The following is a 72,089-nucleotide window of genomic DNA, read 5'->3' on the forward strand; positions in this document are numbered from 1 at the left end:
ATTTTGAAATCCATATAAACATGCTACTGTGTATTTATGTTCACATATTTGCAATAAAATGTTTTAATTAAATTGAAAAATATTTGTCTCCCTAAATAAGTATAAAGTTTGATTTTTTTTTTCCCTTCAAAAAGGTAGAATTTCTGTTATTTGAGAATCATGAACAGAAAGAAAGTTTTTGTTTGTACAAAAATGTTAAGTTTAGAATGTCAATTAACGGTTAAAACAAATTATATCTTTGTCATGTAAAATTTAGGTATCCTGGATTATCAGAAAAAAAACCTATAAATTTTTCACAAAATAAAAGTTTGCTATTGACAGCTGTATTTGCTTTTAGCTATTTCTTGTATTCTTATTCCTTCTTGTATTTGCTAATTTCTTATAAAAACAATTCTGGCATTTCAAAACTGAAATGTGATTATTAGGCCCATTTTATTTTATGTAATTTGGCCCATTTTTGGAGTAATGAAAATAAAATCAAACAAAATTAATAAAGTATTATAAATATAAATCATGCTTAGTGAAATATCATAATTATTCATTATGATAATTGCATAGTAAAGTTGAAAGTTTTTTTTTTTTTTTTTCAAATACAAAAATATAAAGTTTAGAGCACCGATTAAAAGTTTTAAAGAAATTGTACTTGTCATGTAAAATTTTGGTCTCCCGGAATCTACATGAAAATTTTATTCCTATTCTTTTTTATTACTAAATACAGATATTTTTAAATTTTCAACCCATCCTTTAAGTTTGTATCAATTCTTTTATTTATAGTCTATATTGCAGAATAGCTTTTATAAGTTGCCAAATATTTATTTTGAGAAATGACGAATAATTATACTCAGGAATAAATCGTTTCTTCTCCGCTATCAGTGGAGGTAGGAGCCAGGAAATCTAACCTCTTTTTCTTAAGCATGCGACTGTAGCGTCATTTTCCAAATAACAGAAGCACAACTAGCTATTGCTCTTTTCTAGATTTGAAAACTGTAATGCCTGACGTCCAATCAGAAATTTTAGATTAATTGAAGGCTTTTCATGAAAGGCTGAAATATCTTCAAGGTATTGATTCAACTGAGATTTCAGACATATTTGCACTCTGTTTTGATTGTTGAAAGGATAAATTGTAAGTAGTAATTCTATCAGGATAACTATGCAGAAACGCATATCTTTGGTTGAAATACCAGATTCACCATATTTGGATACATAACTCCAGAAAGTGGTTACATAAATACAAAGTATTATCAATACTGTAATCTACAAAAGAAAATTGCATTGATGAGAAAATTATTAAAGCTCATAGTTGGGATGGTACCACAACAAAGATTGGTATTTATAATGAATCGACTTTATTGTTCAAAAATTCTTTAAAACCCCTAATACAAGCAGCTGTTTAATTCCAACGTATTGCCTCTTAGAAAAGCTAGTATTTTTCCAGAGGCTGATTTCAATGAGCTGAGTACAGACCAGAAATACCTCTGGGATATATGTCGGGCTTTATTAGTAGGCGAATTCCCAAGAGTTGATTTGGAAACATCTCCCATTGAAGATGACTGGCAATGGGAGATTGAATAATAGTGTAAGTAGATGACAATATAAGAAAGGTACACATTTTAATTTTGATATAATTTTTGTTCATAAAAAGTAGGCTATACGCAGATGAAAGCATCAATAATAGACCTTTATTTTATGAAAAATTGGTAATTTTACTGCCAACCCAGGAGATCTAAATTTTACATGATATCTAACAAACTGTATATATAACTTTTAATTAACACTCTAAACTTATCAATTTTTGTGCTTGAAAACAAAATTTTCTTTTTATTTATTTCCTCAAAAAATAAAAAAAATCTACGTTTTTAACAGAACTAAAACCGTTTTGGTGAGTATCTGACCATAGTGACAACTTTTTATCGACTTTAAATTTTGAATATATATATATAACAACTTTTCATGATGCACCCAAGTGCTCAGTTTCCAGATTGTGCTAAATAAACTAAGTTTTAAGAAATATATTAACGAATATCGAGGTTTTATTTTCTCACAATACGAAAGTCTATAATTATTCAAGAAAGATAGTTGATGCTTGACAATCAGGTATCACATCAAAAGGTCTTATAAAGTCAGGTAAAATATCGTGACATAATCCTTTTCGACATTAAATGCCAATATGGTCATATTTTAGTGGTTTTCGTTAAAATAAATTTTGGCTTTTCTATTCAACAACTGCCATCATAGAAATAGCTGCTCATCCGTTATTAGTGTCGCATTGCAATCCTTGATAGTATTACAATAAATGAAATTAAGATAAAAGAAAATGTTTTTTTCATTTTTGGTGTTATTTAGTTATTTTTTTTTCTCTGAAAATTCGAGAAATAACTAAAATGATAATAGTGAAAACAATGAGAGAACGCAGAAAATAAATCATCAATTAGGAATTACACAGGACTATCACCGCATTCCAATTTGCCCTCGAAAATATCAAAACTCTCTTACTGCGCATCGCTAAATGCCAGATCAGAAAGAAAACAGCTATTTTCCCTCTCCTTGAATTTAGCGGCTCATCGGCAAAAACTTTTTGCAGATCAGGTTTGGTACTCAATTATCATTTCCCTCATATACGATACTGAATTCGCTCTCGAAATTTTTTTTTTTTTTTTTTCACTTTCACTTTTTCGATATTTTATGATTTCTGGTCTGATTTAGGATTTCCAAGCAGAATCCCATCCGTTTTAACACACATCCGTTTCCTTTTGTTAGAATTAAATCACTCATAGGGAAAAGATATGTTGGTAATTTTCTTAAATACATTTCAGATGAACACAATTGAAAATTTTGGACCATTCAGATGGGATTTTTTTCAATTTATTTCAATTACATTCTTATGAGATATTTTTTTTCTCCTGATTTGTTTGTTTCAGAATTGATGAGATGACACTAAATCATAATTTCAGCTGACAAAAATGTGTAGCTGTAAAGGATATAATGTGAAGTTATAAGTTATTAATCACTTGTGTTAGCAAAAAATTCACAGATGCGCGTGCCAAAACAATCCACTGTAACTTGCAGTGATGCCACACAAAATATCCGATATCTTATAGAAAGGGGTAAAAGATTTGTATGATTTTACTACATGAATTAACTTCCGACCTAAGACAATACTCTGACAAACGATCTCAATCGCGAACATAATTTTTACTTCTATGATAATTGCCTACCGATGTGTACAATATGTTGTTGGTGATTTAGTGACAAAAGTATTTATTAGTGTTTGGAACATCTTCCTAGGGCAAGCGATTAATGTGTTTCTGAAATATAACATTTTAACATTTGCTTTCGAAACTTAAATAATTCGGAGGGGATACTCTTATTGCGATTTTTTTTTGTTGTGATTTATTTAAAAGGCTCTAATTTTGATTGTAGAAATTAAATCAGGTTTCAAACCATATGAAGTTAACATGCAAATTTAATGGTCTTCCAAAAATTTTTAAAATCTTTTAAACCGGATGTAATCTTTTGCTATAATATTTAATAATTAATTTAACCATGTGATGTTTGCGATTCTTAAAATATCTGATATATATTTCTCTAAAATTTATTTTAAAACTGATTTTTGAAAAAAGAGAGAGAGAGAAAAGACACGAATGATTATTTTTTCCTATTCAATTGTTTTGTAAATGAAGGTGTAAGCTTAAAAGGTCTAAAACATGAAGTTACATTAAATTCATGGAGCCAAGATATTAGACGATTATAGTGATTTGTCTTGTGTACTTCGTACAAGAGATAATAAAAAATTTAATTTTAGAGAAATAAAGAAAAAATCTTAATTCGTTTGATGAATTGCTACATCACCATAAGTATACCCGATGACGTCAAGATAATTTTCTTCTGAGAATCAATCTTTATTTCTGTAATTGAAAATCCTAAGCGTACTTTTATTCTATTGATCTGTTTAAAATAATGTTGAAATCTGTTTAAAAACAAGGGTAATATTTTTACTATAAACAAAAAGTGCTTCTCAGTTTAATGAGTTTCCTGTTTAAATAAAAATCCTTCTACTTGAAAATAAAATTTCCTCCTTTAAATAAACGATGATAAATTCATTGACTTAAAATTGCATTATGCGGATTAGTTTTTTGCAAATGATGTAAAACTTCTCTTAAAAATATTGGAACCAGTACATGATTCACAATAAAAATTTCTAGGTGTTATTGAAAGGTTTAGGGCGGAATCAACCACAAATGTGGATTATGTGGAAAGATGTGGAAGACAGATGTTTCCCACAGATGTGGAAAATATTTTGAAAAGTAAACAAATGCTTAAATTTCCAACAATATATATATATATAAATTGGAATTTGAAAATGAATGTTCATGCTAAAGAGCAGCCTGAATCACGTTTGGTTAATTTTTTGGAATCTCAATGAAATTAAAGGAAAGAAATTCACTTTTTGCTTTTAGAAATCCGAGATTTACTTAATATATGGTCCTTAGTGGGTTGGCTTTCTTCAGACGGAGTTTTAAGCAAACAAAATTAATTATAAACCAAGAACTATTGTGAATTTTGAAATGAAATTTGATACATATATTTAAATGGCATTCCGGATTGAATTATTGAAAAAATTCGATTTTCGTAATTCTGAGATAGTAGTTAATTAACTATGTTAGAATTCGGTTGGTAAGTTTTTCGATCTAAATAAATCTCTCTCCTTGAATAATTTCCATCGACAGAAATTTTCTGAGGATACGATAATAAAAAATAAAGTTACAGAGGTGTCTCATTACTTTTGCTGTCGACTGTACATCCATCAGAGCGATGATACTTTTGCAAGCGCCCAAAGAGCTTGCAAAGTGTAGAAATTTATCTCAATCAGTAATATGCTTTCATTTTGGAGAAAATCTTTCTTGCTTTGTCAATTTGAAGATAAATTATAACATATAATACAATAAATCTTTATATCAGGATTATAAAAAGAAAAATGACGTTATAAATGTATGGATCGTATAAATGATTGTATTTCCTTATTTTTGTTCTTACGTTTAAAAAAATAAATCATAGTTTCAAATGATTTAAACGTAATTGGTACAAATATTTACAGTAATTATAACTGTTAAAGTGTTTCTCGGTATTAGCATATTAACTTGTCGAAGTTAAATAATTATTTGAAATATATACACCTTTTCAAAGAATTTTTTGTTGCTTTTTTCAACATGTGCGTTTAATATTCAGAAAAATTGTAATGAAATATCTATAGAAACCGTTTCGTTAGAAACAGTTGGTAGTCTTCGAAAAGATAAGTGCTTCAGACATCGGCTTACATGGGCGTCGTTAAAAAGCGCTGCCTCGCTTAAACATCCAGCTATTTATTATGGAGCAGCATTCTCTTATATACTTTTTAAATAAAATATTGCTCTAAGGCAATGCCAATTTGAGATTGACCATTTGTGATAAGGGGGAGATCAAAACAAAGTGACATCGGCCATCCAACTCAACCGGATGAACTGGTCTTGGAGTTAATGGCTCCTGACATTCACTTTCGATTTTCACAGTGGCAGAGGCGATGAAATCTAAAAAGAAGTAAATTAGATCCAGTTCCTTCTACTCTTCCTATTTTTTTCTCCTCTTAGACTTAACAAGTTTCTTTTCGTAATTGAACAGATGTCACTTTCTCCGTGAACTTGACATTAAAAGCTGAATGTAATTGGACTCATTGCAAACGAAAGTGGAGAATGTTCATTCTGAAATTCTAGATAATGCAACATTCTTGAATCATCTTTTTCTAAAATTTGAATTAAATGCTGAAGTATCTTCCTATCAGAATATATAAATCGATTTTTTACTCCACTTCGACAGCTAGCAGCCATTCGTTTATTGTACAACTAATCCGTGACAATTTCTATCAGTATATAAGTGTTTGTATCTCTGCAATGTGCGTCAGTGCCATCAGAAAAATTGCATATTCCATGTTGACAAGACCTAGAAATTAAAACAAGAATTGCCGATTGTTTTATTTTTAAATTTTTTTAGTGATATTAAGCATCATGTCCCACCTTGATGCTATTGTAATTAGTGAAGGAACTGAGAAAAATAAAAACACTGGACCGAAGAATACCTTTTTTAGGATCTTAAGGAGAGTTCAAATAGGAGTTTTAATCATCGGAACTTTACTCTTCTTGGCTTGGTGCTGTAGCTATCTCATTCATGAACCTCAAACTGAAAGTCATTCATATGCAACTGCTGAACAATTGATAGCGCTAGAAGACTGCTGTGGTTCAGGTGATAAAGCTGAACACAAGGAAAATACCGACAGTGGAATGTTGCCCGATAGTGTTGTTCCCCATCATTATAATCTGACATTACAACTCTTTATGTTTCCAAAGTACAATTTCACCACTAAAGGAAATGTGCAGATTTTGATTGAATGCATAAAAGAAACAAAGGTAAAAACCTTTCTATTTCTTTTTAAATGTCTATTGATGATAGTTTTAAAAATTGACAATTTTTCTGACAGATGTTAAGAGTATGGTTATCGTATTTCCCGTTTAATTCTAATATAATGTATCAAATTTTTTTCCCTCTTTTTTTCTTGAAGCCTTTCGAGGAAATGAAATATCAGTGTACTACAGTGTTTTTATATTACATTTATAATTTTTTAATATTTAATTAAATTTTCAGTCAAAAAAGAAAAAATTAAACTTCTACATAATGTTTGGAATTGTATTTATTTACGTTGATCAATTTAGCTAAAAACCGCTTTTTAGCCTTTAAACTAGAACAATCATTTAACCTTTCAGCTAGAAACAGTTTATTTATTTATTTATTTTAGCCTTTCAATTAAAACCAGTCTTAATATGCGTCAATGCTTCATATTTTAAACAGGGTGCGCGAATTCGATGGTTGTGATTCCTGAGCCTTGCAATGCCGAAAAAGTGACTGTACAACCTCAGAAATCTCTAATATTAAGGGGAAAAGAATGTATTAAAATGACAGCAAGTTTTCAAAAATAAGTTAAATAATCGTTATTAAAATGAATTATAAATCGTTAAGTTAATAAATCGTTAGTAAAATGAACTATTTAATCAATTTAAATTTTTTAATTGAAGCATTAAATTTACATAAAATATTAAGAAAAGCTTAAAAATTGCATACGTTGAAAAATAATTGTCTTCCTATTTTTCAAACCTAACCTATAATATAAAAATTAATCAATTCAAATTCTGATGTTTGTTTTAAATTAATATATGAATATGCGTGTGTGTGTGTGAATCTAATTATCAGCTCTATTTTTAATACAAGAATCAAATTCTTTCTTAATAGAATTTCGCATTCAAAAAAGAATCTTGTTTATTTGATCCATTTCATTTGTGGATCAACTTAGATTAGTCAGTTTGTTTAAAGTTAGGATAATAGTTAGGCACATCATTTATATTATATAGATTAGTTGGTTCTGAAAATCACTAGAATGTTACCTTGGGATGTATAGCATATAAGTGACTGCTTTCACAGATTGACACTAGTCAGCAATTTCTCCCATCAAAAGTTATACAAATCTATATAAATGAGGGTGAGATATGTAAGATAAATAACAAAAATGCTTTATTTTAAACTTAAAATTCTTATTAAAATTAATCAGTTAAAGCACGAATAGTTACAATTACGTTTCTGAGGGAAAAAAAAAACTTCTTGAGACAAAATTTTAGGAAGTAAATAATTGATTATTAAATGATCCAAAAATTATTAAAAAAAGACAGAAGTCAATGCACTGCTAAGGATGGCGTAGTGTAAGTCAAATACAAACACATTTATATAAAAAAATTACTAAATTCCATTAAATATAAGTAAGTGTTTTTTTTAATGCCAAAGAAAAGATGTAACATAATTCGTTTAAACATTAACACAAAAAAATTATTTAGTTTTATCTATTTGTTTTACAGATTAATTTAATGTATTATTATTATTATGATTGAAAAAGTTTTTTCGATACAAATATAAATAAAAACATTTCCTACTGTTAGTTTTTTGAATTTATTATAGATATAATCTTTTGAATATTTCTCAATAAAAATACAAAACATAATACACTTATTTTAAAATTTAATTACTAGAAGAAAATGATGTGACATTTTTTTCGTTTGATGAGTCTTATTAAATATTTAGTTAGATAATTATTTTAAGTCAAATTACTACAAGAAAATAGAGCAATAAAAAGGAATATGTTGAAAGCAAGATATTAAATATTATGCCAGAATCTACATTAATTTTAAATAGCTTGAAAATGTATATCTAATTTGAATTTTTTAAACAAGATAAATCCAACCATAAGCCTACTATTTATTGCATATTGTTAGATTCATATTATCATATATATATTGTTAGAACTAACAATATGCATATTATTTAAATTAATTTTTTTCTTAATTTATATTAGAAAAAACGTAGTTATGTGTGAAGGAAAAACTTTTCTCAGAGAAAATATGTAATTTCATTGTTAACTAGCTCAGAAAATAGAATTTTATACTTCTTACTGATATGAGGGAATATACAAATGCATATTAAATCTACAAAAAAAAAAAAAAATGCAATCTGTAATTGAAAATAAGATTCATCTACTCTGTTTTATCTTATTAAAATCTTGATTTATAATTCCTCCTGAAATATTCTTAGAGACATTGAAATGTTTTAGGGAATGTTTCAGATATAGTTTCGCAATAACACCTCTTTTTATTTTCTTATGAAAGTTGAATGCAAAGAAAAAGTATTATAATCGTCAAAAACACCAACTTCGCGATTTTGATGGTTTTCCACGTTTTAGACTTTTTAAAGTGTGAAACACTTTTGGAATTATTAGGGTGTCGCAAAAGTTTTTTTCTCATCGCGCTATGAATGGCTTTATCTGGCCCTGCTTGTGCAAATATGCAGGCTTATCTATTAGCTGTCTATGTCATCGGTTTCATTCATACCAGAGCTCTACTACACCCGAAGCCTGGACTACACCCCAAAAAACTTCTTTTGTCCATTTGGTGGGATTGGAAAGGCGTAGTTTTCTACGAGCTCCTTCCTAAAGGTGAAACAATACATTTTACGAAACACTGTCATCAACTGGATCAATTGAAAGCTACCATAGCAAAAAAACGGTCAGAATTAATAAACCGACGAGGCGTTGTTTTTCATCATGACAACGCGAGACCACATATTGAATTAGTCGTAAGAGAGGAGCTCTTACAATTTGATTGGGATGTTTTACCACATCCTCCATACTCTCCAGATCTCACTCCCTCTGATTATTACTTCTTTCTGACCTTAAAAAATTTTCTTCGAGATAAGCGCTTTAAATCCATCAGCGAAATAAAAGCGCACCTCAAAGATCATTTCTTGCCCTTAACACAACAATTTTGGAAAGAAAGCATAATGAGGCTTCCTGAGAGATGAAAGAAGGTGACAGAGCATATTCCTTAATTAGCTTTAGCTTTCAAATTATATTTTAATATTGGTTTTGAAAACATTTGTGACATGTTCAATTTGTGTCTATAAAATAAATAAAATATCCTGCAAAGAAGTATTCAAAGACGATAGAATTTTTTAAGTAAGTTTATATTACTCTGAAATCTCTAAGAAATATAGGATAAAAGCTGTGATCAATTATTTTGTGAAAATCATTATAACAAAAAAGATCAGTAAAATATCTATTGTAAGGACACAGCAAATATTTGAAATATCATTCACTTAATAATTCCATAAAAGATTATTTATAAATCAGTGAACATTCAAGTTGATAGTATGTATAAAGCTACAAGAAATCGCGTCATCGATCATGACATAATCCATGTTTCTACGCAATCAGAAAAGTTTCATGAAAATTAACTGTCTTTATTATATATATATATATATATATATATATATATATATATATATATATATATATATATATATATATATATATATATATATATATATATATATATATATATATATATATATATATATATATATATATATATATATAAGAGAAATAAGAAAATATATTAAAGAGAAAAGAAAATCTGCTTACTTACGGACAAAATAGTAAAAGGGAAGTCTTTCGTTTTATTGTATAAGATGTCATTTAATTTTTTATTCAGAAAACAATTTTTTTTTGTTAAGCCAATTTTACTTTAAAGAATCCATATTAAATCGAATATATTTATTGTTTGGAGAGACTGGATATGGATTTCATCCTAAGCAACATCAGTAACCAAAATCTAATTGTTTATTGAAGTTAATAGTATGTTTAAAAACAGTTAACTTGATCGTTTGTGTCTATCGAAAGAGAACTTTATAGAAGTATGTCAAAATAATGTTTAAAAAATTATAATTATAAAAAAATCAACTAGGAATAATTTAATTTGATAATTTCACATTAGTTTCGATAGTGTATTATAAATACTCATCATTAGAAAGCAATTTATTATTATGAACTATCTCTCATTTAGCAGGTTTTACTGTTTGCACTGGAAGAACACCGAAGCAATATTATCTTAATTTATTATATTGCATGCATTTCAGAAGTGAAAATTCCTATTTTTACTATTCCTATAGTTATTTTTTTTAATTAAATCAATTACATCGTCAATTTCGATTGTTGATGCTGCGATTGATATATGTTTCTAAAGACTGATGATATTCTATGTATACAAGATTTTGAATCGTATTTCTGTTTTTTAATGAAAATTTACCTGGCATTATCGGCAATTTCTTTTATTTGATGTTCTCGTTCCATTCAGACAAATAAATATTTAACATTTTATTATATTGTTGTGTATGGTTTAGCAGATTACTGTTAAATGTAATAGCAAATTTAGTCTAGTGTAACTTATTCTATCCTTATCAGATATAGTTTAAAGAACAATGGGGAATTGGATGGCTAGTAGAAACTGCTGAAGTTATATATTTTGTTAAATGATTTCTGAAATATTTAAAACTTATGAATTGATAAAAACGATTTAGAGCGAAAGTATAAAACTATCATTCGCATAAAAAAATAAAAGAACAAACTGGCAAATGTGGAATAAATTATAAGTGATTGTATTAGTAGATTAAAATAACTTAGATAATTATATATTTATTCTTAACTAGCCTGAAATTGATGTTGATTTGCATAATGTTATTTCTTTATGAGAATTGCATGGGAAAAAGAAACTTTAAAGAGTTTGTATCACTAAAAAGTTGAATTTTAGGAACTGAATCTTAATTATTCATTCTGATGTACTTCAGACTAGAGTCGTCTTTCAGAAACGAATCTTAATATGCATAATTAAATTAATGTGTTCTGCGAGAATAAGAAACATTTCATTATATTGAGTAATCCTAATTAGTTGTTTTCTTACTCACATGAGCAAAAGATGAATATTTAGTTACAGAATTTATTAATATTGCCAAACGATAATCTTTTTTAAAACATTAAAACGAAATTTCATGATTATTTTTCATTCTCTCATTACAATTTATGAAATAAGACTAGAGGACTGTATTATATGCATAGAATGCCGAATTAATATTATGTAATTGCTTTAATTACGATCCGATTAATTTTTTTTAATAATGAACTTATTTTGTACTATGTTTTAAATAAACAATCTTTAAATAAATAAATCATTTTAAATAGCATGCACAAAAGAGATAAATCTGATATTAACATTTTCTTCGCAGGCAATACAAATGATTTAACCCTTATCATGGCAAGATTGCTTTTTTGAAGAAAAGCAAAAAAAAAAAAAAATGTATATAGGTAGCTTCTTTACGCTATAAAAAACATCAAAAAATAAATAAAAAAATCTAGAATGTCATGTGTTTAGTAAAACTAAATTAAAAATTATTTTATAGTGGTAGTATATTTTTTTGAAAGTTGTATGTATGGTATACTATACAAAATGAACATAAGGGTTAAAGTAGGTATTTTTCAACTATGCACAGGTTGGTGCAACACTTAATGCCATTAAAACATTAGAGTGTTACTTCCCTCAAGTACATAATATATGGAATCTCTAAACATACTGTCGATAGTTTTACTATACACTCCTAATATATTGCCCTAAAGGTAACAGATATATTCACTTCTAATGAGAAAAAGAAAGAATAGATATCCTAATTAACGAATTTTAATGATACTCTGACGTAGAGATCTAGAAATGGTTATATTTACGAGATGAGCCTTCACATTTTTTACAACTTTTTACTAAAGAATAAAACCTTTTTCTATGAAACTGTTTGTGTGACGATTCCTAATGAGCAGGAGTTTTCATCTATTATAGGAAACGCATATGTTAAGAGAAGAGGAATGGCTTTATGTAAGCGGCATCCCCTATGCAACTGGTACATCATAAAAAATGATGCAGTTGTTTTCAAATGAATTTCGCGAGTTACGATTTATTATGATAAAAGCTATTTCCTTCCCTTAACAATTGTCAAAACCTAGTATGTAAATAACCTGAAAAACTGGGTAATAAGTTAAATAGAGGTCAAATAAGGTTAAAACAAATAATTCAAATCTATGCCATATAAGCAAATGAATCATATTTTCTTCTGGTGAAGAAGGGGGGGGGTGAAGATAGTTTTTCGTATGGTTATGTTTTAAAGATAGTGAATCCACATTTTTTAATCGGGAGAATGGCAGAACATTATTAATTTTTCACATTATTTCCATTTTATGAGTAGTACTACCCAAAAATGTCGATAGAACGACAAATCTTCAACACTTTCACACAATTCAAAGCTTATCGTATTAAATTTGTCTAGATATAAATATAGACAAGTGAGTGATACCGAAAACGCATCTATTAAAATTTTTTTTTCTAATATATAAAGGGAATTCACAAAATTCGTTGTATAGTAGAAACAGAAAAATTGTTATAATTTAAGCATTTAAAAATATCACATGTCAAAGCGTTGTGTTTGTTCACAGAACCGTATGTTTACTGTTAAAAAAATTTCTATAAACAGCGCTCAGAAGAAAAAAAAGTTAACCATAGATATAGCAAAAAATTTTACCCTTTCAGAAATCTACAAATTACTTTAAAATATCGATAAACTTTGTTTATTTATCAAAAATATTACCGAAGTATTATTCAAAACTATAGTACTTTGTGTTTTATTCTAAGGTTATGCTTACTAATAGAAATAAAGAATAGAACCACTAATATTGCGATTTGAAAAATCCCTTTCTATATTCAGCTCAGAATTCCTTGTTTTAAATACCTAGAAAACATGTAGAAAGGTGCTAAGACAATTTGTCATTTTCAGAGGAGATATGGAAGTGGCACAGTTTTCCTCTTTCTTTTATTTGTATATATAAGGTCTTTTATTTGTATGTAATTTTTGAGAAAAATTTACTTTATGTTAAACCCAATCCAAAGTTTTCTTTGACATTGCAAGTTACCATTATTAGTGTAAATTTAGTTATTTCTTTTTCACAATGAATATTTATTGTTTCTAGTTTGTCGTCCTTCATGCTCGTGACTTAACAGTGGAATCAGCTACTGTCATTCCTACAGATGAAACCATTGAAAACAATTCGTCATACAGCACCAATGTTTCTGCAGATACAGAGAGGCAACAAATTTTAATTCAGCTAGACGAAACATTAAAGCCTCGGTCAAAATATATTTTGGAAATTCCGTTTGAAGGCATCGTAAATAATATATCTGTTGGATTATATCGAAGTAGTTATTTATCTGAGAGCGGAAATACAAGGTAAGAAATTCCTTTTGAAGCCATGTTGACATTGATGTTTTCCACACAGTATGTTGTATTTTACATTATGAGGTTTTTCATCATTTAGTTGGATTGCTTCAACTCAGTTTGAGCCCAGTGATGCTAGACGGGTTTTTCCGTGTTTTGACGAGCCAGCTCTGAAAGCTACCATCCAGTTCAATCTCATTTGCCAGCAAGGTACAATTGCTTTATCCAACATGCCTCCAAGCAGTAGAGAACCGATGTAAGTTTACATTCAGGCTTGTAAATACTTTATAAGAACGTCGTGTTTGAGGCTTTGAAAGTTAATATTTAATGTGTTTTCATCCAGAGATGAAGAGTGGGAAATTGTAACATTCATGGAGACCCCACGCATGTCTACATATACGTTTTCATTCGTTGTTGGGGATATAGAGTCTTATGCAAACAAGACGGAAAAAGGTGTAAGTATAATTTTACTCCAGATTTGTTTGGCTCCTAAAAGGAATTATATTTTATTAAATTTCAAGAGGTTTAAATTTATTTTAGTATTTACCAAAGAAGCCATCTAGCGAGGGAAAAATGCTTCATTATTAAACTACATCATTTTTTAGAAATCCTATTAAATTTTAAATTAACATCTTTATTTTCAAAGCTATAAATAGAGAAACAATTTTTTAAATATTCATAATAGCTAATAAACTAATATTGTCCCGGAGAGGTAAACATTAAAATTTCATATAGTTTATATAGAAGAACTATATAAAAGTTTTTTTTTTTATTAATTTCATAGAATGATATAGTATGGGAAAAGATAGTATTTTTAAAAAATTAGAATAACGAAATCAGCATTAATTTTAATAAACTTATATCATCTGGGGAAGAAAACATTGGATTTTCGCATAAACTTCTCTTTATAAATACGTACTCTTTCACAAAATTATTTTTGCACCATAAAAAAAATAAGTATTATCGTAAAAATAATTAATTTTTTTATAATTTACGTGCTAACAAAAATTTGAATGTCGAAAGAAATATTTGATAAACAGAAAAAAAAAGATTTAAGCATAGTACTTTGAATAATTCTCAACAAGCACGTGAAAAATTGTTGTGAATTCAATGCTAATTTAGATATGAAAATTCCTCAATGAAACCAGTTTATAATTTGAAAATACCTGATTTCACATTGTTTCTTTATGAAATTAATAAAATCATGATTTTTAATTAAAACCATTTTCTGTATCCGTGTTTTTTAGGAATGTGGTGGGGTGGTACTTAGATCAACTTATTTTATCCATTCTATTCAAAGAATCTACTAACTTGTCTATAAGTTTGAAGTAAAGAATTTCGAGCAAAAGAGCTCCTGATTGAATTATGTGACTCAGTTTGTGCATGAAGAGATACGAAATTTCAAAGTCTATATAGTTCGAGTTTTAAAAAGTAAGAATGAAATATACGTCAAATTTATTATAAATTATCATATCAGCTTTGAATAAATTTATTGATTTCTCTAGAGATGAGGTTAGTACGTGTATCAAAAATTTTCAGGACTAGTTTTGTAGAGCACCGGCTAATTCAAGCATGCTATTATGTCTGCTGAAATAGTGACCTGCAGTCTTAATAAGGTTGCGTGACTCGTGACATCGCTGCCTTAACATCGGGAGACATTTGAATTTATCATCAAGAGAATACTGTTTATGGGAATCGCTTGAATTTATCATCAGGAAAGTGGTGTTTACGGAAATCATTTGAATTTGTCATCAGTGAGTGCTATTTACGGGAATAGTTTGAATTTGTTATCCAAAGAATTATTAATGGGAATCGTTTAAATTTGTCTTCAAGAGCGTGTTGTTACGTAATTTTAATTTATTAGACTACCGCATAGACGTAATTAGAAAGGAATGTTTTAATAATCCACGATGTTAACAGAGCATTGTAACTTATCAAGAGTAGTAACAAGTTATCAAGAGTATTTGTTTGCATTCTTTAGGGCAAGTTCGGTAAAAATTTCGCACTCCTATGTATATTTCAAAGGCATGTTTTGTTTAATCAATCTTGTATATTTTCAACGATTTTTTCAAACAGCCATCAGTTGACTTATAAATTCCCAAGAAATATTTCTTTTTCTGGCTCGTAAAGACGAACCTCAGCAACAACAACAATAAAAAGACAATGGAAATAATCTCTGAAATGATAAAATGGGGTACATATCTGGAAAATTATCCATTTGCGATGCATATACCTGGAGTAAATAGACAGGCTTTATACATATTTAATTTCAGGATTTTTTATTTTTTATATTTTCAGATACAAATCTGGAGTAGAAATGACATGGCTCAGTATGGCGAACTTGCTCATAATATTACTCCAGTTATTCTGAAATATTTAGAAGAATACATTGAAGTACCTTTCACGATGCCTAAATTAGGTAAAAATAATTTTAGAAAATAATACCATGAAGCATTCAAAATAAGATTCAGTTTCTACAAATTTGCTCTATTTTTAGATCTTGCGGCTGTTCCTATATTTTTGCATGCTGCAATGGAAAACTGGGGTCTTATTATATTTGAAGAATCTGCATTGTTGTACGATCCAGAAAAATCATCAACAGAGAATAAAGTATTTGTTACTTTAGTGATTGGACACGAGCTAGCTCATCAAGTAGGTATCACCTAAAGATTTAAATCTAACCTTTACCTTTCAAGTGTTTGTGCTACTTTGCATTTGTGTATATCGAGGTGTTTTTTCTTTTTTCAGAGCTAAAATAAATTAGCAAATTAAGCATATTGATAATTTTTGAAATGTCAGTAAATGACAGGTCATTTCTAAAATCAGAGATCGTAAGTTGATCGTATCTGAAATTTCACAAAACTTATAAATTCAATTAATTAAAAAATCTGTATATCAAATTTGCAAAATTTTACATTAACCAAGGATGACCAAAACTTCAGAATGAAAATCTGAACTAAAAAAAAAATCTTTTGTTAATCATGATACATTCCATATCCGCGAAATAAAGGTATCAAAGTTAGCTTGATTTAAAATAATATTCAGTTATAGAAACAACGACATAAGTGATAGTATTAATATAGCAAAGGTATTCGGAAATAACGATTTTCCCTCTAAATAGAAATTTAAAGATATATTTTCATATCTGTTTTGTTTAATTTTAATGATATGTTAGACCTGGCCTCCTTAAAAATGTGAATATTTTTATTACAACACAGTAAGAGAGTATCTATAATTTATCTTTAAACTGATTCAAAGGAGCATTCTGTTTTTCTTTACGATAATTTAAGAGTTTTTTAAAGAAATATCATGTTCAGAGGTCAGAACTATTACTTAAAATTATGCAATTTTTGCATTTATTTTCGTAAATATTATCTTTTAAGTCTGGTAGTAATAATTAAATTCGTTTCCTTTTTTTGCGACTAAAAAATGCATTCGTTGAACCCATCCTTAATCCCAATTACCTGAATCGTGATTTATGCAGATTAAGAATTCGCCTGTTTTCTTTGTATCTCGCCATTTCCGAGAGTTAATGGGTCTCAAAATATGATCTCATCATTCTTTGCATTCTGTTTGCTTATTGGCGCAGAAGTTTTCAAGCTAAATTTTTATCCTTCCTTTTTATTATAATATCGTATTTAAGGTATCTGTCTAGCTACGGACAGAAATTTTTGAAAAATCCCTCTAATGAGCTATTTCAGTTCATTTTCTGGATCAATGTGATTGCAAATAATGAAAAATTTTGATCAGGAAATTCTGTGTCAGTTGAGATTTTGTAAAATGTGTCAATTTAGGTAAAAGATAATGAAAATTCCAACAAAAAGCAAAACATTCTACAAAAAATTCTATTGTACATATTCCAATTATTTTTATACACAACACACTTACATTTAAGGTGAAAGGAATGAACTAGAATCCACGAAATATGTGTATTTTTCAAAAAAAAAAGTTATAGCTAATCGAGTATTTCTGTATTGAAAATTTCCCAAAATTTGTTGTTGAAAATTACACTAGGCAGCTCTAAAAGAAAAGTACTCAGTTCAAAGTTATATTCTAGTTCATTGCCTTTGGCACGCTAAAGGTCACATAAATGCAAAATTTCAAGGTAATATATTAATATGTTTTTAAGATATCATATTTTACGTATGAAACTTTTTACGAAATCCAAGTTTTTCAAAAAATTTATTTAAAGTTTTCATTTGTCTTGTACTAAAAATGCTTTGTAAACATAAACAATGTTCAAAAGCAGATGTAATGTCAATCCTTTCGGCATAAAAACTACTCAAAACGTATTCTAATACGCTTGAGATATAACATATTATAAAATATATTATAATTTAGGGAGGCATGTATTTGATAAAATGTTGGAAAACATTCAACTACTTCCGGTTTCGTTTTCGGCTACAGTGATTTATAAAACATCACATATATCGGTTTATATTTATCGTACAATTAAAAAAAACACAGATTTAGTAACCCAAATAAATGAGTTTTAAAATAAAACAATAAAAAATTTGCCATTTTTCACCAAAGACTGCCTTTTAAACGTAGCCAGATACCTTAAACATCAATTAAATGTTTAAAGTCAGATGGTAAATTTGTCAGAATAACTTTTAATTGAATTGTGAGCAGTTTTTTAAGATAACCTTTTTTCTGCAGATCAAAAATTTTCCGGACGGAAAGAATTAAAAGTCACAATTGAAATCCATAATTATTTTCATAATGATGATAACAATTAAAATTAATCAGAAATCGTCCAATACTTTTGTGCACAACTATTCTTTGTACATGGCTTTCCACATATTTCTCTAATATGAAAATATTTATGTCTCATATTATACTGAAGCCAACAAAATCGTCTGTGAAGAAAGTCTCTAAAACACTTTCTGGAAAGGTTATACCACTTTTACGATGATATGTAATAAAGACTAGATTCAGTGAAGAAAATTTTATCTACGCATTATTTCAGCCAAAATCACTAATTTAAAATGATAATGCTACAGGACAGGCCAAAAGTTTTTTGTCAAAAACGTCGATGCATGCATATAATCTATGATGCAGCGAATAATGCGCTTTCTAAAAATTTCCAGCTCCATCTAGGATACATTCAACTGGCGCTACAAATATATGAAATATTATACATGTATACCATACATGAAATACATACCAACAATTTCGTTGTACTCGAAATATTGTTTGTTATTCATGAGGAATCCATGATTTATTTGAAATACGTATGCTTTGTTCTTCATCATGTTTTCATATTAATGCTCTTTGGACCTTAGATAGCATTGGTGATCGCAAGTCTCAAAGTCTGTTTCCGTGCATCTGATATGCCCTCTCATTTTTCCTAACCTATTTTTCCGAGATATATTTTCGCTTCTTTAAAACAAAATACTGGTCATTTATGAGAAATTCCTTTTTCATCATTCTGTTTTTTTATTTAATTAATCTTATGAAAACATATTAATTTAAATAGTGAGTAGTAAAGGTTTGTATTACATTTTTCCCCCCATTTGTAGTGGTTTGGTAACCTCGTGACAGCATCGTGGTGGGATAATATCTGGTTGAATGAAGGCTTTGCTACTTATTATGAATATATCGCTGTCGATCAGTTGCAACCTCACTGGAATATTGTAAGTAATAATTGAATTCATTTCCTTTATTTTAGATTTTTAAAATTAATTACATTAAAAATTATGATAAAATGAATGGTAAAGTGACGCTTACCTATGAAATTGTAAAAGAATGAATGCTTAGATGATGCCTATCTGTTAGTTACAGAGTAAAAGGAAAAGTTTTAAAGTGCCTACTTATCAAAATGTAATATTAAGATAGCCTGCCTATAAGATTTTAAAGATCTTGTAGGTCGGTGGTCGGTCAGATGATATGCATGGTGGCCCGGTGTCTTTGTTTTGGTGTCGGAACTAGAGAGAGAAGTATCGATACCGGACGCTTTCAAAGATGCAGCATGCGTGTGGATCTAATATACAGGGTAATTCAGAATGAATATAGTGTTACAAATGGCTGTAACTATTTAATGAATAAGAATTTATCCATAAGATTAATACATAATGTAGACGGAACAAAATTTCCCATGCCCAAAACAGTTGAAGAACTCAAAGTACGCATTTGTAATGCTTTTGCGTCGGTGACTGCAGACAAGGTTCAGAATGTATGGCGGGAAATGGACTACCGCCTAGATATTGTTCGTGTGACCAAGGGTAGTCACATAGAACATCTTTGACGTATGTATACAAAATATTGAAGTTCCGTCTACATTATGTGTTAATCTTATTGATAAATTCTTTTTCATTAAATAGTTATAGCCGTTTGTAATCGCTATATTCATTTTGAATTACCATGTACAGGTAAATACATCGAGATTAAACGCGTGGTATGAAAATTTTGAGAGTTGATTAGGCTCAGATGTCACCCTTGCCATCCGACTACTATTTAGAATTTAATGATGCATTGATCTATTTTTATAGTTTGCAATTCCTTATAGTAAAAAAGAAAAAACAGTTGAAATAACTCATCAAAAGTTAAATTATGAAAAATATAATCTAAATGCCTTTTCGAGAGTTTTCAGAACTGACTTTAATTTCTGTTTGATGAAATTTTTACCATAAAAATAATATTTCATTGATAAAGAAGATTTTCAAACCAAGCATCTATTTTTCTTATTTTTCAGATATTCTAAAAAGAATTTTCATGAAACATTTTTTTTTATGTAACAATAATAATTATTAAATAAGGTTTTAAAATCTAAACAACATATAATAAGTGATATGATGAAATTTCAAATCATTAGTACTTATGAATCTTTTTTTATATCAACATTAATTAGTGAGATCAAATTAGTATATCCCAGGTGTATTTAAGGAAAAGGAGATAAATATAAAGCACATGTTTAATTTTTCTAAAACTCAATGTACATGGAATGAATAAAAGTATGCAATTTCAGATTTATGTTTAACAAATTTTGAGGCTTATTTTTTTATTAACACTTATTCTTAATAACAGCTGAAAGGTCCAGTGAAAAGTTATAGAATGTAAAAATGAAATTGAAAAAGAAACAAAAAGCATATAAGAATGACGTATGTTCCGTATTATTGTGCATTAAGACAATATATAGATTTTTCTTAGTATATTTGCTGTTGTTTATGCATCAAATTATAAAAAAATTCATATTTGGAGAGTTTTTAAAGTGTAGAATCTGTAGTTGCTATTGACAAATTTGAAGATAATATGACGATAAATATAAAGACTGTCACTTATACGGAGAGTAATTTATATGCTTTTAAAGTGAACACAATTCTAAATCAAATGATCCATTCTATTTGATTTTAACATTAATAGATAGCAAAAAATTGTTTGATTTTTTTTGGAAACCATTTAAAAAAAACATTTGTTTTAGTTTTGTTATGTTGATGTCGCGTTTTGAAGTAACACGTGGGCTATTTTGTGATGTAAGTTTGATCTGCAATCAGATAACGAGACAGGCAATTGAGATAACTCCATCGCTAAACTTCCGCGAAAAATGTTTGTCCCATGATGTCAGTTTTACTATTCATTAGGCTTTAGTGGAATCGGGTTTCGAACGTGGAATCTTTCTGTTCCATATTTAAGAACCTTCTAGATAAGTAAGAATTATCTTCAGCTTCTTCCCATTTTTTTTTCTACTCGAAAGGGTTAACTTATAATCTTAAAATCAGTGATAATTTGTTGAATGTTAATTTTAGAATTTCAAAATTTGACCACCTCTCATGCTGTTAACCTAATTTATATTAGATGCATGATGCTAATCTATTATTTTAAAAATTGATTTTAATACCATTGAAGAAGAAGTTTCATTGATTCTAATACGATTTAATTTATAAAAGAAATTAAGATCTGGTAGTTTGTGTGCTAAGTAATATAAAAGAAACTAAACAGAGAAGTTAAGCTGAAGAGATTAAAAACCAGTTATTGAAACCTTAGAATAATTATTCTGATGAAATTTGCGTAGAAATGAATTTGTTTGAACATCAAGAGAAATAAACTTTCTGTTTCAATACAAATAGATTCAATGGAGATGATATTGCTCTCATATTCAATAGCTGAGGTACAAACTGATATTAATTATACACTGTGGATGTTATGAAATAATAATTCGAACAACAAAATTAATAGTTTAGTTTAGTTATATTAACGTCCTGTTTTAAAGCAAAACTAGAGCTATTTTGGGACGGACCTCACAATTTTGAGCCACGGTCAGATGACGAGGACGACGCCTGAGCTGATACCCCCTCTCCAACCTTCCACGTCACACCAGCGGGAAGCGTTCGATTCTGACGGATTTAGCGTGCACTAAACCCGCTTACACCTCGGTTCTTCGGTGGAACCTGGAGCCCTCTGGTTCCGAAGCCGAGACCTTACCGCTAGGCCACCGCGGTCCATCAAAGTTAATAATAATGATAAATGATATTAAAAAAAGAAATATATATTTTATCTTAAGGAAAGAAATATATATTATCTCGCGTATAAAAAAAATATATTTTTAAAATTCTGATATAGAGAAAGAAAATTGCATTGGAAAATTGGAAAAAAGTAAGCCATGATAAACAATAATTTCTATACAAAATCTCATCAATTGTTACAAAATAGTGTCGCTATAAACGATTGAATTTGACTAAAGTAGGTATATTTTGGTCAGAAAATGAATTTTCTTTTTTGGAAATTTAGTTAAGTGGACATTTTTTTTTATTAGAATGGTTGTGAAGTAGTAATTACAATGAATTATTTAATATATTCGAATCCCAGTCTGTTTATAGTCTTAAAAATTTGGAAACAAAGAGAGTTGTTGTATTGTTGTGACTTATGGCACTTTACAAGCCCGCTGACGACCAAAGAGAGTAGATTATCGTATTTGAATTTCGATTTCTGTATTAAAGGGATAAAGATAAAAAAAATAACTAGTTTTAATAGAAATCTTCTGAGCTGTGTAGCTTAAAAGATGCGAATATAATAATAATTTTCGTTATTTATTTTAAATGCAGGCGAGAAAGAATATTTTCATTCTAAAAATATTGTATTTATCTGTGGTCTGATTACATGTAAAATGCACAGAAGTGGCAACTAGTAAAGGACAATTTTCTGAGATTTCTTTAAAACAAATTGTCAGATATAATTTGTATAGTTTTATTAATAGCTCACTAGAGGAATAGTAGATTAAGGCACGACTGAGGAACGTGAATCGAGAAAAAAAAATTATGGGCTCTAACTCCTGTCCGTGCTCTTAGTCAGCATTCTTCAAAAATTAGAAAACTGGTGTGCCCTTTCAAGCAAAATACAGATGTGAGTCAATTTCCCCTAAAAGTTTTTAAAAAAAATAACCGATCTCCATACATAGGAGTTAAATAAAACTTTTATCTAACATGCTAACTAGGTGTTCCATTGTTGCCTTGTTGAAAATAGAAGAGATTACAGTCTCGCTTTATTATGAGTACTTGATTCATTGATCTGATTATTAATATTAAAAAAATGAGATTATTACCCTACTAGGGCTTTCTAAATAATATCATTTTTAGTAAAGTGCTTTGAAATAAGCAATTGAATGCATATCATTAATGTATACTACAATCCCATTTCCATTAAAACTTTTTAGATGCACGTTTTCATTGCTACAATTTATGAAGTTATGGAAACCGACAGCATGTCATCAACTCGAGCCATGGGATCACCTGTCCACCCTGATGAAGTGCTTGCATCTTTCGATGAGATTTCTTATCTTAAGGTACTAGTTTTGTAGAAACGAAAGAAATTTTGTAGGAACTAAATATTTAATTACGGAAACAAAATTATTTTTTAACTTTATTTTTAAAACTGTTTATATTTTTAGGGTGGAGCTATTGTAAGAATGCTGCAGCATTTTATTGGGGTAGAAAGCTTTAGGATAGGATTAAAGGTAAGACAGAATCGATTTTCCAAAACCTTGGATGACTCAAATTCTTTTTTAAGAGAGTAGTTATGTTCTAATGTTGGGCTGTACAGATTGGAAGCTTATTATTTAAGCAACTTCATCTTTAAATAATTTCCGAAATATTAATTGTACGCACCTTCTGAATGAGGGATTGTTGGTATTGCATCATAAGTTTGCAGATCGATGAATATAAGCATTGCAAGTACCTATTGGTGTGAGATGCATTTTGCAGATATTCATAATTCTTTCTGTGTTGGAAATGTATAACCGTGCTGATATTATTGAATGCTATCAGTGGATTCATGAAATTTATTCTACCGAGCACGTGCAATGAAATTCCAATCGAAAATGTTCCGCAAAGGGACATTATTTGCACTGAACTGCCTAAAAAGCACAAGATGCTTTACAGTAATGCGACGATATTGTAGAGCATTCAGAATATCAATGTCCCGAAAAGTTGTTCTTATTTGGCTAAGTGTCTAAAAAGCACAAAATGCTCTACAGTAGTGCTACGATATTGTAGAGCATTCAGAATATTAAACAACATCATAAAAATACTACACAAGGTTTCTGTGCTAATAGAAAGAGTTTGATCGACGGAAAAATTATCATAAACATATGGCTGGAACTCTGACTTACTGATAGGACATTTTCAAAGAAATAAAGAGCATTCAAATTGAGCATATGTGAGAAAGGTAAATTTTGTGCATTTCGCTACAGTACCCTAATGTGTATTATCAAGTTTGGCTTATAACTGCATGCAATAAACACTTCTTGTGTCCAACTGATTTATGTTCATCCAGTAATTTAGAACATTTTTTTCTGATTGAATCTTATTATAAAGATAAGATAAAGTGTGTTTAAACTGAATACAAAATAATAAAAGACAAAATTTTAGAAATACTTATTTGTTCTCTTTTATCACCAATTGCTTCATATTAATTTGAGAAATCATAAGTACTCATATTTAACTGCATCTCAAAGAAAAAAAAAAATTAATGAAGTGCTGAACCAGTAACTAGTTGGCAAAGACTCCAACTGATCAGTAGAAAAATTCATGTTCGTATCTAGGCGCGTTCTTTGCAAAGAATGTTTATGATATAGGCTGAATGAGGTGCTAGATGTGGTCTTCATTGTTTTTCTGGGCTTGTAACACCTGCTTGATGGTTTTCCTGGAATGTAACAAAGGTTTGTGTGTGTATGGGGGGGGCACATTTAAATGTTTGATACTAAAAATATGTCAGGTTATACTTTTTTTTGTTGTTACTTAAGTCTTCTGTATTTGCTGTCCCCAAAGCATTAATAATCAGCCCTTCCATTTTTTAAAAAGTTGCATTGACATGACTAAAAAAGTTTTCTTATTTAGAAATTCCTCTTGACTTGAATGATTTAAACAGTTTTTATCAATTTCTTTAATTAATTGGAATTATTTACTAATATCTCCGGTAAAATTAAAACAAGAAACTGCTGATAAATTGGAAAAGTATTTTTTTTTGTACATTTTTGAAAACGACCAAAAAATTAAGTTACTTGGATTTATGACGTATTAGATTAAATTAATGAAGAGCTTTATTGGAAATTTTATTATATTAGACATGTGAAAATTTTATTATATTAGACATGTAAAAATTTTATTATATTAGACATGTAAAAATTTTATTATATTAGACATGTGAAAATTCTATTATATTAGACATGTGAAAAGTTTATATTTACTTTTTTCAGAATTACTTATGGAGATATTCCCACAAAAGTGCCACAGAATTCGATTTATGGCAAAATTTAAATTTGGTAAGCATTGCTCATTTTGTTTCTTGCTATTTTAAAACTTAAAAAAATGTGAAAACCTTATCTATCCAGTCCTTAAATTACCCCTTTTTAAATATTTTCGTCCTGTGATCAGAATAATGGAGACATCCTTTCATAGCACGCCAGTCCTCCTTTACTTTTGATTAAAGACAACATTCTCTCGGTTTATACTCAACAAAGTGGTTCTGATATACTTTTTAAGGAATACTATACAAGGTGTTTACACATTTTTAGAACGATCTCGGAACCGATTAATGAATGTTTAAAATGTAAAGATTATTTTTTCAAATTTTCTATCTGATACCATTTTTTCTAGACTATAAATATGAGAAGAGCTTTTCGCAAAATTTCCAGGTGTAATCGATTTTTATTCTCTTCTACTACTTTCTAGAGTCCATCAGTCGTTGCGGGTTTGTGCTAGATAAAGTTCTTTTCAACAGATCAAAGTAGACTGTGAGAGGTTTTAAAATGGTTTTTGAATATCGGAAATATATTTAATTTAGCCAATACAATTGATCATATAATATTGGACATCAAATAGATTGAGATGCTGCATTCTGTAGTTGGTAATATTATTTTTAGAATAGACATGGTATAACATGCTGAAGGAAAACATATTGAACTCATTCGATGTTATTATAAATGATTTTGTTGGTTTATAAATGAAAGAAGTGAAGCTGTAAAGAATAGATTCTAAGCTATGAAATCAATAAGCTAGATGAAAATGTGCATAAATTTATTAAATGTTAAAATTTATATGTAACTGTTAAAAACAATTTGTAAGTCAATATGCCCATTATACTTTATGCATAAAATGAATGATTTTATGCATTATAATGCATAAAATATATATTTTTTAATTTTTAACCAAATTTTGCTGTTCAAAATCAATCTGCTGAACCACTTTTGCAGTTGGTTCAGGTAAATAGATAACAGTTTTTTCTTTGTAAATAGAGGGCCGCGGTGGCGTGGTGGTAAGGTCTCGGCTCTTGCTCCATAGGGTTTCAGGTTCGAGACCCGAAGAACCGTCATGTAAGGGGGGCTGTTGCACGTTAAATCCGTCAAGGCCAAACGTCCTCCCGCTGGTGTGGCGTGGTCTGGAGAGGGGGGTGCCAGCTCAGGTGTCGTCCTCGTCATCTGACGGCGGTTCAAAATTACGAGGTCCGTCCCAAAATAGCCCTAGTGTTGCTAAAAACGAGACGTTAATATAACTAACTATCTTTGTAAATAGATTTCCTGTAGTTTAAATTGAATGCGTTAGAAATAGTAAAGCTTTTGTTCCAGTATATTTTTATAAATGAACTCTAAACACTCATATATTAGTTATGACCACCCTGTATTTCAATAAAACAACCCTTAAGCACCTGAGCTGGCACCCCATCTCCAAGCCTCCACGCCACACCAGCGAGAGGACGTTTGGCCCCGACGGATTTCCCGTGCACCAGCCCCGTTCACACGACAGTTTTTCGGTGGAATTAGGTCCCGAACCTTAAACCCTCCGGTTTCGAAGCCGAGACATGGCCACCGCGGCCCTTATCTTTAAGAAAGAGGGGTCTGTAAAAGTTTGCACCATACTTAAACATTATGATACTTGGGGATGGGATGATCATTGATTCGAACTCAACTTTTGTGAACATCCCCCGTTTGCATAGGTTTAGGGCACATTAAATTTGTCATGGGTGAAGATCTTTACATTGGTATAACTTAGAAATTTGGAACGTGGGGGTCATACTCATCATATGATTACGTTATGAATTTTTTTTATTCCTAAAACACCCTCGTATAGTTAAAAAATGAGATGTTAATCTAACTGTATGAAACCAAATACTTTACAAGTTCTCCTACAGTTAAAATATGTCCTGTGAGTTTGGATTTACTTCGCAAAGCATCAAAATTATATTGAATTACATTTAACCATATTGTTGCATTTCTATTTTTATAGGTAATCTATGCCAGTCATTTTTTATTTATTTATTTCATCATTATTTTCCTTATTAAGTGAGGAATTTTTATTCAACAAATGTTCTCTTAATATCCGAAATTCTATTGCACAATTAGACCAAAAACATCAGTTCTTTCATGGGCGAGGGTTCATGTTAATAAATGAAGTATCACTAATATTTTGGCCATTAATGTATCGCCTTCGAAACTTTTTATTTCTTTACTTCCTTCTATAAACTATAATCAAACCTCTTTAAACTGTGGCCATCTCGGTTATAGCAGAAGTGACATTTTAACCCCTTAGAGGGAGAAGCATCTTTAAAACTAGTGAACGAGACAATGTCGTAACTATAGAGGTGCAGTACCAGCAAAATGCTAGACACAGATCTTTTTTTTTTTTGGTCCCGACCTAAGATGTAACATTTGCATATGGACACTATTATTGTCTTATCTTCCAAGATTGTAAGGTAGGTCTTATCCTTCAAGTCTACATGATGGTTCTTCTCTTATCATATGAAGAGAGTTCTATACTGTCTAGTTATGTCATAAAATGATAAGTGTGTTTATGCATTCGGTAGAAAGTCTTAAGTAACTAAAACCTGTGTTAATCGAAGCTGCTCATATATGCAATAACTTTTTTCATTTGCTTTCTGACGTGGCCTAACCACACTAATGAAAATAAATTTTGTAAATTATTTTGGTAAAAATAATTATATATTTTTCTCATTCTAGTGGAACAGAAACAGACATGGAATAAAGCAGGTCATGATCACGTGGACCCAGCAATCTGGTTATCCAGTGGTAAGGTTTGAGCGGGATTATGAAAACAGAACCGTATTACTTTCACAGAGACCTTTCACAATTTATTTAGACGATATAGAAGAAACTACAGAAACAGAGGATGAAAGGTAAGATGCTAATACTAAGCATAGTTAAAAATAGTAGTCAGAATATTTAATTGATAAAAAATACTCCAGAGAATCAAAATCAATTATTAAATATAGTTGATGATAAATATATTGCATATTCGATTATTTTAAATGTTTATTTCAGAGTTTGGTCTATACCCGTGACATTTACTCATGGCTCAGAACTGGATTGGTCCACTAAGACAGATTTTTGGTTGACTAATAAATCAGGTGAATACTTTAACGATAACTATTTTGGTTTAAATATTGTATCGTATTGCTTTTGGGTAAAATTTTGAGTTTTTTCGATACATTTTTGCTTTGAATGGAATAATTTCAAGGACAAAAACTGAAAATATGAATTGAATGCCTGGCAAAAATAGTGAATTCGAAACAACATTACGTAGGCTTAAAAAAGAATTTTTATTACCTTATTAACTATTTTTTTTTATTTAAATAGCGTCAAACATTTTTATACCTTTCTTTCCATAAAAAAAGAAAGAAAAAATTCTGATGCAAAAAGAATAACTTCAGTTGCTAGCGACAAAAAGAAAATTCTGTGTCATTTAAAGATAGCATCTATCTAAAACTGAATTTCCTAAATGCGGATCTATAAATTTGTTTGAAAAAACGTAGAAATGCAATAGGCGATATATGAATCGGTAAGAGTGTTTAATTCGGCGCTTTAATATTAATCGTTAAAGTTTTGTTTTTCTAAAGTTTTTAGAAAAAATTAATTAATTTTTAATTTGAGTTATTATTATTTTCACTGTAAAGTAGGCTTCAAACGCTTGAAGATTTTCTTTTCATCTGAGATATGAAGTGAGAAATTAATCTCTAAAAGAAAACTTTACGCTACGGGAACCACAAGTGATAGACAATATCAGAAAACAAATCCATGATAAACCAGCTGGAATGATCTCCCGAATCTTTCTCACATACTCTTTAATAAATGTACTTGTGTATTATTAATCGTAGCCACTAGCGAACAAATCCATGATAAACCAGCTGGAATGATCTCCCGAATCTTTCTCACATACTCTTTAATAAATGTACTTGTGTATTATTAATCGTAGCCACTAGCGAACAAATCCATGATAAACCAGCTGGAATGATCTCCCGAATCTTTCTCACATACTCTTTAATAAATGTACTTGTGTATTATTAATCGTAGCCACTAGCGAACAAATCCATGATAAACCAGCTGGAATGATCTCCCGAATCTTTCTCACATACTCTTTAATAAATGTACTTGTGTATTATTAATCGTAGCCACTAGCGAACAAATCCATGATAAACCAGCTGGAATGATCTCCCGAATCTTTCTCACATACTCTTTAATAAATGTACTTGTGTATTATTAATCGTAGCCACTAGCGAACAAATCCATGATAAACCAGCTGGAAGGATCTCCCGAATCTTTCTCACATACTCTTTAATAAATGTACTTGTGTATTATTAATCGTAGCCACTAGCGAACAAATCCATGATAAACCAGCTGGAATGATCTCCCGAATCTTTCTCACATACTCTTTAATAAATGTACTTGTGTATTATTAATCGTAGCCACTAGCGAACAAATCCATGATAAACCAGCTGGAATGATCTCCCGAATCTTTCTCACATACTCTTTAATAAATGTACTTGTGTATTATTAATCGTAGCCACTAGCGAACAAATCCATGATAAACCAGCTGGAATGATCTCCCGAATCTTTCTCACATACTCTTTAATAAATGTACTTGTGTATTATTAATCGTAGCCACTAGCGAACAAATCCATGATAAACCAGCTGGAATGATCTCCCGAATCTTTCTCACATACTCTTTAATAAATGTACTTGTGTATTATTAATCGTAGCCACTAGCGAACAAATCCATGATAAACCAGCTGGAATGATCTCCCGAATCTTTCTCACATACTCTTTAATAAATGTACTTGTGTATTATTAATCGTAGCCACTAGCGAACAAATCCATGATAAACCAGCTGGAATGATCTCCCGAATCTTTCTCACATACTCTTTAATAAATGTACTTGTGTATTATTAATCGTAGCCACTAGCGAACAAATCCATGATAAACCAGCTGGAATGATCTCCCGAATCTTTCTCACATACTCTTTAATAAATGTACTTGTGTATTATTAATCGTAGCCACTAGCGAACAAATCCATGATAAACCAGCTGGAATGATCTCCCGAATCTTTCTCACATACTCTTTAATAAATGTACTTGTGTATTATTAATCGTAGCCACTAGCGAACAAATCCATGATAAACCAGCTGGAATGATCTCCCGAATCTTTCTCACATACTCTTTAATAAATGTACTTGTGTATTATTAATCGTAGCCACTAGCGAACAATAGTTACGAACGAGCCTATAAGAGTGCGATTTATGGCGACTAATCGCTGGAATGCGGTTAATTAAAAAGTACCAGAAAAACCAGCTGTGCATTTTGAATGCCCTTCTATCCGACAGTTTAAAGTCAAAATTTGAAGCAGAATTACAATTGTAGTCACAGTTTACATTACCAAATTTCATTTATTTAAGTCATTGCGTTTGGATGCTTATGATAATACAGATCGACAGACTGTCAACATCTTGATGAATTTGATTTAAATTGGATGCATATCTACAGTTTAAATGTTAAATCTGTGCACCAAATGCTATCCATCTACTTCCCTTCGTTTTGTAGTTATCATATTAACTTATATTCGGACAGCTGGGCAGACAGATTTCCTCTGAATGGATTTGGTTTAAAAGTTTGAAAATAAATTAAAGTAGAGAGCGTTTACCAAATTTCATTCACCTAGCTCCAAACGTATAAGAGTTATCTTGTTCACAGACAGACAAGCATGATGCCAAAATGGTGTTTTTCAGACGCAGGGTGGTCTGGAACTTGGAGATTCGTCAAAATCTAGAATTCGAACTTTTGACGATTACAGTATTATCTCTTTGTACTTTTCGTATACAAGAAATTAAAAATCAATTTAAAAATGGCGTTCAATGCATTAAAAAAATAATATTTCTAATCGCGAATATAAATAATATTTAAATTTTAATAAAAAGAAATAATATTTCTAAATATTTCAATGTGGAATAATAAGAATTGTACGTGCTTAGCCAACTAACTGTCCCAGAACCAAAAAAAAAAAGCACAAGCAACATCCCCCCCCCAAATTTTTGTGAAAAGCACATATTAATTAATTAGACCGAACTAGTTAATTTTTAATTAATTGGATTCATTTTTTAAATTTTTTTATATATTCTGATTGCTTTTATGTATTTGAAGATGGCTATTAATAAAATTTTATTTTCTTTCATTGCCGATAATTATTTTGTATCCCTTATTTTAATGTATATTAAAGCAATTTATCTTGAGCAAGGATTTTTATGTATATTAATTTATTTTGATTTTCACCAATAAGCAAAATAGGATGCTATATTAAAACGCTTAAACAGATTTAAGAGTTGGAAAACTATTAAATTGTGTCACATGTTAAAAATAATGAAAAATCGGGAAACTATGAATAAAATTTCTTCCTAAAGACAAATTTTTACTTGCTTTTGATGAAAAAGATGCGTTTGGAAAAAGGTAAAAACGATTTCTTGCTATTTGAAAAATTTCTTACAACGATAAAGTTTTTTTTCCCTTTTGAGTTTCTTTTGCCATCTGATTGATAAAAGAATTCAATTAATATTATCACTAGTAAAAATGTAAAGAATTTTGAATGTAATAAAAGATATCAGAAGTCTTAAACAATCTAGGAATATCTTTAAGACTAATTTTAGTTTCCAGTTTCCAATTTAAGTTTTGTATAGATATCTCATTCACTTTGAATGAAAGACAGAAACAATCTTTCTTCTACCGGGACATTGCTCTGTTTCAATACTCTTGAAAATACAATTTGTAATACAAGCAAGTAACCGTAGTAGTCTGTTTAGCCTCTGGCATTACAAAGACGGGATTGAAAGAATGTGAGTCGAGATAAAGGATGAATAAAGTAAAAATGAGAACAAAAAATTGGAATAAGAAATGCCAGTTTTATACAAATTGTTATATTTATCTTTATTCTAAACTGACATCAATGTTTAAAGGGAACTGTTTTGAAAGAGCTGAAACTTATTCTTATAGCCTTAATGGAGCGTTTTTCAAAACTCATTTTGTCTTGATCCTGAAAACTAGCTGTTTGTTTCAAACTAATGGAAATGAAAAAGTGTCCAGTTTGATTGTTCACGTTCGATTTGCTTTTTTTTATATTGAATCTATTGTTAAAGTATTGAAAGCAGGAAAATTAAAGTGAAGGAAAGATGACTGTTGCTAAAAGTATTTAATTTTTCTTTACAAACCAACACAAGTACGAAGTTCAAAAGTTATCGGCTTGGCGTTTTACTTGGGATAGACTACCCCTGCCCAAAACTCAGCTTTCTGATAAGCATTCTAATATTTTAGCTAAAAGTCAGAATGAAAATGTTAAACAAATTATATTTCTAGTTTAAGCTGGGCCAACTTTAAGAAATCTGACCTTTCCCAGATGCAAATCTGATGCATTTAGGTTTACTCTATATCATGGCCTCTTAAACGTTTTCTTTTCGAGAGATTTTTTCAGGCAATAAATAAGTAAAAAAAAAAAAAAATAAAATAAAAAATAAGTAAATAAACCACGTTGTCAAAATTAGAAACTATATTTTATAATTTAGATTTGAGAAAATTGATTGATTAAAGCTTTAAGAATAAGTGGTCTTAATTAAATATAAATGAAACAAAAAGATATTTTTATCCAACATTCTTTTAGAATTTTCTGCTTAACAACGTTGGTGTACTCAATATCAGAGCCTCTTAAACTTTTTCTTTTAGCGAGATTTTTTCAGGCAATAAATAAATAAAAAAAAATTAAAATAAATAAGTAAATAAATCGTGTTGTCATAATTAGAAACTATATTTTCTAATTTAGATTTGAGAAAATGGATTGATTAAAGCTTTAAGAATAAGTGATCTTAATTAAATATAAATGGAACAAAAAGATATTTTTATCCAACATTCTTTTAGAATTTTCTGCTTAACAACGTTGGTGTACTCAATATCAGAGCCTCTTAAACTTTTTCTTTTCGCGAGATTTTTTCAGGCAATAAATAAATAAAAAAATTAAAATAAATAAATAAGTAAATAAATCGTGTTGTCATAATTAGAAACTATATTTTCTAATTTAGATTTGAGAAAATGGATTGATTAAAGCTTTAAGAATAAGTGGTCTTTATTAAATATATATGAAACAAAAAGATATTTTTATCCAACATTCAACATTTTAACAACAACAGTGCTTCTTAAACTTTTCTTCTAGCGCTCCATTTTCAGGAACCTAAAATCAGAAAATAAATAAAGAGAGGGAGCAGTAATTAAATATAATCGAACAAAATTCAATTTACCAAACAGTAATTTTGACTTTCAGAACAATATCAAAAGCTTATTCCATATAAATAAAAGCTTCTTAAACTTTTTTTTTCTTGCGAGGCGTTATTGGGCCAGATTATATTTCGAGAACTTCAAATCAAAAAATAACTATAAAGAAGAAGTCTCAGTTGATTTTAAATATAATAAAATATTATTTAAAATTCTTAATAAGCATAATTTGATTGAAATGTTTGAAATCAAAATTATTTTTTGATTATTTTTATTTATGAATCTTATTAAAGCAGAAAGAAAAGTTTATCATGGAAATTTCTGAGACTCATAGTTAAAGAGTCATGGTCTAAATGCTGTTGCCATCATACTATGATTGTGCAATAGGATGGAACGAAAATGGCCTTTAATTCTTTTTTTTTTTTTTTTTTTTTTTTTAGATTTTGGTTTGGTAATAGTACGGAAAAGTTGCCTTTTAGGTTCAAAAACAATATTTAAAAAATTGCAATATTGCATTATCTTGAGGTGCCGCAAAAATCTTGTAATTTGTAAAAAAAAAACTTTTTATGTCAAAGGCTGTATTTTTTACTTCTGTATCCTTAATGATTACAAATGCTACAGCTGCAAAATTTTTGTTTCTACTTCCTTGCCATATTAAACTGCTTTTTTTAAAATTAAATTTTGGCCTTTTCACATGCGAGTCAATTTTTGCTTTGACGTATCCTTCTCTTGCGATTGAACACAAACATTTTGAGCCAATTCGGCCACCAGTCTCATAGCTCTTTCCACTGCCTGCATGTAACAAGGAAGCCAGGGAAAATCGATAACCGAGTCCCCTATACTATTTGGTTCATCATCAGATGCCTTCTGTATAAAGTTTTAACTTAATATTAAACCGCACAGGTAGTTTTATCGCTTCTGGTCTATTTGATGGATCTGGTTGGCTTGCCTCTTTTGTAAAGTACGCTGTTGTTCTTGTTGTTCTTCGACGTTGTCATTGTTGCCAGTAATCGTTTCTGATGAACTAGTATTTTTTGCCCGTTCTTGATTAAACTTAACTATTCTCTGTAGTTCTTTACTCTTTCTTGCTTCTTTCTTCTTCAAAGCGCTTGTGGTAGTAATATCAATATTACCTATAACCATTTGAGTGTTTACAGCATTGATCGTTTAGAATCTTTTATTCCATAACTGGCACGTTATTTTATACAAGTCAGCAATATCAAATAAACGTTTAGCTTCTTCTCTAAATTCTGTGAGGTTGAAATAAAATTCATCTGAGCATTTTCTGCTTTTAGATTTAATAAATTTCTGTAATTAGCAGGATAAGCTTTTATTATTTTTGAAATTCTTTTGCTCGAATCAATGGAAATAGAAACTCTTGACCATATTTGTTCTATTATGGGAACTAAAGTGTCTCACATATTTCGCTTATAGAAGGATCTTTCTCTGAATCAATTTTGAGGTTATGTCTAATATAACAGTAGCACTTGATTCTTATGTATTGAGTTCAACTTCAAGCAAATCACTATATTTCCCAAAAATAGAACACACCGATATTTGTCCTGTCTTCACTAATTGAGACTGAGCCATTTTTACTCACTGATTGCAAAGCATACAAGCCCAAACTAACAAATCAGTTACACAATAGACGGATGGGAGACTCAACTCAACTGAACTCGGCAAAGCTACTGATTTGAAACCAGCTCTGTCCTTGTCATCGGACGCAGACAAATCTCCGCCTTACCTCAATAACAACCGCTCCGGCGACGATTCAGTGCCATGCCAGTGCAATAGTAAAACTGTTTTTGATACTTTTATTCATATGACAACAACCTATTTAAAGTTTTTTTTTTCATAATCGAGGCCCGCTTATGAAAATTCTTAAAAAGTTGCAAAAAGAGTGTTTTTATGAAATTTTAACGTCCTTGCGGCACCTGTAGTCCTACTCCAATATTTTCCATATTTATAATTTATTTTATTTACACCAAAAGGCAACTTCTCCGCGCTATTACAAATTAAGAATTAAAAATTGATTTTTTTCGTCCCACCCTACTGTACAAGGCTTAATGCCCGTTGCAGTTGTCATTATTATCAGTTTGGGAGAATTCTTTACAATTTTTTTTTCCAGCAACAAATGTTATTTTCTTTTAACTTCTTGTACTTATCGTTTTATTTAGATATAATAAAAGGTCTTCCTGATGAAAATACCTGGTTTATTGCGAACGTGCAGCAAGTAGGATACTACAGAGTTAATTATGACTCAAATAACTGGAATTTAATTCTGGAACAACTTTTGACAAATCATACGGTACTAAAAATATTTTAATATAATTTTGCAACATTTCAAAACATCAGTTTTAATGATGATAAAATAATTTCGATCTTTTCTCTCTGTAGGTTATAAATGTCATAAACAGAGCTCAAATTTTAAGTGACATCCTTAACTTAGCGAGGTAAGGCAGTGTATAATTTTATGTTATATGCAATTAGAAAGTCTTCTGTGCATAATATGTTCTTTTTACTGTGTTATAACATACTTCTATAAATAATTTTTAATATTTTCTTTTTTGAAAAATAAATGCATTAAGTTGAAACAATAATGACTGATTTATTAAATTTACAAAATTCAGACTGATATTTGGAATATCTTTTAAAATATCACAACTATAATTTTCATGGAAAAAATAAAATTTTAAAATATTTTAGTTTCACTCTGATTAAGAAAAAAAAAGATCAAAGCTTGATATAGGTATTTAAATTTTTTAGGTTAGTTTCTAAACTTCCATTGAGTTCTCAAAATCCACTTAAGTAACGCATTATGGTTTAGATTTTTATTTATTTTTGAATAATATTTTCTTTTACTTCATTAGCAAAATTGCAGCTGTTTGTATTTTGAAACAATTTAGGAGTTATTTAATTAATAATATGAAAAGGATTATAGATTTTTAAACATTACTGCTTTTAAATAATTTTCTAGAAGCTTAACACAATTTTTATACCAGTTGAAAATTTATTATTTTCAATGCAACTTATAATTTTCGCTGGTAAGTTATTTCCGATTGCTTTTATGATTTTCTGATTGTTTTGCATCTTCTCTGGTCAATCTTTTCATTCTTTTTATTTGACATTAGACCAGTTTTATTAAAAATTTTTGGCTTACGGATAGAGTTAAAATAATTATAAATTTTTAAAAATTATTTTTCTATTTTCATACAAATATGGCAAATTTACACGATTGAAAAAATACACTTTATACATACAAATACAATAAGAATACACACAAATAATACATTTAAATACACTAAGAACGTAACCTTGCGGAAGGATATAGAATTCTATACAAGATATGTCTTTTCTAAAACTAATTTTAATTAAATTCTTCTCCTAAGAGAAAGCCTAGTGATTACGGAAATATTAGGGCGAAATAAATGAAACCTTTTTTTTTTCAACGAATAAGAAGCTTTGATAACTGACAAAAATTATTACATTCAAATTACTTTCAAATTTTTTTAAATGTAAACAAAATAATTTATTAAATATTACCGTCTTTGCCTTCTGATTTTACTTTATATTTTCATTCTGAATGATAGATATTTTTTATGCAACAAGGTTAAATGAACATAATAGACTAAATTCACAATTCAAGAAATGTTCCTTATGAAAAAATCATATTTCTGTTAAGCATGGCGCAACTAGTTAAATATGTTGCATTTTAACCCTATACTGCAGGAATTTTCATTTTTTCAGTAAAAGTTAACTCATATAAGTGGGAATATATAATATAAAAATGCATTCTAGTGAATATATACTGCATAAATAATTCTGAAACTAATTGTGAAACTAACGAAAACAAAATATTAAGTGCTTAGTTAAAATTTTAATGTTAAAAATGTTTTGCACTTCTAGCCAAAAACGTAGAAGGTAGATAATTTTACGAATTAATTATCAAATTAATCAAAACTAATAGATACGGGTAAAAATGATAGTGATTCGAATATAAGCACATTCCTACTCAGTGTAGGTTTATGCAGTTAGTATTTACACGGAATCGTAATTTAAAAACATAATTATTTATCCATTTTCCCACAGATCTGATGAAGCCGAATATGCCTTAGCTTTGAACATGACCAAATATCTTTTCCTCGAAGAGGAGTACCTCCCATGGCAGTCAGCTTTTACGGCTTTCAAGTATCTTGACATTATGTTAGCCAAGACCCCAGGGCATGACGAATTTAAGGTAAGCGTAATTATTAATAAGGAATCTTAAGTGAAGTAGTTTTCTTTTTCTTTTTTATTTTCTTGTTCTTTTTTATCTGAATTGATAGAAGATTCTCGTTCGTTGGCCTCGAGTTGTTGAGCATAGAACTATAATTGTAGTGTTTTTCGACCATTCAGTTTTGACTCCACGTGGACAAGATACTTTTGACATTTTTCCCCATTATTTCAGACTCTTGACCTCCATAACCTTGCATAATTTTTATTTGTATTTTGTTCGTTTTTATGAGTTTCGATTTTCTCTTTATTTCTTCTATTTCGCATTCTTGCGGGTCTATGGGTTTTGATAAGGACTGACATTAATAATTCTGTGATACTTATGAAGGAGTACGTATTAAGGATTCTAATGGCCCGTAGCGATATTTTAAATTATGAGGAAAATGTATTTTGATCTTGCGATTTCATGGTGATAAAAGGGCTTTTATTGCTTCAAGTTTTTGAACTCTTTTGACCTGATTTTAATATGCATTTTATTCGAAATATATGATTTTTATTCAAATTATGTTTCGTTTTAGCCTTTTATTCCTTTTTTTCGACGGTAAAAAGGAAGCAAAGCATACATACGTATAAAAAGGGAATTATTATCTGTTATTTCCCATTATTATTATCCCATTATCTGTTATTTCGTGTCTATACATTATTAAATTATCTATTAAAATACATTATTTAATAATATATTAAATCTTATATATTATATTTTATATATTAAATTTAATATATAAAATATGATAGATCAAGTTTAAAATTATTATATCATATATCGTGATATTAAATTTTAAAAGAAAATATTGTTCTTTGATCATTTTGACTTCTGCAAAACGTTTTATTTTTATGCATTCTTTATTATTTAATATTCTGAAAAACTCTTAGGAATAATTTTAATGTACATTTTATTCAAGTTTTTAATATATTTCACAATTTTCCTTTCCTTTCTTATTTTTGCCTTAGTAGCGAATCAGAGGAGCTAGTGACGTCACTGTAATATGGCACACCTAAGCATTCGCTGTAATTTTATTGCGGTGACATACGAATCGATTTCGTAACATGCAAACGCCGATGCATTTCTTTTAACCTTTTGTCAAGTTTTTTCTTCTACGAAAAATAACGAATCGATTCTATTAAATTTAGGAGGCGTATTTTGTGCGCATTAAGTGAGAGTGAATTGAATCCATTCCGATATAGACCCATAGATTCCAAAATTTTATGTAGTCACCATTCGATTACAAAGAAAGGACTAACTTTCACTAGATTTTCAAATGTCGGGAAGTGTTGATCTCCGTTATTTTAATGAATTAGCACATGCAGTCATTAGGATGCATTGAATTCATCTGGATTTTAAATGAATGCCTATACAGCCTGCAATGAGTTATAAGAATAAAAATTTAAAAATTCTACAATCTTTTTAAATTTCAAATAAGATTGACATTTCTCTTATGGATAGGGATCATAATTTCATAGCAATATTAATGATAAATATATTGGCCAATTACGAAATTTTTATAATAGTAGAAAATAAAAAAAAGAATGGATATAAATGTGAGATATTCATGTAAGAAAATAAAGGCATTTAAATAGTATTTCGAATCTTTATGAAAAACCATGCAAAAGATATATAAAAGTTCATCATTCCTTCCAGTTTTTCTTAAAGAATATGAATTAACATGATTAAATTCTTTGTTTTTATGTATTGTTAAGCCTTAAAAACATTAGCTTTCTTCAGAATTCTTTATAATACGGAATTAAAAACTTCTAATACACATAACTTTGAAATACATATTTTCTTTTAAGTTAAATACAGAAAAAAAATGCATGAAAATTCCACCTTTTCTTTAAGTACAGAACTTAATAACAAAGACTGTGATTTTTGTTTTTTCTTAGGAATACATACTTGCAATTATGACTCCTCTGTACGAAACCATAGGGTGGTCTTCAGAAGTGGATAAAGAAGATATTACGGCAATGTAAGAATAAATTTATTACATTTTTTCATAAAATTCGTAATTAAACTATAAGTAACATTTAAGTTACTGAAGTTACGAATTTTTTCATATTTTCTACATCCTTCTTTCATTTTTTTTAACCGTTTGTTGAAACATTAACATTTTCTGTAAGTAAGTGGAGGTTCGGTTCTTCTGGAGTCGTATTAGCGATGCTGGGCATGTTAAAGGACCTGCCGAGAACTGGTTGTATAACGTGATTTACAGTATAAACTGCTTTGCAACGTGACTTATTTTTTAGTCGGCATGGATCTAATATTTGCCATGTTTTTAAGTCGAAATTTTATTCTCTCAAAATATATAAATGGGGCACAGAAATTATTTTAGTGAACTTTTATATTCATTTCAAGTATTTAGTGAGAATATTATTTATTATACTTTCTAAAATTTCATAGTTCACTATAATTTCCAAAACATATCACTAGTAATTAGAAATTCCTAAATCTAAACATTGATTCTTACAATTCAACCATCACTTATTTCTTCAAATCAGAAAAGTAAGACAAAGATAATTTTTTCAGTAAATTTCTTATGGCATTGTGGAATAAAACTGCTTTTCGAACTAAACACCTTTTGAACTAACAGATTTCAAATAGGTAAACAAATATATCTAAAGAAAAATATCATAAATAAATTATTTAATAACGTTTAGGTAAATTGATAATATCAAATTTTTAATCAAATCAAATCAATGTGAAATTGTTAATACGTTTAAATAAAATTTCAAAATAATTTGCTGTATTTTTTAAAAGAACTGACTCAATACATTATTTAATATTTTAGCCATAAAATATTTTCTTCTCACATAACTATTATTTTGAATTTGTGTGAACAAAAGAAAGTGCTTTTTATTACTTAATGATGCTTCGCCAAACTCGCATCGGAAAACTTACTAAAGCAACTTTTATTTTAAATTATTTTTTAAAAGTAGCCATTCGATGGATCAGTGAGTTTTCTTTTTGTTCAAAGAAACATATTTCATGCATATCTAAAAAAATAATGGATATAAATATTATCATCCAACTTGCAGAAAAATATTTAGAAAATATTTTTTTATATGTATCCTTCACATACAGAATTTTTTAAAAAATTTAGAAGCAAGGAAAACAAATAAGTCAGCAAGTGAGTTATTTTTGCTGAAAAAATTGCAATTCTCTCTTTCGAAGACTATATTTTCTGTTCTATTTCTTAGCATTCCTCAACTATTGAAAATATTTACTAATATTTCCGGTATATTTTCTTTCTACATTGCCACAATTGAAAGAAATTAATGGCAGATGAGTGGATACTGTAATTTATTAATATGTATCATGAATGTTACATATTACAGTGTTATGATTCGTTTCAGTTTGTTAACGTCCCGTTTTAAAGCAACACTAGGACTATTTTAGGACGGACCTCGTAATTTTGACCCACTGCCAGATGACAAGGACGACACCTGACCTGGTACCCTCTCTCCAAACTTCTACACTACATCCGTGTGAAGACGTTTGGCCCCGACGGATTTAACGTGCATCAAACCCGCTTACACGACGGTTTTTTGGTGGAATCGGGTCTCGAGCGAAACCCTCCGGTTCCAAAGTCGAGACCTTACCATTAGGCCACCGTGGCCCAAACGACTTTTGTTTTTAATTATAACCAGTCATTATAAGTCGCCATATAAACAGGGATTATTGTGACTGGCCCAAACGACTAATGGGAATAGAATTTGTAATTTTTAAACGCAGTCAAATTATAAAGATGGCATCTCTCACTTTGAATTTGAGATCATTTGACGCTGGATTGAAACTAGGTCAGCAGATTATCGGTGGAACCAAATCTCATACCTTGAATATACATATCACAATCCTGAAATATTGCCATGAGGACAAAGTGACCCTATCATGACCTCACATATCTTGTTTCTATACAAAAGAGAGGACAATTTTCTTCCCATTTAGACCGACTGGTTACTTTTTTAAAAGAGCATTTAGTTGATACCTGTTGTGATAGAATATAATTTGTTTACTCCCTTTTCTTTCAAATAAATTTTCTAAGAATATTCTATTATACTGTTTGGATGGGAACTCATTATTTAAGAGGACTTCAATTTTCTTTTCTGTGTATTTTTAACCTTTTTTTTGGGTACATTTGATGTAATAGGTGTACTTTTCACGATTTATTTCCTTGACTTCTAAAATTGCTTCGAACCGAAGATTAAGATTGAATGATTGCGCAAATTACTCTAATAATTATAATAATGTAATAATAATAATTGTAAATAAAACGTGCGCTTGGTAAATATCAAATCTACTTTTTTGAATCAAACATCATCAAGTAAATTTGGCCGTTCATCGAATGAATGTACTGTCTTCGTCTTTTGACCATCGTTTAAAATTAAAAAGTAAATTCCGAAATAGTTCTTGTGGATTCAAAGCGGCACGTTAATCTAAAAGATCGGAGCAAATCATTTGGTTTTCTTTTATCAAGAAGAATATTTATAATAATGGTCTATAATGGATTTTAATGATAATTTTTTTATACTTATCATGTGAGGTGGGGAATATGAAATACAAGTTATTTCTCTATGTACCATAGCTGACTTCAATTATTGATCAGTTTTTAATATTTATCTCTTTACTCCATCCTATGCAGCTTTTTAAAAATAGCTATGATTCTAAGAACTGAAAGGGAATGTAGCTCTATAGATAAAATCTATTTTCAAAGAAAAATTATGTTGATTTTATAGGGACAGTTATGCTGCATGTCTTTAAACCGAGTTAAAATATAAAATTCGTTATATTGAATATAACAGTATTATATTTAAATATAATTTACATATTTGAACAAAAATAAATTTTAAGCGATACTAACAAATATTCTGTGCTTAAGGTACCATAAATTATAAATCTCATATTTAAAACAGAAAAAAGTCATTTGACGGAATTATTACTCTAGTCTTAAGTCACCAGTTAGGATTGCTCACCCTTTCTTTCTCAATATATTTGTAACAAGTATTACCTCATTCATTGTTGATGTTGTTGTTTCTAGCTTGTTAAGTGCAGATTGCATTATCACTGATTGCAATTCTATGAAACCATTCAGAGAGAGAGAAAGGATTTTCTTATGAGTGTATAAAAATAGATTCAACATTTGGGCAATTTAAATAAACGGTCAAAGCCTGATCTTTGAAGATTGATATGAATATGATAATCTTTAAATCCAAAATGTAATCGTCAATGATTTTCCACAAGTTAGGATTGCTCACCCTTTCTTTCTCAATATATTTGTAATTTTAATCAACAGGTTTCTGAGAAAAAATATATTGAAGTGGAGTTGCAGTTATGACCATCCTGGTTGTGTTAAAAAAGCTCTGGCCATGTTCCAGAAATGGAAGCAAGAGTCACCCGAGAATCAAACGTGAGTACTTTTTATCCATTTAATCTTCTTTGTTTATTATATAATTGATAGTAGGGACAATTTATACAGCAAGAAACTCTTTTATCAAGATAACACTAAAATCAATCCAACTATACAATTAATTATTTTTTAATAAATTCACAAGTTATTCTCTTTCTACAGCTTATCCGCTGACGATCGAGAGATAGTATTATGCACTGGGATAGCTCGAGGACCTACAGAGGATTGGGAATTGATGTGGAAACGATATTTAGGAACAAATTTCAAGGCAGAAAAGAACACTTTATTGAAGTCTTTGGCTTGTACTAGAGAAACCAGACTGCTTAGAAGGTAAGAAATCTGTTATTTTTATGGTAATTGTGAGCTTGTTCCATTTTTAAAACGAAGAGCTCGAATTTAAATGTAAAATGGACGGGGACACGGAGTATAGTTTCTAATTTTTCATAGGTAGATAGATACCTCTAAATGTTTTGTTACTAGATCTATAGAGATCCAATATAAGAAATTGTGCTTGCAGCAATAATGAACTAAAGTCTTGATAAGATTGAAAGGGAAGTGACATCGATGTATTTATATCAGCTCTTCTATTCATCTAGAATGTGCGATTTAGAAGCAGACTACATCTCATACATCATCAAAATAATCCCAATACAATGACTCCTGACTTAATTGCAATGATATCACTTGGTAGACTGTTTAATCAAAACAGCATATCAGTATCACTGCAAGCACAATTTCGTGCTTCAGAGATCTTTCTTATTTTTCACTCTTTTAAGATTTGAATCACGTTTCATTTATTTATTTCACTAATGTAGAATTATAAGGTATACCCAAATGAAAAGGAGACTAAAGTTATTGCAAAGAAATTTTAATAATAATCGTATAGTGACAGTTCATGTGGAGCAGTGCAACTATAAATTATCGTCATTGACAATGAAGTGCAAACTTACCTGAGTTACTGAAGGAACCAGATGCTTGGTTACTCACTATACCCTACCTTACAATAAGTAAGTATTTTATGGATTATGTGCTGCTCAGTTCGTTTGCTTATCGATAGATCAACAGCAGTTTCACGTGTGGTGACCCGACAATTCTGCTGTATGAACTCCTGCACAGCCGAAATCGTGGTATTGTTTGTCACAACGTGTGCCTACATAGCAAATCTTGGATGTTTATGTGTTCCGCCTCACAACGTCGACATAATTGGAATACGCACATCGTTCTCCTTTCATCCTGCGACAAATATGTGAAGCATACTCCCCTTCTGCGCGAAAAAATTGGATAACTGCTCTTTGTACTGATCTGGAAGAATCTATAATACAAGGAACTGTTGAAATATCTCTCCAGAAATCAGAATATAGGTGAGAAGCCGTTAATTATGCATGCGCAACTGGGAATAACACCATGCCATCTACTGATTAGCACATTAAACCACTGCAATTTGATGCAACGTTGCTACACTTTAAGTCTCCTTTTCATGTGAGCGCAACTTATATTAAAATAGAACTGAAAAAAAAAAACATGTATCAAAAATGTGTTATCACATAGAAGAGTATCTTTTCATTATCTTTTAACAATAAAAGTAAAATAATTGCATTAAAATAAATGCTTGTTTATATTTTTCAATTAAGAAACATGTGATGTCTTTGAAAATCTAATATGGCCATACGCATCGTATTTTGAAGAATAAGAATGTTTAATGCTTTAGACACCTTCATATTCATCCTGGATAAATCGAATTAAAGTGTCACAATACTGAACACTATAGAAAAAAAGCCAATGTTCATCAAAACTTCAGATTTAGGTGGTAGGCATTTGGAACTTCAGGAAACGAATCACTAAGTTAGATCCCTCAAATGAAATATAAAGATAGGAGAATAGTCGTCAATACTATGTTTATAATTCAATTACTGTCTTAGAATTGTTTATTCATAGACATAATGACAATTAGTCATGCTTTATAAGCAGTATAGTAAAAAGGGGCAATAGATACTATCAATTGGCATAAATATTAAAAAAAAATCCTTAAAGCATATAAAAGTTCCGAGTTCTCAGATAGGAAACAGTACTTTTTAACAGCCGAACTTTTTCTTTTTCATTATTTTTTCTATTTTTGCGTTATTTATTTCCCCTCATTCAGAAATTCACACTCCGATATTTGGTATTCTTATAAGATATAATTTTAACCACTACATATCCACAAACGCTTATTTATCCTGCCCTGCCAGAGCTGTTCCCGAGTGCTTTAGCATAGCTAAAGAAATAATTTTTTGTGGATATGCAATGGTTAAAATGAAACCATAATGTCATTTATAAATCTACCACCGTATATATAAATGTCCCATTAGCAAGCAAGTGCAACTGATAAGTGAAGTCTAGACTCATGACAGCAGAACTTGAAATGAAAGTAATAATACGCCATTCAAAATCTAGATTTGAAAATTTGCTATACTAATTAAAAATTACAGCACAGTATTTATTTGTAAGGAGAAATCAAGAGATATTTTTTAAAACCACAATTTACAGTTTTTTGCCAACTATGTTATTCTTACAATATTGCAGCGCGCTTAAAAAAAATTAATGAAAATGCTCATCAGTCAATCATTTATTTTTGGGTTAGAAAATCTTCTATCACTAAGGTATGGCTTTCCGATCCTGAAAACAAGTATTATCTTTAAAAAAGTTATTGTCTGATTTATTGTAGACCGTTTAATCTATTGCGTCTACTAGGATTACTTTTCAATGTCTTTCAAATTTACCATGAAAATCAACGCTGACTGGAATATGAGATTACCATAATTTAGTGCTTTATACTCCGGATTTAGCCATTAGTTGGCAGAAGAATTATTTGTTTTCCTAATCAACCCCTTATAAAGCTCCCATGCTGCAGTTAGACAAGGACCCCTTAAGTCATCAGAGAATGAATGATTTACTTTCATGTCAGTGGCTCGCAATTGGGCACTTAGCCCTGAAGCTATCAAGAGAGTGATTTGTTTTTCAGATAGTTTGTGGTTGATAACCTTATGCTCCTTTCTTGAATTTCAGAAAGTAAAATGTGAATAGATCACCTATAAATTTATCGTAGATATTTATCAGGCGAAAAGTTGAATTTATTTTATAGATATCACTTGAAATGATCGATAATTTCAAGTTGTCGAAATAGCCTGGAGCAAATTAGCCCAAACTTTGTGCACAGACTATGCTTGATATTAAGAAGAAGCATTTCAAAGTTACAGAGAATTAATATAATCTGTATGAAAATTTTAGAAGATAGAATAGTAGAGTTTTAGAATAGTAAACTTGATGTAAATCTGTTACAATTTTCATGTTTCTGTTGCTTTTATTTTCATAATTTTTAGTTTTTCTACGAATATGATGTAATTCATTTTAAAATTTATTTAAAAAGAAAACAGAATGAAAAGGAATTTTTTTTTCAGCCGGCGCAATAAATTTGTAAACCTTTTGGACTCAGCAGGCGGAAATGAAAAAAGGGTTTTGGAGTTCGATACTATCCAGCTTTCTAAAATCAATTCGATAAATTAATAATTAGACGGTAGAAGTGTTTTCTAATAGTAAATTTTCCTCTATATACATGCAGTGGTACAATTATTGTATCTTTACATCATTCGAAAGCTTTAATACCCTGCTAGATTGAATCATTTCATATGTGACATATACATTTATAGCTGTTGAGGTAAGACGAATTGGCAATAAAATTAAGGGTTAGAAAAGGAGACGCATATTTTATCTTCAAATGACTTGAAAAGGGGAGAAACATTTTCATGTTTGTTCATCAAAATCCTGTTTGAAGAGGATATATAAGCTTTCATACGGCTTATTGTCTAAAAATTCATTTCGTTCATTGTCCATTTTGTACAATGATGAAACAAGTTTTAAATAAACTTTTATTTTAGGTTGCTGAAACGAGCCATGGATTCGAATTCCGGAATACCTCAACAGGATGGAAGCGATGTCTTCGTATATGTAGCAGAAAATTTCTATGGACGAGATATAGTTTATGATTTCTTCAAGCGACACATGGAAGAAATTTCGTTCAAGTAATGTGTTTCAATCAATCATCTAACAGAACTCGGTTCCTTGCATAAATTCGCAATTGAAATATCACATGTGATTTATCAATTTCGGAAATATTATCTCAACTACAATGCGCAAAATTTCTGAAAAACCAAAGCATTCTAGTTTACAATATAAAATAATCATGAGACTAATATATAGATATAGATTTATTATATATTTTAAAAATTATTGGCTAATGAACTCGTTTGAGTTGGATAAATTAGAAGTTATCGCAATATTTTCGAATTATATTTACTTCATTTCATTGATAAATAGTAACAATGCGCTGAGTTTAGTTTGGTTTAGTTTAGTTATATTAATGTCCCGTTTTAAAGCAACACTAAGCAAACAACTTTGGGACGGACCTCGTAATTTTGAACTGCAGTCAGATGAAGAGGACGACACCTGAGTTGGCACCCCCCTCTCAAAACTTCCACATCACACCAGCGGGAGGACGTTAGGCCCCGACGGATTTAACGTGCTCCAACATAGAGCTGAAAGTTATGTGCAACATCATAATGAAAATCGATTTATAATTAAAATTTTTCAATAATTATATCATAAATTTAGAAACGAGTTAAAATAATTTTAAAAATAAGTATTTTATTTAATCTTTCGACTCATAATAACCGTAAATGTAATAATAGTAATTTTAATGATAATAATCACTTAATAATAATGGATGAACTCAACACTTTTGGCAAATGCTTTAGAGATTAAAATTCTTCATTTCATTGACAAATGCTTTTATTATACAAATATTATGAGTAAACTCATAATAAAAATCATCGTATAATATGTATTGGCATTTTTATAAACTTATAAATAGTGGTATATTTTATAAATTCCCAAAATAAGTGTAATAATGAATTTGTTTACCCCCTCCCCACAAATGTAAATAATATTGTCAAAAAAGATGATTGAGATGTATTAAACTGAACGATTAATTTGTTTTCGGTAAGCCGGTAACGATTTTGAAATATTTAACTTCGGAATGCTGAATTTGCTATTTACATGTGCAACTGTGAAAGCACATAGAAATGTCAAAAGTTCAAAACATACACTTTAGATATAAACTCATAGAACATTTAAAGGTTTATAGAGCTCCGCTTTACAGAATAGAAGATATATCTGATTTTTTTTTTTTTGTATTTACAATGCCTAACAGATTAAAAAAAAAGTTGACTCTCATTTTAGTTTAGTTTAATGAGATTCAAACCCATTTTGAAATTAATGTTAACTATTTTTCAGCAGGTATCGCATTTTTGAGTTGTTACTATATGGCAAGGGCATTTGGGCGCTCCATCCCATTTTCATACATTCTACACCCGATCGAGGATATTTGATTTAGGCGGCATTAGAATTCGCTAGAATCACCTGCATGGAAGATCTATGTTTTAACAGAATTTCGAAAGCTTGACCTTGTGATCTCAAAATGCATATTCTGGCAGAATCTACAATTGCCCATTGTAATTTAAAAGTGAAAACAACTAGAAAATAAGATGGAATAAATTAATGAGTTCATCAACTTTTAAGTAATTTATTACTTTTGCTTAACATAATGCTCGTGATATTTTTTATTTTTTATTTACATTACTTCAAAAAATTCTTCAAAAAGAAAAAAAAATCATTGTTGTCAGGGTCACTGTCGTTATTTATAACTTGGAATACTTAAATATTCTTCAGTAATTACAAAAAAAGTTAAATTATGATGATCTCTACTTATGTGGTTTAAGTTCTTCTGCTATTGAATAAAAACAAATTTTAGTAAAATCAATCTAAAAAAATAGAATGAATGAAAAAAAATATTCCGTAGAAACATTTTCAGTTTGTCACTTGCAATATTCGAAATAAAATATCAATTAAACAGAATTTTTTTTTATTTGCTGCATGTTTTTTGCAGATTTGGTTCTTTTGCATTTGCTGCTGGAAACATAGTCGATCGTGTCACAGCCTCCTTGAATACCGAGAATGAAATAGAAGAAGTAAGTTTAATAATAAATACAGTAAACATTATTGAAATTTCATTTAGAAAACATTTGAAAGTTAATTTATTTATTATGAAATGCAATTTTTCTTCTTTCACCTTTATTGGATGGAAGACTGAAATCTCTAAAAATCACTTTACCAAAGAGAGATTCTCAATGAAGTGACAGGAAAGTGAAACTGGGAAGTGGAAGAAAAGATCTTTGCTCTATTTCCACCGCTTATGGAGTTTTTTTTAAATTTTTTTATTTTAATCTTCTTTCTATTGCGATTAAACTACTCCATCGCATATAGGGCAATAGATTGTAAAAGAAGAGTAAAACTATGTACAATATGATTAGAAAGCCACAATTCAATTCTGCGAAATCGGTAGGTGAATTCCTATTGGACTAGTCGTTCAGCATTTTTACCAGTCCGGAAGGAAAAAAAAAATTCTACTGATAATGAATCTGTACCAGTCAGCAAGCATAAAAAATATTTTACTGATACAGAACCTATACCACCAGACGTATAAGGCAAATTTCTATTGGTATAACATCTGTACCACCAGAAAATAAAATCTTAAAAAAACATTCAGTAAAAATTTAAAAGATAAAATTTTAGACATACCCAGAAGGGGAAAATTTAAAAAATAAAATTCTTTTTCCCGTTTATAAACATTTATTGATACAAAAATATTATTCTTTTAAGTTTTTTTCCTCCCAGATTTCATCTACCTTTTCTCATAGCATTAATTTTCAAATTGGCAAGATGAAAAACAGTCTATAAGATTCTATAAAATTGCAGATAATTATAAAGATAGGCCTTTTTTGAAATTTATTACTTTCATTCTCGTTTTTATCTTACGCCAGGAAATCTCCTCAACATTCATATCACTCCAGTTTTTAATTTATTTTATTATTTTACTGTGTGATCCCACAGTATAAAAAAGACCTGTTTTAACTGAATGTCTGTTGAAATCTTGAAGGAGAATGCCACCATGCTATTTAAAAAACAGTAGTTTTGGTAATGTAGGCAATAGGTATTATCTAAAGAAAATTTTAGATTTTTAAGCTGCATTTATAATATTTCCTAATTTATTTTAATAGTTGTTAAGTGAATTAATTGCATTCCAATTTGGCTTTCATTATTCTAATGGCTTTAAATTGATTAGAATACCATTTGTTTTAACTACAGAACATCTGCCTTTATTTTTATGCAATAAGTCTGAACACCTGCCCTATCAATTTTAGTAGATGGAAAACAGTATTTTGATTGATGTTCTTTTATTTGTTTAGCTTCAGAGTATCCTGAAAGGAAGGACAACGTCAGTCAAGGAAATACACAAAAGCTTGAAGTTAGCACTGCATCGATCAAAAACCAACGTTAAGTGGATGAAGAACAATTATGATAATGTGTACAGCTGGTTACGAGAAAACAAAGCATTGTGATTCACGCGCTTGTGTATTAATGAGTAAATGAAAAAGATATCGATAAAAAGGTGAACTTAATTACTAGATGCCTGGGTGAACAGAAAAAATTCTTCAAGAAATTTTGGTTTACTTTGCTCAATGTTGATTTTTTTTGTTTTATTTTTGTTTTAATTTAAGATAAACGTGTAAATTATTATTTTTGCGTAAATTGTTTGTCTTCTGGGAATTTTTCAGTGAAAGATATGCAATTGCATGATAAAGAATAGTTCAGAATAAAAATGTAAATCGATTGAAATTATTGTTCTAAACTGTGTAATCGTCATTTCTTTGTGAATAAAGCTACTTACTTTACGTAATTTCCTTGTCAGTAGTAATATATCCTAAAGTTGATAACGTTAATGTTTTCAAAACTGTCAATCCCGCTTGAAGATTTCAAAGTGTGAAAATTTCGTTAATTTTAAATTAAGACATATCTAATATTTTGATGGTATTTTGTATGAAAAGATATGGATAATATCTACCTTGAAATTAATTAAAAAAAATAGCTTGCAATAAATAAAAGATGAAAAAAATAGCAATTATAGCATAAAATTAGCTATGATTGTAAATTCAATTAAAACTCCTAAAAAAAACATTTCAAAGCAAAAAAAAAAAAAAAAAAAATCTCGAATTATTTCATCATACTTTCAAATTTCAAAAATATTGTTTTAAATTTTTTTTTCTAAGATTTAAAAAAAATAAAGTTAAAGTTTTTTAAAAAGTAACAATAAAAAACACACACTTTGAATGTGGATTCCCCCCCCCATTCCATTAGCGAAAGCATTAAATTTTGTTTTGCTAAAAATGAAACTGAAATATTTTATATAATCGTTTGTTCTTCTTAAGTGCCTTATGTTGTCATAAATCTTACAAAAAAAAAAAAAAAAAAAAAAAAACTAGTTTTTTTTGCTTATGATATGAATTAACTTCAGCCTATCTCTGCTTTCCCATGTTACATATAGAAAAAGCAATAGAAAATGCTATCTTATTAAAGGCAAAGAAAACCTACCATTTAAGACCATTAATGCAACCCTATAAAGATTCCCCTGACATTTTTTTTTCAAGTTGTCTCAAGTAGATATCATTTATTCCAGTCTCGTGATGGGTTATTAAGCGATAAGACAAAAACAGGTTCTTGATCTCGCACTCTGTCACAGGTGTACATAACTTTGCGAGCATCAACCCGAACTTTTTTTTAGCGATACTTGTTACCCAAGCTTACGTCTGTCGAAATCATTTTGATTCACTCCAAATTATAACTCATCAATTTTCTATGAGATAAGGGGTCATTCACACATAAAATTAAAAAAAAAAAAAATTCCTGCTCTTTTAAGTATTGTAACTTTTCGAGTCAAAGGATGCTATAAATTCTCACACTTATTTGGAAATATAATTATCAAGGGAAAACTTAAGGCATATATGTATATATATGAAACTAATCATTTTTGTTAAATAAAAAGCTTTATTACACAGAATATTTATTACTCTCATTTGGAAATATAATGTTATTTCTGAAATGGAGTTAGTGATGTCGAAAAAAAAAATGACCTGAAAAACGGAACATGGGTCATTTCAGATTATCGATTATAGAAATAGAGTTGCAAAAAAATATTAAATAACAGGAAAAATTCAAAATTCTAAATTTCTGAATTCAGATTTTGAATTGCAACAATTTTATTTAACTCCAATAACATTATTAAAAATAACTCTGTATAAAGTTTATAATTCGAAGATCAATCTACTTTCTTAAAAAAATTATTTCGGATGATCAGATTTATGAATACATTTCATGTGACCAATTTTGGTCCAATTCTCATCAATGAAAATTTCTATTAAAAAAAGTTCTTACAGAATAACTTGAAATTGGCAAAAGCAGATGTTGTTTCTAAAATTAAATTACAATAATTATTTCTATAAAAAATAATGTATTTCTATAATGTTTTAATAAAATAAGATTATATATTGAATTAATAACTGAGCGTAATGATTCGTTTCGTAGCTTTTCTCGAGTTGCTGTTGACTATAATTGTTTAGTCTATTCGTAATGTGGGAAAATGGCATATCTATTGAACAAGACATGCATGCAGGCGAAGACCTTACAGTAAAATATTTTAAGATCATAAAAACATTGAATGTGTTTATTTTGGCTTCTTTCTTCATTATTAATTAAAAAAAACAATTCAGAAAACTGTTTGGATTTCAAATATTTCCTTACGCCATCTATTTATAGACTTATAATATAGATATATAATATTTCATTACGCTATCTAATAACGCCATCTATTTATAGACTAACTAAAAAATAAGTACAGTAAGGCCAAACTTAATGAATTAAATGTGTAAAAAACATAAATCAAAAGATTAAAACGTTATAAATAAATATATTTAACTTCATTGCCCAAGACTGGTTTGTTAATCGGATTACAACATTTTTGATTATGCAATATGTAACTAATCTAACAACCAATTAATTTAAAAGACAGAAAGGCAGACTCGGACATGCTCTATTATCTCAGGTGTCCTCGACATCTGTATAAGGATTGAAACAACAATAAATGTAAAGAAATCTTCCAAGAAATATGTGTTGTCTTATTAAGAGATTAAATTAACTCATACATTTTAGGAGTCAAATTACAATCAATACTACATTTTTCTACTCTGCTCTCCAGTTGTTTGCTTTTTTTCGAATCGTAGATCGGATCGCGAAATACTTACCATCAGAAATGTGGTTTCCGCGAAACTTTCTCGCATTATCTCTAATAAATGTACTTGTGGATTATTAACCATATGCCATAAGTGAACAATAGTTCCGAAAGAGCCTATTAGAGTGTGACCTATGGCGATTAATCGCTGGAATGCAATTAATATAAAAGTACCGAAAAATCGAGTGTGTATTTTGGTCACTTTCTTTCCGACCGATTAAAATCAAATTTGATGCAGAATTACAATTGTTGCCATAAAACCACATACCAAATTTCATACATTTCATATTCATGCTTGTGAAAGCACAAACAGTCAACCCATGATGGATTTGGTTCAAAATTGAGTACGGATTTAAAAATACAAACACGGTATCAAATTTTATCCATCTGTCTTTCTTCATTTTATGGCTATCGAGTTAACATATCTATATTTTACTAATTATATAATTTATCAGTGTATATTCTATAATTTTATATTTCTTTATAATTTATCTGTATATATATATATATATATATATATATATATATATATATATATATATATATATATATATATATATATATATATATATATATATATATATTCGAACAGCCGGGAAGGCAGACTACCTGTGAATCGATTTTGTTCAAAATTTGATAGAAATATGCAAATTTGGAATGGAGACCATATACAAATTTCATCCATTTTGCACAAAATATTTTTTTTGAGTTATTACATTCATAGGAAGACATAATACCAAACATTTGCTTTTCAAATGCAGAAAAGTTTGAAACGTGGAGATTCGCCACGTCGAATTTTTTGACGATTTACAGAACTTTTTTATTTGTATACTTCAGAATTCGAGAAAGTAACAAACAAAACTCAATTTTCATTTCACAGAAATTGCTCTGACATCCATCTCAATGAACAAAATTTTCATTTTTTTCATAAGCGTGATTTTGGATATAAATTGGTGACGATGTCTATCAAATTTTAGCTCGTATAACGTTTTGAAATAACATATTGTCTATTTTATACAATTACAATTTAAAAAGTTTAAATACATGATGATGAACATGTGACGTGATGAAAACAAATGACGTGAAATAATCTAAATTTCTATTCATATTTATTCTCTTTATTTCAGAATTTTTTTTGAATTAATGCATCACATTATTAATGGCAAATTAGATTATTTCTCATACAAATACATATGCTTTGATTCACCATCAATAACCACTAACAACATTCTTTTAGTTATTTTGTAAAATATATTAAGAATGAGAAGTAATTATACCTTTGGAACGGTTAGAAAGTTTTGTCTTTTAATAGACTGTTTTATTATCACAGCTCATTACGATAGCGAGTGGGATGAAGATGATTCCGCAGATATTTTTCTATGAATATACTGCATTTACAATCAAGTAGTGATTATACTGTTATCAACCAATCAGTATTAAATTTTTATTGGGAGGATCACATAATAAAAATATAAACCCACCACAAAAACATATAAACAAATAAACATGAAATAGGTAATTTGGTTGACTGGATGTAAGTTTTTTTAAACTACTCAATGGCCATTTCAAGACCGGTCATGTAATTTCTAACCGTGGTCACACGGTGAGAACAATACCTGAATTTCCTCTATGCTTACAGAGGACTGGAGTAATATTGACAAGCATTGATCTCGAAAATATAATGTATTATTGGTAAAATTGAATCTTGAACCTATAATCGTCCAGTTCTGAAAGCAATACTCCACCTCCATTTTATCTAAATCTAATTACTCCCACCGTGGGGCACCTCAGGTATGAGAATGAGAAGCTTCCGGCAAGGTGGTTGGTTCCCGCCATTCGAGTGGGTAGAGAAATGGTGGAGGTCCGCTGCCTCCTATCGATGACGGACTTGCTTCCTAAGGGAAGTGTTATACCATGGTGGGTGATGGCCCTTAGGACTCAATCTTAATTCCCGCCATTGCTGTCTCGGCAATCCGGTCATTCAAATTTAATTAGAATGCCTTTAATTAGACAGAGCGGAGTAGCCTTGTGTGGTTATCTAGATCTAATTAGAAATTGGATTCTATTAATTGTTCTAAATGAAATTTATTTATCAAGTATCCATATTACCTCTAACGTAACTTTCGAAAACGTTACAAATCAATACTTTTATGGAATGAAGAATATCAATTTTTTAAAGAAAAGGCTTAATTCTTCCATTATTTGAAAAAAAAGATTTGTTTATAGTAGATATAAATAACTCTGCCGAGTTGTAAATATATTAAATAAGATTTTGTTATTAAAAAGAATCAAAGCTCGAAAATCAGCATTTCTAAAAATGAGCAGATCTGAAAAAAGCGCTTGAATTAAATTAATATGGATTATTGCTAATTATTATGAGCCATCAGTCATCGTTCGTAATTGCAGTAATACATAATATGTAGATGAATAGTTTTTTATTGACGATATATTTCAAATTTAGAGCTTATTTTTTATCGTAGAAACATGTACCGTATTGTTAATGTTATGGTTTGAATTTTTCTCTAATAAATGAAGTAAAACATCATTCTGAAACCAGTTTTTTTTTTGCTAACTTTTCTGTAATTGTAATAAAATGTTGTTGCTTGAATAAAAAAAGAATTCATTCACTTTACTATAATCTAATATACGTAAACGTTTCTTTTCAAATATTATTCCCACTTTTTTGTAGTCTTAATGCGAATAGAAAATCCATGTTTTCTAATAGTGATCCCATTATAGTACCCTTAAACTTTCGTGAGCTTCAAATTAAACAGAAAATTTAATTTTTATCTAAAAAATTGTTTGTTTTCTTTGAAGGTTATTCTACTTGAAATTATATTTTTAGATAATAGAGGGCAGCACGATACTTTTATATTTGTTTAAGTGTGACAAGCACACAAATGCAAAGAAATTAGTTAAGATATATAAGAAATAATAAGAGTTAACACATTGTTTTTTAAATATCCATTGTTTTTTCTTCAAATCATCATATATATTTTAGAGAGAATACGTTAAAATTTAAATTAAGTGATAAAATTCACTCTTCGCAATGATTTCTGGATTAAAAAAACTTATTGTAAAGTCACCAATGGGGTATTTCAAGGAGGAGCAAGAGATTGAAACGCCTGCAATATCTTTTTTTAAAAATTTATTTTATCATTGTGATCTCAATATATACAACAATCTTAGAGGAATAACGAGAAACTGATAAGAGTGAGTGAGAGAGTGATATTTATTTTCAATAATTTTACTTAAAAAAATCAATACAAAAGAAATGAATTTTTTGCAGAACAGTGTAATGCTACTAGGGAAAATTATTCATCATTTCAAAAAAAAAAAAAAAAAAAAATGTTACGAAAATATGCTGATCTTAGTTTCATATATTGTAAAGAAATATTTTTAATAGCCAATTTTCAGCTTAGATATATGCTAAAGAGAATTTCAGAAATAGACTCGATTTAATAATTTGAAAGGAAGATGTTTAGAATGGGGAAACTCTATTTCATCTTCAAAAAAACTTTTCTCAAAAGAGATGAATGTTACGAATTGGAAAAGCTACAGAAATGCATCAGAAGTTGAAGATATTATTACAGAACGTGAGAAAAAAAAAAGTTTGCCGATCTCTGCACGGATTTGTATTTACTTTTTTTCCCCCTCTCTTGTACTAATGAGAAGAACAGTTACGAAGATGTTTGTCATCTAACCTTTCCGGTTGTTGTTCTATTCAGATTGATATTGAGTATTCATAAAAAAAATCTTAGAAACTTTAGAAGAAGATTAGTAATTCCCATTTGTAAGTACAACTTGTGAAGTTTCAATATTTTCTAGAAGAGTAATTTGACATAATTTTGACAGAAAGTTGTCAAGTTTCAGTAAGTTGGGTAGAATTTTCAGATCATCTTATAACTTTCATTGTAATAAGAATAAGTTTCTTTTGGTATTAGACAAACTTTTCTGGAATCGTGTAAAAGAAATCAAGAGAAAAATTACTCTCATCTGAAAAGAAAAATGTAATTACGTTTCCCTTCGATTTCATGTTTTTTACTTTTACGGAGGTAAAACTCCAAAATGTGATATCAAAAATTTTTTTAAATCGTATGATTTATTTAATTTATAATTAAATGTTTTACTGAAATTTGATGACTTATTCCACTATTTTTGGCTACAGTCACAACGGAATAATGCAATTTAATTTAAATTGATATGTAAACTAATGGTAAAAATGTTCCAAAAGTTTGCAGAAAAAAATTCAGTAGCTTTTCATTTGTGAGCTTAATTTCAAGAATTCGAATATTTTTTAAAATGCATTTTAGCACAGATTTGGCAAGAATATAACCACAAAAGAATTCAATATTTTAACCAGCGGGAGTTGTCTCCTTAAAACTTTCTCGAATACTCTCTAATAAACTTGTCATGCCAGAGAACGAACACATTACATAGCATTGACGTACAAAGTTACGAAATATTATTTTTGGCGCGAATTTAGCATTTTTAACTGAATCGATCGTGTCATGCTTGGCGAGTTATTTGACAATTAATCCCAAGCATACCTTAAGGTGTACGTACACACTTGAAACTTCGAAAATCGTTCAAAATATCGAATATTTTTTTATTGCTTCAAAATGTTCTCTGATTCTTTATCTTTCAAACGCTACCAAGATGTTGTCAATATTCGAAATATTTCTCAAGTTATAATTATTTTTCTTGAGGTACTTTAACTAAAAACTCTAGTTTCGTTTTTTTTAAACTCATTTTATGAAGAATGATATTTTCCCACTATGTTGCTACATTCAAACAATCATAACTCAACAAGAAATTAACCAAATACGATTATTTATATATCAAAATAATCTATATGAAACAGTGGATGTTTTGTGCCACAATCAAAGTTATATTTATAGAAATAAGTTTTTAATAGCTATTTAAAAGTTAAAATTACAGAAAAAATCTCGCTTTTTCTATTCATTGTTGATGAAAAAATTGGTAAAAAAAAACTGTATATTTTTATAACTTGATTGAGGCAGACAACATGAAGACTAATATTAGGCATAATTTCCAATTAGAATTGGGTGTCCGTACAAATTAGAATTTAAGATATCATGTTTCAAAAAATATGCTAATTAGCTCATTAAATATTAATTAATTAATAATTAGTGTAATATGGTTTTTTCTCACTGAAATGAGTTTAAACATATATTAATAACCTACTGTGAAAAAACTGGATTTTTAAAGTTAAAATTTTTAAAAAAATCTTCTAGTGTGTACATATATCTTAATAGTCTCAAAAAATCGTATTTTATACACGCTTTTCTCAACAGATTGACTCAAAAATTTGACACAAAATTGCACTTGTAGTCACAAAATTCCATACAAAATTTGATACATTTAAGCCATTCCATTTTGTAATTATCGTGTTTACATGTTTCTGAAATTACAGACTGACAGACAGTCAACCCTTTGTTAAATGTGGCTCAAAATTTGAGAGGTGTCTGTATAATAGATGATAAATCTGTGTACTGAATATTACCTTTCTAGCTTTCTTCATTTGGTAATTATAATGTTAACTTATATTCCAGCAGACGGATTTTCTTTGAATAGATTTTACACAAAATTTGATAGAAATCTGAAAGTTTGGTGTAAAGTCAGTACACCAAATTTCAAAAGTCTAGTTTAAGCGTTTTGGAGTTATCTTTATCACAGACGGACAGACCAACATTTTCTAAAAAATGTGTTTTTCGATCTCAAGGAACTCTAAAACGTGGAGATTCGTCAAAATCTAGAGTTCGAATTTTTTGACGATTACTACATTTTCTCTGCACTGCTTTTTTTTTTCAAGAAAATATTTTCCTAGCACCTGAAAAATTTTATGAAATATAGAGAATGCAGATAAAACTCGAAACTTTGTAGAAAAGTTTTTCTCTTAAGAATTATTGACAATTAATTAAAAATTAAAGAAGATAATTTATATTTTGGAGATCATATGAAGCTTATTATGAAATATACATTTCTAATATGTTTAAGTCAACGTTTAATACCTATGTGATTTTAGTTTCTTTCTATACCTAAAGAATAAAGTATTAGAATTTTGCGATAATTTATTTTTAATGCCAAAAATTTGAACCGCAGAAACTTAGTTAGAAATTTAACTTTTTTTTTCTTGTAATTTTAATTTCATAACGAAATATCTCATTATTTTTCTTCATACATAAATTAAATGATTATTAAGACTTCTAATAATGTTTCTTACTATTTTAAATGGATTAAAATCATATCTTGGGGCTTACACTGTATATATATATGGTATTTATTTATTTTTAAAAGAAGCGTGATTTAAAGACTTCTCTAAATGGAAGAGCTTTATTTTTAAAGTGCCGTTTCCTTTCCTCAGTTAGAATTCGAAAAATTACGTTCCCATAAGCTGAAGCAATTTGAATCATAAAAATTAAGATCGTATTCAGTTGCTAACAGTGCAAGTATTCATTCGGAATTAAATGTCTGGAAGCAATAAATTTAACGAGAAAATAAATAATCCTTTTAATTCCCATTACTATAACTGTGGAATCTGTCAAGACAGTAATGGGATTGTTTCACAAACGAGTGATTTATTTTAAGAAATGCGGCGGATAGTTTCTCTATGACTTATTTAGTAAATCTACTTAGAATTCTGCAGACATAATGCAAGCATCCTTATATTTTAACCCTAAGTTCTTGCCAATAGCGACAAATCTTCTTTAATTGAACAATTAATCTTTTCCTTTACATGTTTAATTTTGACTCCAAATGAAACATTTGTTTCCATTATATTTAAGCATTGTAATTTCCTGCTTATTTATTATTTATTGGTAAAGGAATCTGAATCGAAAATATCAGTCGCGTATCTATAATCTTGAGAACTTTTAAACAGCAATTTATAAGATTTTAGCTAAATTATTTGTGAGATTTAGTAATTACATAAACATTCTTAAGTGTAACTAAACTATAAGAGATTTTCTAACATTATCTCACGAATATTTTAAAATTATCTTGTGAGGATTAAAATGCTATTAAATTCAAACTGATTGGATTCTGATAAAATACAATATATATCAATTACATATAATTAAATTGGTTGATATTTCTGATTATGGAACAAAGTAGATAATTTTAATACATTCTAGTATAATTGTAGGTGTCTCTTGTACATGTGAATATACTACTTGACAAATTCGAAAACAATGCAGACGTGTAGTTCAACTCTGTGTGTAACTACAGTTACTATTGAACATGTTTCATTTTTTTACGTTATCTTCAGTTTTGGTGCAAATATCGAATATCGATTTTTCATTTCAAGTCTATCAAGCTGTGAAAATAAATATATGCCAAATATATTTATTTTCACAGCTTAAATCGGTAGATATTTTTGAATTCGCATATTTACAAAGTAGACTATTTTAATATAGGCTGTCCCAAAGCAAGTATAGGTATCGTTTGTATCTCTGAACTATACTATCTGGTTGCTTGATAACAATGTAGGTGTATTCAGTTTTGTGCGTAGCCATGATATCTCCGAATGTGTTTCAGTTTTTAATTCATCTTCAATATTGGTGTAGATATCTATTGGATTCTTTCATTCCATATTTATGAAATTATGAGGATAAATAGAAAGGCCATCCTATGGTTCAGATTTAATTGAGTTGTGGGTATAATTATAATGGTAACTATATAGTCCAGAGCTCTTTAAGTGGGATTTCTGCTTTATGACGTTAAAGAAAGAATTAAGAAGTCAATAATTTTCAACGAATGCTAAAGTCCAGATTGTGGTGCAGTATTTCTTCATGAGTGTATTCTAAGAAGTTAGGGTAATCGGTTACCTATTTGCAACAAATGCTGAAGTCCATAATGGGGTGCTGTCTTTCTCTAAGAGTGTATCCTAAGGAGTTAGAAATTGTATTCTTTTGTGAGATGGCGAGACAAAATGCGTTTGTGTATCAAAAGTTCAGCCGAATTTTATGAGATGAAATAGATTCGTTTGATACTGGAAACAACAACGAATAACTGTTAAAATCCATTCGCAAATAAACAACACGGTGAAATTTATTTTTCTTGAACTTTTCTTCTTTACCCAAATTACTTAACCTCCGGGGGGGGGGCACCTCGAAATGAGGATGAGATGCTTCCGGCATGGTGGTTGGATCTTGCCACCCTGGAGGGTACACATATAGGTGGGGGATCTGACTCCTCCCATCGATGACGGGACGTACTTCCTTCGGGAAGGGTTGTACCAGGCCGGTGGTGGCCCTTAGGACTCAACCACAATTCCCGCCAGTGTTGCTGTTGCGGCGGTCCGGTCATTCAGCCTTATGGTTTAAATCCGTGTATCTTCGTGGCGGGTCGGAGAGTTAGTTGGTTGACTTACCGAAATTACTTCGCAGTCCACTTAATATTTCACTAATAGGTAAAATTATGCGCCTTTACCGTTGTCGCCAAATTGTATAGCTTGGAAATACGAGTTTTATGACATTTGCTATGGGGCAATCTATGAATAAATTTGTCTTAGTTTTCACAAAATAAAAACTTCCTTTTAAATTATTGATTGACTAAATGGGCATTAAACCTACAATGCATAATTTTTTTTAAGTTATAACAAAGTTTTGTAAATCTGTACAAGTGAATGGAATGAATGCTAGAATTATAATTAAAAATAATGTTGAATTATTTTTCAAATGAAATTAATCTTAAAACATTAGTTTTTAAAGTGAAATTTTTTGGTTACAAAACTTCCCCTTCCCATATAAAAAGATACAGTAACTAAATGATTTATCCATCTGCAAAATTTTGATTTGAAATTTTATTTTGATTGAAAAAAAAATGCAAAAATAGAGGAATGCAAATATGAATCACCGCTCAGTGAACAGCTGAATTTAATCTTGAAAATGAAATTAGTTTTTGAATTTTAAAAACAGAAGACATAAGACATATCTGAGACATAAAAGTGAAAAAAATCAGATTCTTTCTTTTTTTAATGTGCAATTATACAGTGAAGAGAGTCTCTTTTTCACTCAAAACTAGTGAATGTAATTGTATTCAACAACAGCAGTTACTCGTTCTCTTTTCTATTTCTATCTTCTGTAGAGGCAAGATGTTATGTGGTAAAGGCAGGATTTTGATTCCATAGAAATCACCTGGAATATAAGCTGGGTTGTAAAACAACTAACTAGAAATATCGAAAACTATATGTTAAATAGAAAAACAGAAATAAAAAAAATCAGTAGCCTTTCTAGATTCTTTATCCTTAATCTTATATATATGCACGTAATTACATATTATTTGTTTCTATGCTGTATTTGTCTTGTATACAAATTGTGATTTGTCCAAGAAGCGCCTAGGGTAGTATCATTTATTTCAGTAAAAAACCATTAATACTGAGTATGTTTTGAAACAGACTTCAATATTAATGCCCAAAACGATAGTTTAGTTACATTAACGTCCCGTTTTAAAGCAACACTAAGGCTATTTTGGGACAGACCTCGTAATTTTGAACCGCCTTCAGATGAAGAGGACGACACCCAAGCTAAGAACCCCTTTCTCCAAACTTCTACACCATACCAGTGGGAAGACGTTTGGGTCCGACGGATTTAACGTGCATCAAACCCGCTTACACGACGGTTCTTTGGTGGAATCGGATCTCGAACCTGAAACCCAAAACAATAACTTTATAAATAAGGATTTACTTATATACGTATTAAAAATAAAATAATATTTTATTATCAAATATCTGTAAATAAAAACAAAAGTTGTAAATTCTTGAGGCACTGATAGAAATAAATTAATTAGAAATTTTAATCACATTCCAGTTTACTTACCATATTTACATTTATTTTTTTAGGATTGTTAAAGAATTTTCCACCTTGTGATATACATTGTAGTTTATTGTCCTCATCATATCATTTTGAGAGCGTTATGTAAGTAGAAATTTTGTTTTGATCATCTGATTTTTGATAAAAACTAGTTTCTACATTTTAATATGTTGATAAAAAAGGATTTTTTAAAAAGCATTTTACTCTTTTTTTTTTGTCTTTATTCATTCATTATCATATTTATAATAAAACATTGTTACCAAATTTTACTAAAATTCCCTCTTTATTATCGCCTGCAATGCGATATCATATTTAATTAATATTAATCTATTCATCAAAAATAGATTCTGAAAATATTACATTATTGTAATTCTGTCCAAATTATTGTGCAAGATACCAGAACTCTAGCACTTCAAAAACTGAATGAAAACTCGGTTCCAAAATTCTTTCTTAATAAACTAAATAAAAATAAAATTTACAAATATGGAAGAAGCTAAGTTATTTAAAAGCGTATAAAACAAATATATTCGTTGAAGCTTAAGTTAAAAAAGGGTTTGTCAACAAGCATCAGGAGTATTTTAAAATTCTCAAAAGTTTTTATGTTTTAAATCATACATTAACTTAACATTTGTTTTTTAACTTAAACATTTGTTTTAAAAAGAACTATTAAATAAATGCAATGTATCGCTTTATTACAGAAATCGAAGTTGTTACATGACATCAGTGGGTTGGTATGGCAATACATGCGCCAAACAAGTATCGCAAGAGACAAAAGTTATTTGTTTCATTCCTCAGATTTTTTCCGATAATATTGTTGGCTTCACAATTGTGGAAGCTTCACAAGTATCTACAAAACATTTATTTAAGGAAACAGCTAATCATTTTTAAATCATAGAATTCTTGGGATTTCTAGATTGCTTCGAAATCGTTCCTGCGATTTCAATAAAGCATTGTTTGGTAGTAATATGGTAGCATTTTTTTTGTCCGAGTCGATGGAGCCATTTTAAGGTATCATTGTTAGAGTACCATTTTCTGAAATAAATAAAAACATCTAATAAAAAATAAGATTGAACATCATAATGAAAGTTGTCTAGAATTTAGGAGAAAAGAAATGGATTTTGTATTTCCCGTGGAATGCAGAAATGATTTTCTGAAACTATTGATTGAAAATAAGTTTGGCTCTGGGAATTTTCATCGGTCGTTTTCTAACCTTTCGTGTTCTCTCTAGTGTAATATAAACCGATGGAAAATTTAGTACATTAAAGTAAGGCTGAAAGAATATTGAAAGACAAGTCATCCTTTCGCGTAAGCACACGGATATTTTAATCCTATGCAACGATGCCGAATAACCAAATTATTTATTTGAAATATAGCGATTTCTACATAAGAAAAAATATTTGTTATTTAAAATATTGGGATTATTAAATCCTTCACTAAGACTAGATTTGCCTTTTCTTTTCTTTTTTTTTTTTCGAATTTCAGACAACACATCTTTTTATCCATTAGAAAACTTTTTTGAATTTTGGAAAATATATGATTCTGATACATGTAAAATAGCAATTTTAAAAACATATATATATATATAAATTATGTAACCAATTAGATTGGCATAAAATGGAAATAAAAGTTTTAAAAATTCCACAAACCTCCCAAGAAGCTTCCGAAGTGCATCCTGTCGAAGCCACGTCTCAGTCAACTTTATTTAATCCTTTAACAAAATAGCAGAACAATTAAATATGAGAGCTGAAAACAAATTGTGAACACAGGTTGAACTTAAAGAGAAACTATGACGTTTACCGATGCACGCCTCTTCATTTTGTGTTTTTTTTTTCTGTATGTAAAATAATTAAAGTTTACTAATTAACCCTTTGAGCTCGGATGGTGCTTTTCAATCACCATTCAAAATGGTGCATCATTTTGGCATTTTTATTTATTTATTTATTTAATTTTAATTATTAAAAATACCTACAGAATGGCAAAAAGATCTAGATTCGTTTTTTTCAGGGAAATTCAATATAAAACAATTGCACGTATTTATTTTTTGGTGCAATAAACAAGTCCATGCATTAATAATTATGCATCGAATTACTTTTTCGAGTACAAAGGTTTAAAATAAATAACTAAATAATTTTAAGAATATACATTAAAATACATTATGCAACATTGATAAAATCAAATGCAATTTCGCAACAGGACCTTTAACTGTTTTGGTTCAAACACACTTATGATAATTTAAAATCTAAAGGCTCTGTATTGAATGAGCACAATATGAGACTAAATACTCAATGATAATTATAGGATGTAAGTCCTGTAATAATAAAAATAATCTTAATTATATAATAATAAAAAAGATGAAATTATTCTTTCGTGCATATATGCATATAAGGTGAATAATAATTACGCAAGTGGTGCTTGTTCGTTATTCTATATGGGACTGTCTCATTAGTCTAATGAGGACTAATTCTGAAATTTGTTGTTACTGATCGGTCAATTGGCAGAGTTCTATACTTCTAGTTTTCTGTTTTTCCCACGTGAAAGCCTAGTTAGCTGGTCCTGTGAGGTACAGCGGTTACGAAGAAAGATTAAATTAATTTTAATTTGTGATTGGCTGATCATTTTGATTATTGAGCGTGCTTGAAGAGATCTTGATAATTATAAACATGATTTATTGATCTTGCTGCGATAGTGTTTGATATACTTCTCCTATACCATTTTTATTCGAGGCTAGTTTCTAGTTTTTTTTTTATGTACCGTAGCAGAGTTTGCATGCATTCGGTGGCATATTATACTGGATGTATCAGAACAGCGGCTACAAACTTTCTACAGAGACAGAGTACACTTAGACAATGTGAAATCATATAGGAATGGATGGTCGGAAACGTTTCCCTGGCTCATAAGTGGCGACACTAAACGTAAGAAAGGAAGGACACAAACAAGATGAGAGAACTTATTTATTATTCTTAGTACAGCAAAAATGCTGGGCTTTTTTTGGCTGATGTACACGATAGAACCTGAATGCAACACATGGCCTACAGTGGATCGGGTGGGGTGGCGGGTAGTACATTGGCACTCTCGAACGCTATACCTCACTTGCCTTGATTACTTATTCTAGGGGTATGTCAACCCACTAGTATACGAAACTCCCATTAACAGGGCTGAGAATCTTTTTGCACGCATCTTGGTAGCTGCTGGGGAAATACAGGACACGCACGGTATTTTCGCTAGCGTTAGATCTTCAATGCGCCGAAGATGTGAGGCCTGCGTCATGGGTCGTAATTTCGGACATCTTCTTTGATGAATATTATGTCTCTTCATGTTATTTTTTCTTAGTTGCACCAAGAATAATAAACAGGTTTTTTACCATGATCGTGTCCTTCCTTTCTTGTGTTTTATGTCATCACTACCGCACCAAGAAACGTTTCCGACCAGGCATTGCTATATGATTTCTCATTGTCTAGTTGTACTCTATCTCTACTGAAAGTTTGTAATTTCTGTACTGATACACCCTATATAAAGAATCCAATCTCCCCGAAGCTACATTATAGAGAGTTGTCTAGAGGGAACGTGTAGGTATGTTGGAAATGGGTTCTGTTCAGTAAAGAACAGGACATCCGTTCCATTTCTGTTGGCAGCGTGGAATGTTATTTTTCGCATTATTTTGAATATTGACCTTCGCGTTTGCTCATCTTTCCATTATTTTTGCTATTTTATCATCATTTCATTTCTAAGGATGATCTTCAGATGAAAATTTGGGAGCAATATATTTTGAAGTAGGTTCGAGTTTGCCGCTGTTTTGACTAGGTTTTCTGCAGTGTCATTCGCGTCATAACCTACATGGACCTTGACTTATTTGACTTGAATATGGCAATTTGTAATGAGAAGTGAGAATTGATTACTGGATTTTTTTTTTACTTGAGGCTTTTATCTTGCTTTATTGCTGACATAGATAGTGATTGGTTTTGATGAGGAAAGTGAGATTGCAAATTGAACTGTTCTATTGAATGCCAATTGATAGACCATTGAATAGTTATTTTACATATGAAATAAGGAACAGCTTTATTACATATTAAAATATTTTACAAAATGAAATTATGTTGCAACAATTATTAAATTTAACAATTGTGAACATAAGAAAAAAAACTATGCAGAGACAAGTAAAATAGACATCTAAATATAAACAGACTCTTAGAGAAGTTCCTCGATGTTTTATGTTGGCAGATACGACAATAAAGAAAAAAAATCATTTAGAGTCAAGTAATATATGCATTTAAATATGAAAAAAAGAAAGAGATTCTTAAGGATGTTCCTCGGAATGTTCAACTAGCAGATATGAATGTAACTATGAAAAATCGAGTAAAATGTGAGTCGACATATAAAAATGCCTCCTTAAGAGCTGGCGTCATGGGATTATGAAAATAGATAAAAACCACATGCCTTAATGAGAATGTAAATCCTCATGGTATATCTAATATGGACTTTTTAAATTAAGTTAACTGGAATAAGGAAATTCTAGATTGAAGAGACTGATTTTAGTTTAATATAGATAAATCAAAGTTACATTTTGATACAAAAAGAAAATCCTGTAGAGGCTCTCGAATCTTGGTCAGATGGGACAGAGGAGAGCTTTTGATTCAAAAACTTTCTACGATATGCTAGCCGAAGTATATTTAATCCTCGACTTCGGATTTAAATCACTCTGACTGAAAGATGCGGCACATCTTCGGCCAAGACTTTATAAGTAGGCCACCACAACCTTTAAAGAGTTTGGAGAAATATAAATAAATCTTAATATATTTTAAAATTTCTGACTTTTCATTGCTTCAAATGCATGATCTTAGTAGTTGAGTTTTGTAAGTATTTTCAGATAAAAAATCACAATAGTGCTTCTTTAACTCCCCCTTCTCCTTCCATTAATACTTAATGGTTAAAAAATATTTTTGTGTTCCCATTCATGTCCGAAAAATTTGTTTCATGACCTAAAACATATATTGAATTAGAAAATGGCCATTGAAATGTTACTTTATGCTAAGTAATAAAGATATTTAATTAAAATATTTCCAGATTTTACCATTGGATGGGACTGTGTGTCATAAAGCTGTTCTTTGCTGTGATTTCTTCCTAGCTGTTAAACAAAGCGAAACAAAAATCTTTTTATTTACATAAAATAGGTAACAAGTAATTCTGCTTCTAAATGTAATATACTTTCTTCATTTAATGTTTTCGTATCATTTTATCATATTAACTCCCAGATTTCATGCAGTTTTTAATTTGAATGTGAGCAAATAGTTAAGATAAAAAAAAACGGTACCACTAGATATTATTTCCTTTTCTGTTTTTAACATTTCGACTCGCATAAAATATTCAGGTTTTATCCTCGATTCAAATCAAAGTCCTATGTTTCGCTTTTTAACCTATTCTTATTTGAATTAATGAAATGTCTTTATTCATATTTTTTATTTTTATTCATAATTTTTTTACCAAGTTTCGTCTTGATTCTGTAGTTTCATTCCTAAACAAGCCTACTAAATATATAAAAATGACTTTAGATGTCAATTTAATTTTTCGATTACAAAGCATTCATATATAAAATAAAATACATTTAGATGCTTCAAAATCCTTTTTCTTTACATTGTCGAAAATGCAAACGAAAACAGAAAATTAAACAATAATAGATCACATGTGCTCTAACATAGACGAAATGATGAGCCGGAAGCCATTTCTGGACCCAAAATAAACTACTCAGCTGCGGTTGAAGTTTATTATAACTTCTTCGCTTTATGTTTATTGATGCTGTGATAAGTGTTTACGTTAATTCACCGTCCTCTAAATCTTCCATCTGCTGGTTTAATAACAGTTGAGAGCATTTCCATCAGACGATATTGTGTTATTTGTAATTATAAAATGATGAAAAATGAACTTGTTTGATTAATTTATTCATAAATAAAATTTGTGTGAAACTTCTAAATAAAATTTTAAGTGCAGAAATTGTGTGTTGTAAAAATTATGTTTTATTAAAGATAATTTTATATTATATTTTGCTTAACTTTTTATTACATGTACTTGAAATAATAATAAAAAAGATCGATACAGGTGGACGGAAGAGAAATAAGGGCATTATTAGATTAGAAGGATAAATTTAATATCAAATGTGTGTTAGTATTAAAACCCAAAATCCCAGTTTATCTGTTATATTATTGAATTAATATAGAATTATTAAAATTAGGTTCATTTATTTATCACAATACTATTTATAAGTATTGAATAAGGTATAATACTAATATATATCTTAGTTATTTGATTGATAACAGTCCAGAAATAATTCGACTTTGAGTTTAACTATGTTAACAATGCTACATATAGTATGATAGTGAATAGCAACTCAACGCATTTTCTGAATACTTTAAGTGTTGTTTAAAATTTTTTTATTTTACAGATGACTTATTAGTTGCATAACAACATTATTTCACATTTTACACAATGAACTTTTTGTAAGATTCGCACCCTAAGATTGAAGTTAGGAGAGGTGAGTTTTGAAGCGATCTTGTAATTTTGAATCATAGAGTAATCCCAAAGATAATTCAAGAGACTGTTCACTACTTTCGAAGTTACCACGCCACAGCTATGGGAAATGCCTATTCTTCGACGATAGATTTGAAGTTGACTAGCCCTACATAAAATCCGATATTTGACGAATTGCATCTCGTACTCGTTGGCCGTCTTTATTCGAAGCTGAGACTCTGCGATCAGGTGACTTTGATCAAGGTATGATTTTCTTTTTTTCAGAGAAAAGGTTCCGTAGAAATATTGGGATCAGCTACTGTTTAAAATTTTAATGTCTTCATACATTGCGAGCTATTTTTATACACTTTTTATTCAATTTGATTTGTTTCTGTTTATAAAGATGGAATTTTGTAACAGATTTTGCATTCACTTTCTGTTGTTCTAATGTTTTGAAATTTGAAACACCTTTGCATTCACAATAACGATTCATTATTCTAACGTTTTCAAAACTTAATTATTAGCTAATCATTAATTAGATATTGTTTTCGCATCTGCGGCGAATCCAGGATGAGAGAAAATGATTTCGGGTCTTAGTTATATTTTTAATAATGAACCATAAATTAAAGACTGAGAGGTAAAATTAATTAAAATAACAAAAAACCACATCTTAACACATTAATAAAATTTTGCTTTAGGAAATTTATTTCATATGATAGATTGGAATCGCATTCTTTACGTCTCAGTAATGACGTTAGATTTATTTAAAATTTCATTACTGCTTATCGATTTTACCATAATTAAATCAATAAATTTTGTAGAAAGTGTCAAATTTCAAACTTATCGACATTTTTATTTTCGTCGAAGAGTTTTATTTTTTCAGCTGTTTACACTTTGTTCAGTTGTTTTAACTTTCGATTTTGCTAAGTGGAGAAAAACCATTCCTTAAAATAATATGTAAAATAAACGTCTACATTTACTAAATGTCTGTTGCAATTCAATAAAAGAATTTCAGCCGAAACTTTTAACGAAAAGTAAAAGGGCATTGATTCTTATAAAAGATAATAGTTCTAAAAAATGAATAATTGCAGTTCAATAGTTTCAATCGATGAAAGAAACTAAACTGTTAAGAAAACTTTTGCATCCCGTATGAGACAAAAATTCACAGAATTTCCATAATTAAAAAAGCATAAATTCTTCTAAATAAAAAAAAGTCTTTAAAAATTCGAGTAAACATAGATACATGTTTTTGGATATAAACACATTTTTCTGCATTCCTTTTCTTTGATAAATAATGAAATTTATTGCAATGCAACTTTGAGGATTTGGCAAAGGATGCAACTTTGAGGATTTGTTGTTTTCTTCATTTTGTAGCACTCGTGAAGCCTTTTTTGAATCAGGCTAATGTATTAGTATATAATAAAAGTTGAAATAAAAAATTTACGAATTAAGCTCAGTTTAAGTATGCCCAACACTGAAAAATAAATAAATACATAAAATAAACTCTTAAAAACAAATCACTCAAACTGGAACCTTGAATTTTATTTATAACTAGCTGATATATCTAGTGTTGGTCGGGATAAAAATATTTCCAAGTCTTTTATCATTAAAAAAAACTATTGTAAGAGATGTTTAAGATTTGCAGTTTTAATAGATGCGATGCTATACTTTCTCACGAAATTAAAGGGAATTTGGAAAGGATAAATAACACTGATTTAAAATGATAAAGAGCTTATATGAAATTCTTGGTAATCAGAAATTCTAGAAAAAAGAACATATTTCCTAGAATAAACAAAATTTATTGTGTTATACTGCAAATGAAATTTAAAAATATTATTGATGATTCCATTCTTATTTGTCTTGAGGAATAAATAAATAGATTGCAATTTTGAAACTTTAACTTGCCGCAACCACAATTCTACACGTTTCTGGGAAATGCATCGATTTAATTAGCTTTAAATGGCAATAATTTTAATTTTTAATGGCCGAAGTTTAGTTTAGTTTGGTTATATTAACATCTCGTTGTAAAGCAACACTAGGGCTATTTTGGGACGGACCTCGTAATTTTGAACCGCGGTCAGATGACGAATAGAACACCTCAGCTGGCACCCCCCTCTCCACACCACATCACAC

The 72,089-nt window shown here is 29.4% G+C and overlaps 1 protein-coding gene across 1 annotated transcript; it reads left to right on the top strand.

The window, feature by feature from the left end:
* Positions 1-5,612: 5,612 nt before the first annotated feature.
* On the top strand, positions 5,613-51,146 carry LOC129960478 (aminopeptidase N-like). Its single transcript, XM_056073943.1, has 21 exons — positions 5,613-6,437; positions 13,466-13,722; positions 13,811-13,966; positions 14,054-14,165; positions 16,009-16,129; positions 16,208-16,362; positions 19,233-19,346; positions 23,360-23,488; positions 23,594-23,659; positions 25,400-25,465; positions 28,157-28,332; positions 28,478-28,563; positions 35,913-36,043; positions 36,133-36,188; positions 37,825-37,972; positions 39,889-39,971; positions 43,293-43,406; positions 43,569-43,736; positions 47,321-47,464; positions 49,387-49,468; positions 50,747-51,146. Exons 1-21 carry the CDS (start codon positions 6,039-6,041, stop codon positions 50,897-50,899), a joined length of 2,916 nt encoding a protein of 971 aa, XP_055929918.1. The 5' UTR covers positions 5,613-6,038; the 3' UTR covers positions 50,900-51,146.
* The last annotated feature ends 20,943 nt before the right edge of the window (positions 51,147-72,089 follow it).

This window comes from Argiope bruennichi, chromosome X2, assembly GCF_947563725.1.
Source record: "Argiope bruennichi chromosome X2, qqArgBrue1.1, whole genome shotgun sequence".
Lineage (NCBI taxonomy): Eukaryota > Metazoa > Arthropoda > Arachnida > Araneae > Araneidae > Argiope > Argiope bruennichi.

Bases quoted from the DNA above. Each gene is read 5' to 3' on its own strand.
- LOC129960478 (XM_056073943.1), top strand. From the start codon at position 6,039: ATGTCCCACCTTGATGCTATTGTAATTAGTGAAGGAACTGAGAAAAAT. The intron at 13,967-14,053 runs GTAAGTTTACAT...GTTTTCATCCAG, and splicing joins CCAAGCAGTAGAGAACCGAT to AGATGAAGAGTGGGAAATTG. The intron at 43,407-43,568 runs GTGAGTACTTTT...CTCTTTCTACAG, and splicing joins GAGTCACCCGAGAATCAAAC to CTTATCCGCTGACGATCGAG.